The sequence below is a fragment of the Dendrobates tinctorius genome, unplaced genomic scaffold (genome assembly GCF_039654945.1).
Source record: "Dendrobates tinctorius isolate UK_male_01 unplaced genomic scaffold, ASM3965494v1 ptg000380l, whole genome shotgun sequence".
NCBI lineage: Eukaryota > Metazoa > Chordata > Amphibia > Anura > Dendrobatidae > Dendrobates > Dendrobates tinctorius.
The window spans coordinates 513,573-585,661 of NW_027362046.1; the positions used below are offsets into that span (position 1 = coordinate 513,573).

A 72,089-nucleotide genomic window follows, 5' to 3' on the forward strand; every position below is an offset into this window, starting at 1 on the left:
CACGGGACTATGGGATGGAGGATAATTATAATTTGCTATAACTAACCACAGTTAGTTACTATGCCCGGGCAGCGCCGGGCTCTTCAGCTAGCATATATATATATACATGTAACTACAGTATATAGTATGTGTATGTATATTATACTTGTATACTGCATGTGTGCACGATATTGTGTATATATATAAGCTGTATATGTATGTGAGCATACTGTATATTCTGTATATAAACAGAATGTTTCTGTGTGTATATACTTTATATACACAGTATGTGTGTACTGTTATACAGCATATAGTGTATTTTTCTATATTTATAAAGTATATATAATGCGTGTCCATGTATAGTGTGTATCTGTGTATCTGTGCTGCATATATAGTCCTGTAATTGTAGTGTCGCCATAATAGGGATCAGTAGTTTACCGTATTTTATAGATTATAAAACGCTCCGGATTATAAGACGCACCCCAAATTTTGAGAAGAAGAAAAGGAAAATAACTTATTTTAATAAATTACTTACCGGAGGTGGTGACTGCGGTGAAGCGGGGTCCCAGGGTCGCTGCTGGAGGAGGCAAGAGTGGAGCGTTGCCGCAGGCTGGGATGAAGGGGCATTCGGATGTGTGGCGCGCCGCTGTGGGTGTACGGTGCTGCAGGGGCTCTGCCGACATTTTGTGAAAGGCCAGACCCCCCGCAGTTTATATATTTATTTTGACTCATTTATATAGTGCTATTAATTCCACAATACTTTACAGACATTAGTGGCATTGTCCCCAATGAGGCTCACAATCTACATTCCCTATCTTTAGAGACGGACATGCGGCGGCGTCTTTCCAGATCACAACACGTCTATTTATCTTGTGGAGATGCGATAAATCTCACCCTACAATGTATTGTATGCGGATAATCCACACGGTTCAGTGATCACATGTGGAGTCACCTGTGTTCAATAGTAGGCAGCGGACATGTGCTGCGCCCAAAGCGCTGCCAATTCCTGATCGTGTGCACCCGGCCTAAGGGAATAAATCAGTCAATTTCAGCAAAAAAACAAATTCCTTTGACCTCTGCTGGTGTCAGTGCCGTCTGTGGCCCCAATGGGGATTTATGTGATTCCTATTTTAGAGGGATTCAGGCAGAGCCCCCGGACGCACTGCAGAAGCGCAGTGTGAACAGGGCTTAATATCCTATTGTGTGGAATAGTGCCGTCTACTATACTATTCACACTGTCCCAGTGCAGCAGCCAGACATGGACACGGACAGCAGGCAGACACGGACACTGGCCAAACACGGACAGTGGGCAGACATGGACACGGACAGCGGGCAGACATGGACACCGGGCAGACACGGACACCGGGCAGACACGGACACCGGGCAGACACGGACACCGGCCAAACACGGACAGCGGGCAGACACGGACACCGGCCAGACACGGACACCGGCCAGACACGGACACCGGTCAGACACGGACAGCGGGCAGACATGGACACTGGTCAGATACAGACACCGGCCAGACATGGACACCGGCCAGACATGGATACTGGGCAGACAAGGACACCGGTCAGACACGGACGCCAGCCAGTGTTAAATATTAATAATCCATTAATTTCTTATTACACTCAGTTCTATACATTGTTTTAGCTGACACTACGTAGGCTATTTTTAAGTTTAGCTCATGGTAAAAGGACAACTCCATATGTAGAGACCACGTGCTTTGAAAGATGTATATTTAAGGTGGGGGCTTACTCTAGGGGTCGCTCGCTCGCTCTCTCCTTCCCTATCACCATGAAACACATTCGAGGAGTCATCTATGCTGGGCCATGACATTACGGACAGCTGGTATGTAACTTGATGGCTACGTGAGAAGCCGAACAGAGACAGACGCCATTTGCCATGTGGGATCCCAGAGAAAGAAGGATATAAGTTTTGCATTTTTTTACAGCCAGACGCAGACACCAGGCAGATACGGACAGCAGGCAGACACGGACACCGGTCAGATGCAGACAGCAGCCAGATACGGACACCAGCCAGACACAGACACCGGCCAGACATGGACACAGCAACAATGGTGGGTGTGAACATACACTACAGGGGATTTCTGAGAATGTAAAAATAATTAGCATGAACTGATAAATTCCCCGCGGCTCCAGCACCGATGCTCGAGGGGTCTCTGCCAGTTTCAGCACTGGGCTGCAGGGGTCTTGTGGCTCCAGGGGTCTCTGTCAGTCTTAGCACTGGGCTGCAGTGGTCTTGTGGCTCCAGGGGTCTCTGTCAGTTTTAGCACTGGGCTGCTGGGGTCTTGTGGCTTTGGGGGTCTCCGTCAGTCTTAGCACTGGGCTGCAGAGGTCTTGTGGCTCCTGGGGTCTCTGTCAGTTTTAGCACTGGGCTGCAGGGGTCTTGTGGCACCGTGGATCTCCATCAGTCTCATCACTGGGCTGCAGTGGTCTTGTGGCTCCTGGGGTCTGTCAGTCTCAGCACTGGGCAGCAGGGGTCTTGTGGCTCCGGGGCTCTCTGCCAGTCTCAGCACTGGGCTGTAGGGGTCTTGTGGCTCCGGGGGTCTCCGTCAGTCTCAGCACTGGGCTGCAGGGGTCTTGTGGCTCCGGGGGTCTCCATCAGCCTCAGCACTGGTCTGCAGGGGTCTTGTGGCTTCACCTTATATTATAGCAGCAAAGTGAATAATAACCATCAGGGCCCCCGAACCATCGGCCACGGAGCCAGAGGGGATTTAGCAGAGTAGTTTGGGGGACATGTAGGACTTGTTATTAATCACTTTTTATTCTGCTGTTTGTAAGGTCGGATGTAGAAAAAGACGGCAATTCTGCTAATGTTTTCTATTATGTGACTGTACGGCCCCTTCACACGACCTGTCATGTTTTTCACAGATGCCACGTGTCCCCTATTTGACCTACGGTGCTGCTCTCATGTCCATGTTTCCCCAGCAGCACAGATGACAAAGGGCCAATACAAGTCTATGGGTCCGTGTAAACATGCCGTCCGTGTGCTGTACATGAGCCATACATGTGCTGTCCATGTGCCATCCGTGTGTTGTACATGTGCAGTCCGTGTGCTGTACATGTGCTGTCCGTGTGCCGTACATGTGCCGTCCGTGTGCCGTCCGTGTGCTGTACATGTGCCGTCCGTGTGCTGTACTTGTGCCGTCCGTGTGCTGTACATGTGCCGTCCGTGTGCTGTCCATGTGCCGTCCGTGTGTTGTACATGTGCAGTCCGTGTGCTGTACATGTGCTGTCCATGTGCCGTACATGTGCTGTCCGTGTGCCGTACATGTGCCGTCCGTGTGCCGTCCGTGTGCTGTACATGTGCCGTCCGTGTGCTGTACATGTGCCGTCCGTGTGCTGTACATGTGCCGTCCGTGTGCTGTACATGAGCTGTCCGTGTGCTGTACATGTGCCGTCCGTGTGCTGTACATGAGCAGTCCGTGTGCTGTACATGTGCCGTCCGTGTGCTGTACATGAGCCGTCCGTGTGCTGTACATGTGCCATCCGTGTGCTGTACATGTGCCGTCCGTGTGCTGTACATGAGCCGTCCGTGTGCTGTACATGTGCCGTCCGTGTGCTGTACATGTGCCGTCCGTGTGCTGTACATTAGCTGTCCTTGTTTTGTACATGTGCCGTCCGTGTGCTGTACATGAGCCGTCCGTGTGCTGTACATGAGCCGTCCATGTGCTGTCCGTGTGCCATACATGTGCCGTCCTTGTGCCGTACATGTGTCGTCCGTGTGCTGTACATGTGCCGTCCGTGTGCTGTACATGTGCCGTCCGTGTGCTGTACATGTGCTGTCCGTGTGCTGTACATGTGCCATCCGTGTGCTGTACATGAGCCGTCCGTGTGCTGTCCATGTGCCATACATGTGCCGTCCTTGTGCCGTACATGTGCCGTCCTTGTGCTGTACATGTGCCATCCGTGTGCTGTACATGTGCCGTCCGTGTGCTGTACATGTGCCGTCCGTGTGATGTACATGTGCTGTCCGTGTGCTGTACATGTGCCGTCCGTGTACTGTACATGAGCCGTCTGTGTGCTGTAGATGTGCCGTCCGTGTGCTGTACATGTGCCGTCCATGTGCTGTACATGTGCTGTCCTTGTGCTGTACATGTGCTGTCCTTGTGCTGTACATGTGCTGTCCGTGTGCTGTACATGAGCCGTCCGTGTGCTGTCCGTGTGCCATACATGTGCCGTCCTTGTGCTGTACATGTGTCGTCTGTGTGCTGTACATGTGCCGTCCGTGTGCTGTACATGTGCCGTCCATGTGCTGTACATGTGCTGTCCGTGTGCTGTACATGTGCCGTCCGTGTACTGTACATGAGCCGTCCGTGTGCTGTAGATGTGCCGTCCGTGTGCTGTACATGAGCCGTCCGTGTGCTGTACATGTGTCGTCCGTGTGCTGTACATGAGCCGTCCGTGTGCTGTACATGTGCCGTCCGTGTGCTGTAGATGTGCCGTCCGTGTGCTGTACATGTGTCGTCCGTGTGCTGTACATGAACCGTCCGTGTGCTGTACATGAGCCGTCCATGTGCTGTACATGTGCCGTCCGTGTGCTGTACATGTGCCGTCTGTACATGAGCCGTCCGTGTGCTGTACATGTGCTGTCCGTGTGCTGTACATGTGCCGTCCGTGTGCTGTACATGTGCCGTCCGTGTGCTGTACATGTGCCGTCCGTGTGCTGTACATGTGCCGTCCGTGTGCTGTACATGAGCCGTCCGTGTGCTGTACATGAGCCGTCCGTGTGCTGTACATGTGCCGTCCGTGTGCTGTACATGTGCCGTCCGTGTGCTGTACATGTGCCGTCCGTGTGCTGTACATGTGCCGTCCGTGTGCTGTACATGTGCCGTCCGTGTGCTGTACATGAGCCGTCCGTGTGCTGTACATGAGCCGTCCGTGTGCTGTACATGTGCCGTCCATGTGCTGTACATGTGCCGTCCGTGTGCAGTACATGAGCCGTCCATGTGCTGTAGATGTGCCATCCGTGTGCTGTACATGTGCTGTCCGTGTGCTGTACATGTGCCGTCAGTGTGCTGTACATGAGCCGTCCGTGTGCTGTAGATGTGCCGTCCGTGTGCTGTACATGTGCCGTCCATGTGCTGTACATGTGCCGTCCGTGTACTGTACATGAGCCGTCCGTGTGCTGTATATGTGCCGTCCGTGTGCTGTACATGTGCCGTCCGTGTGCTGTACATGTGCCGTCCATGTGCTGTACATGAGCCGTCCGTGTGCTGTACATGAGCCGTCCGTGTGCTGTACATGTGCCGTCCATGTGCTGTACATGTGCCGTCCGTGTGCAGTACATGAGCCGTCCATGTGCTGTAGATGTGCCATCCGTGTGCTGTACATGTGCTGTCCGTGTGCTGTACATGTGCCGTCAGTGTGCTGTACATGAGCCGTCCGTGTGCTGTAGATGTGCCGTCCGTGTGCTGTACATGTGCCGTCCATGTGCTGTACATGTGCCGTCCGTGTACTGTACATGAGCCGTCCGTGTGCTGTACATGTGCCGTCCGTGTGCTGTACATGTGCCGTCCGTGTGCTGTACATGTGCCGTCCATGTGCTGTACATGTGCCGTCCGTGTGCTGTACATGAGCCGTCCGTGTGCTGTACATGTGCCATCCATGTTTAACATGGAAAGTCTATGAGAAGCTTTGTAATTCCTTTTCCATTATCCATATGGATGACCAAGATCAGAGTCTCATTATCCCGAGTAGAGAAGCTCCAGGGACAAAGACCCCGTCTGGTCCTAACACGCTGGGGGCCCGGAGTATCCAGCCACGGGGCCCGGATTCTCTCATTTGTGGCCCCAGCGTTTCTTGTAGAATAAATCCCTTTCTCACACAGTCCTGTAGTAATGACTTTGTTCTCACGTTTTGTAGGAGGGTTCGTCTGACTCCATCTTATGTTATCAGTATAAGTGCAGAAATGTGGTCAGTCAATCCACGCTGTGAATCACTGAGGAATGAGTTCTGTGAGACTCTGAAACGCGTAGAATAAATTCCACTGTATTAATAATCCGAGTTTTTCGTGATTCGCAGCGCGGATTGACTGACCACATTTTTCCTGTCCTGAATCTTCTATGTTGGCCCCTCGTGGATCTGTGGTTCTGCAGCAGCGAATCCTCCATTGCCGGTTACAAATCTCCATTTGGTGAGTGTATCACTTGCAATTGTTATCTGCACTCCGGATAATGCACTATTGCGCTATTTCTCTTTTACAGCAATATTAGTATAAGTGCGAGAGATGAGACACCAGCGACCGCAGTTTTACCGTGTGTGTCCGACAGAGGCGTATCTAGGCTTTCTGGCACCCGGGGCAAGAATTCGGTTCGGCTCCCCCCCCCGCCCAAGTACATATGCGACTTGCACACTTAGTCATGTACCCACGAGCTGCTCTCCCTAATGCCCTCAATGTTCAGTGAGAATCTGAGAGAAGCAGGAAGAGAAGCTCGTTGTCACAGGACCATAAGTATGAGAGTCACATATGAGTGACGTGTCCATGTGATGACTGCTGGAGCCTGCAGAGCTGAGTCCTGACATTGCAGCTTCTGAATTCTCACAATGAATGCACTGCACACATTTAGGATTCTCACTTGCCGATGTACAGTCATGTCAGCACAAGCATGTGATTTATATACTTCTGGACACATTCCGACTAGACGTGCCCTGCCCCGCTCTGTTCATTTTCATTGAGTGAGGCCACACATGTCTAGTCAGCATGTGACCGCATGTATGTAAATTACCGGCACGAGAGAATCCTGACAGCGTTCAGTGAGCACTGTGAGAATTCAGAAGTCTGCAGTCACATAGAATGTCTGCAGACTCAGCACAAACCTGGACAGCCCCTTTAATGCTCCTAACAAATAAAAACACAAGAATAAGTCAGTGTCACAAATAATATTTACATCTAGGTACCTTATAGATGACGCCGTCTCTGGAGTCGTTCTTTTCTTCTTGTCCAGACCCCATGATGAGTTTTCTCATCCACAGCCGTCTCTGCAGACTTCCGTCTTCTCCGCTCTTCTGCAGCAAATCTCCACACGATGCCCTTAAAGATAGAAGTGTCATTATAATGCCCCTAAATACAAATATCTGCAATATACTGTCTCCTCACACTATTCCCCTCTAGCATCCCACCTGTTCACCATACTGTCTCCTCATATATTTACCCCCTCACTCTCTATACTGTCTGCTCACACATACCCCTGACTCCCCATACTGTGTCTGCACACATCCCATCACCCTCACTCCCCATACTGTATCCACATACATTAACCCGTTTGCTCCCCATACTGTCTGCACCCATCCCCCATACTGTTTCCTCATACATACTCTTCATTTTGTGTCCTCAAATCTCCCCATTCACATTAAATCCCCCATCCCCAATCCCCCACACACATTAAGTACCCCCCATCCCGACTCCAAATCCCCCCACCCACATTAAATGCCCCATCCCCACTCCAAATCCCTCACACACATTAAATAACCCCCATCCCCACTCGAAATCCCCCCACAAATTAAATAACCCCCCATCCCCACTCCAAATCCCCCCTCGCATTAACCCCCATCCCCACTCCAAATCCCCACACACATTAAATAACCCCCTATCCCCACTCCAAATCCCCCCACACATTAAATAACCCCTGTCCCTACTCCCAAATCCCCCAACACATTATGTACCCCCACTCCAAATCCCCCCACACATTTACCCCCATCCTCACTCATTAACCCCCCACACATTCACCCCCATCACCACTCATTAACCCCCCACACATTATCCCCCATCCCCACTCATTAACCCCCCACACATTAGCCCCCATCCCCACTAATTAACCCCCCACACATTAACCCCCATCCCCACTCATTAACCCCCCACACATTAACCACCATCCCCACTCATTAACCCCCCACACATTAACCTCCATCCTCACTCATTAACCCCCCCACACATTAACCCCCATCCCCACTCATTAACCCCCCACACATTAACTCCCATCCCAACTCATTAACCCCCCACACATTAACCACCCCACACATTAACCCCCATCCCCACTCATTAACCCCCATCCCCACTTTAACCCCCCACACATTACCTCCCATCCCAACTCATTAACCCCCTTCCCCACATTAACCCCCCCCACTCATTAAACCCCTTCCCCCTCATTAGAAGAATCCAGGATATCTATAAACAGAAAGATAGTGAGGAAACACTTAGCTAGCCTAAATGAATTCAAGTCTCCAGGTCCAGATGAATTACACCCCAGAGTACTGAAGGAGATAGCAGAAGAAATTTTTGAACCCCTCTCTATAATCTTTGAAAATTCTTGGAGAACAGGAGAAGTGCCAGAAGACTGGAGAAGAGCAAATGTTGTTCCTATCTTCAAAAAGGAGAAGAAGGTGGACCCAGGTAACTATAGGCCGGTGAGTCTGACTTCTATACCAGGAAAGATCTTTGAACAAATTATTAAACAACATGTATGTCAATACCTGGATAAGAATGAAGTGATTAAACAGAGTCAGCATGGGTTTGTAACTAATAAGTCATGTCAGACTAACTTAATTTCCTTCTATGACGGTATCACTGATTGGGTGGATCAAGGAAATGCTGTAGATATAGTATATCTTGACTTCAGCAAAGCATTTGACAAAGTCTCTCATACAATCCTTATTGAAAAAATGATTAAGTATGGAATGGACAAGGCAACTGTTAGGTGGATTCATAACTGGCTTAGTGATCGGACCCAAAGAGTGGTCGTAAATGGCTGCACATCCAGTTGGAAGAATGTCTCAAGTGGGGTACCACAGGGCTCTGTCCTGGGCCCTGTATTGTTCAACATCTTTATCAATGATTTAGATGAAGGAATTGAGGGTAAACTGATTAAATTTGCTGATGACACAAAGCTAGGAGGGATAGCTAATACTAGAGAAGAGAGAGAGAGGATTCAAAAAGATTTAAATAAACTGGAGAAGTGGGCAGCAACTAACAGAATGGTTTTTAACAAGGAGAAATGCAAAGTACTACATCTGGGCAATAAAAATGGAAAAAGCATATATAGAATGGGAGGAATAGGGCTAAGTGACAGCACATGTGAAAAAGACTTGGGTATACTAATAGATCACAGACTGAATATGAGTCAACAGTGTGATGCAGCAGCAAAAAAGGCAAATGCAATTCTAGGATGTATTAACAGAAGCATACAGTCTAGATCACGTGAAGTCATTATTTCCCTCTACTCCTCTTTGGTCAGACCTCATCTGGAATATTGTGTCCAGTTTTGGGTACCACATTTTAAAAAAGACATCAACAAACTGGAGCAAGTTCAGAAAAGAGCGACCAGAATGGTGACCGGTCTGCAAACCCTGTCTTATGAGGAAAGGTTGCAGGATTTGGGAATGTTTAGTTTGCAAAAGAGAAGACTGAGAGGAGACTTAATAGCTGTCTACAAATATCTAAAGGGCTGTCACATTGTAGAAGGATCAACTTTATTCTCATTTGCACAAGGAAAGACTAGAAGCAATGGGATGAAACTGAATGGGAGGAGACACAGATTAGATATTAGAAAAAACTTTTTGACAGTTAGAGTGATCAATGAGTGGAACAGGCTGCCACGAGAAGTGGTGAGTTCTCCTTCAATGGAAGTCTTCAAACAGAGGCTGGACAGACATCTGACTGGGATGATTTAGCGAATCCTGCTTTGAGCAGGGGGTTGGACCAGATGGCCCAGGAGGTCCCTTCCAACTCTACGATTCTATGATTCTATTAACCCCCTACCCCACATTAACCCCCATAATGTCCTCAGTTTCCCTCTCCTCCCACCATATGTTCCTCATCTTTCTCCACCACACCACATGAATATGTCTGCATCCTGGCCTTGCGCCGAGTCCTCATACACTGTCCTCAGTAAATTTACTCCCCCTGCTCCCTCCCTATCCATTCCATGGGACTCTGCAGCCATCCCCCAATCTTCCCTTGTCGGTGGTGTCTTCAGCTCCATTACCCGTCTGGAGCACTTACCGCACCAACCGCAATGCTGCCTCACTGCCCGAGTCTTCGCCTCTGTAAAGCTGCGTGTGATGTCAGCAGCGTGATCATGTGACCTGATCACGCTGCTGGCACATGCGGAAGTGCCGGCGGCGGTGAGGCGCCGCTGGCAGTGGCGGCGCAGCGGCGCTTACACCTCTCCATGTGAGTCAGACAGTGTATGTACTAGTACACAGACGTGCAGCACTTTCTCTGCGCCAGCTGTCAGTATGACAGCTGGCCCAGAGAACTGGAGAATCTGAGCGTGGGGGCGGCAGAATGCTGCCAACGGGGAGTCTCCTCTTTGGACCACCGCATCAGGCAGCCCGATGGTGCCCCCTGTCGGCTGCACCCTGGGCAAATGCCCCAGCTGCCCCCCCTGGATACGCCCCTGGTGTCTGACATCAGTTCTACAGTGTGAGAGATGCGGGTTCTGTGACCAAAGCTGTGGGTATACGGGTGTATACAGCATACACAGGGGTCTGCAACTGAAGCTGGGTGTATACAGTGTACACAGGGGTCTGCGACTGAAGCTGGGGAATACGGGCGTATACAGTGTACACAGAAGTCTGCAACTGAAGCTGGGGGTATACGGGTGTATACAGTGTATACAGGGGTCTGCGACCGAAGCTGGGGGAATACGGGTGTATACAGTGTACACAGAGGTCTGCAACTGAAGCTGGGGGTATACGGGTGTATACAGTGTACACAGGGGTCTGCGACTGAAGCTGGGGGAATACGGGTGTATACAGTGTACACAGAGGTCTGCAACTGAAGCTGGGGGTATACGGGTGTATACAGTGTACACAGGGGTCTGCGACCGAAGCTGGGGGTATACGGGTGTATACAGCATACACAGGGGTCTGCAACCGAAGCTGGGGGTATACGGGTGTATACAGTGTACACAGGGGTCTGCGACTGAAGCTGGGGGAATACGGGTGTATACAGTGTACACAGAAGTCTGCAACTGAAGCTGGGGGTATACGGGTGTATACAGTGTACACAGGGGTCTGCGACCGAAGCTGGGGGTATACGGGTGTATACAGCATACGCAGTGGCGTCTGCGAATGAAGCTGGGGGTATACAAAGTACACAGAAGGGTCTGCACAAAGGCGGCTTTGCTCCGTACACCTCGTACACACATGGTTCTGCTCCGTACACCTCGTACACATGTGGCTCCGCTCCGCACACCTTGTACACACACGGCTCCGCTCCATACACCTCGTACACACAGGGCTCTGCTCTGTACACCTCGTACACATAGGGCTCCGCTCCGTACACCTCGCACACACACGGCTCCGCTCCATACACCTCGTACACACACGGCTCCGCTCCGTACACCTTGTACACACGTGGCTCTGCTCCGTACACCTCGTACACACACGGCTCTGCTACGTACACCTCGTACACACACGGCTCTGCTCCGTACACCTCGTACACACGTGGCTCCGCTCCGCACACCTCGTACACACACGGCTCCGCTCCGCACACCTCGTACACACACGGCTCCGCTCCATACACCTCGTACACACGTGGCTTCGCTCCGCACACCTCGTACACACAGGACTCTGCTCCGTACACCTCGTACACACATGGCTCCGCTCCGTACACCTCATACACACGTGGCTCCGCTCCGTACACCTCATACACACGTGGCTCCGCTCCGTACACCTCGTACACACTCGGCTCCGCTCTGTACACCTCTTACACACACGGCTCCGCTCCGTACACCTCATACACACACGGCTGCGCTCCCTACACCTCGTACACACACAGCTCCGCTCCGTACACCTCGTACACACACGGCTCCGCTCCTTACACCTCGTACACACGTGGCTCCGCTCCGTACACCTCGTACACACACGGCTCCGCTCTGTACACCTCTTACACACACGGCTCCGCTCCATACACCTTGCACACATAGGGCTCCGCTCCGTACACCTCGTACACATAGGGCTCCGCTCCGTACACCTTGCACACACAGGGCTCCGCTCCGTACACCTTGTACACACACGGCTCCGCTCCTTACACCTCGTACACACACGGCTCCGCTCCTTACACCTCGTACACACACGGCTCCGCTCCGTACACCTCTTACACACACAGCTCCGCTCCGTACACCTCGTACACACACGGCTGCGCTCCCTACACCTCGTACACACACGGCTCCGCTCCGTACACCTCGTACACACACAGGGCTCCGCTCTGTACACCTCGTACACACACGGCTCCGCTCCTTACACCTCGTACACACGTGGCTCCGCTCCGTACACCTCGCACACACGCGGCTCCGCTCCCTACACCTCGTACACACGTGGCTCCGCTCCGTACACCTCGCACACACACGGCTCCGCTCCCTACACCTCGTACACACACGGCTCCGCTCCTTACACCTCGTACACACGTGGCTCCGCTCCCTACACCTCGCACACACACGGCTCCGCTCCCTACACCTCGCACACACACGGCTCCGCTCCCTACACCTCGTACACACACGGCTCCGCTCCGTACACCTCGTACACACACGGCTGCGCTCCCTACACCTCGTACACACACGGCTCCGCTCCGTACATCTCGTACACACACAGGGCTCCGCTCTGTACACCTCGTACACACACGGCTCCGCTCCTTACACCTCGTACACACACGGCTCCGCTCCGTACACCTTGTACACACACGGCTCCGCTCCGTACACCTCGTACACACACATGGCTCCGCTCCGTACACCTCGTACACACGCGGCTCCTCTCCGAACACCTCGTACACACGCGGCTCCTCTCCGAACACCTCGTACACACACGGCTCTGCTCCGTACACCTCGTACACACACACGGCTCCGCTCCATACACCTCGTACACACACGGCTCCACTCTGTACACACACAGCTCCGCTCCGTACACCCCGTACACACGCGGCTCCGCTCCGTACACCTCGTACACACCCGGCTCTGCTCCGTACACCTCGCACACAAGCGGCTCCGCTCCGTACACCTCGTACACAACACGCGGCTCTGCTACATCCACCCTGTAAACCCCTCCTGACCCCACACATAAACTTCCCATCATCCAGCACCATGACAACCAGCACAGCAGAGTCCTGCACACACTGAGGCCCCTGGTCATGTGACCCCTGACTCCTCCCCCTGTGACCTCATCACAGGTCCTGTGCGCACAGAGCAGCTGTAGAAATCTCCGGCCTCAGGGGTCTCACCAGACTTCGCTCTTTTCTTGCAGGGGCCGCAGTGGATTTCATCCCGGATCCATAGAGCTGAATAGAGGAGCGATGTTCCTTCACTCTGATGGGAATTGATGGTGACGTTTGTCCAACGTCGACGTTACCGAGTAAATCCCCCCAGGACTGCAGCCGGTAAAGACCCCGATATCCACAGGTGTCCCCTCTAATTGGGGGAAAGGGATAGAAAAGCCTCTTATCCCGAGGGGAAACCCTGTACATGGAGACATCGGCCTCAGATCTCTCCTGTCCTGTTCCTCCAGAAAAGCCTCAAACTTCTGTGTGTGACTCAGAGCTGAGATCTAACGGGAGAGAAGATTCCAGTGCGGGGAAGACGGGAAACCTTCATATAGACGGCCGGTGGGGATGGAGGCAGTGACCGACTCTGGCCACATCTGTCTCTAGAGCCGTAGTAGAAGATGAAGATGTCGTCCTCATCATGAAGGAGTTATTTCTCATGTTGCGTGTAATGAATATCTCCTGCAGTATTGCTAATGCCGATTCCAGTGTCGGTAATGAGACGAGAATTAGCGTTATGGAAGATGAGTCTATGAGGAACGTGTTCAGCTGCCGACTCCGAGGAGGAAACTGCTTGTTGTCTGTGGCCTAAATATATAGGTTTTATTAGTAGATGTCAGGGAAGAAAACTAAACCCTGTAAGATAATAAATCTCCTCATATGTTTCCCTTATTATCTCCAGTAATTGTATTATTACACAGGATTCTTATGATGTTTAGAGTTGAGCGATACCATCCGATACTTCAAAGTATCGTATCGGATGGTATCGGCCGATCTTTAAAAAAAGTATCGGTATCGCCGATTCCGATACCGGAAGTCCCATTCAAGTCTATGGGACTTCCGGTATCGGAATAAGAAAAACCCTTTCCTGCCCTTGTACAGCCTCTCTGGGGTCTGTACGGGCCTTTCGGGGGGCTGTGCCGGCCTGCCAGGGGGTCTGTGCAGGCTCCGGTGGTCTGTGCCGGCCTGCCGGTGGTCTGTGCAGGCTCCGGGGGGCTGTGCCGGCCTGCCGGGGGGCTGTGCCGGCCTGCCGGGGGGCTGTGCCGGCCTGCCAGGGGGTCTGTGCAGGCTCCGGTGGTCTGTGCCGGCCTGCCGGTGGTCTGTGCAGGCTCCGGGGGGCTGTGCCGGCCTGCCGGGGGGCTGTGCCGGCCTGCCGGGGGGCTGTGCCGGCCTGCCGGTGGTCTGTGCAGGCTCCGGGGGTCTGTGCAGGCATCGTCCGATGGGACTACAAGTCCCATCGGGCGATGCCTGCTACCATGACAGTGATTGACACATTAGCCAATGATGGGACAGTAGTAGTCCCATCATCCGGCTAATGTGTTAAATGTAAAAAAAAAAAAAAAAAAAAATTACATGCTACATACATACAACATGCATACTACATACATGCTACATGCATGCTACATACATACTACATATATACTACATGCATGCTACATACATACTACATGCTACATGCATGCTACATACATACTACATACATGCTACATATATACTAAATACATACTACATATATACTACATGCATGCTACATATATACTACATACATACTACATATATACTACATGCATGCTACATATATACTACATGCATGCTACATACATACTACATATATACTACATGCATGCTACATACATACTACATGCTACATGCATGCTACATACATACTACATACATGCTACATATATACTACATACATACTACATATATACTACATACATGCTACATATATACTACATACATACTACATATATACTACATACATGCTACATATATACTACATACATACTACATACATACTACATACATACTACATATATACTACATGCATGCTACATATATACTACATGCTACATACATACCACATACATACTACATACATGCTACATATATACTACATGCATGCTACATACATACTACATATATACTACATGCATGCTACATACATACTACATGCTACATGCATGCTACATACATACTACATACATACTACATGCTACATACATACCACATATATACTACATACATACAATACATTCATACAATACATACATAGACATACAGTACATATAACATAGAGTAACATACTTACCAATACTTGTCACATTGTTCCCCGAAGCCATTGTCGTCTACGGAATAAATATTAACATAACAAACCACAAAAATACTCACCCACGATCCGAAGCAGTCCACGAGTGTGTCCCACGACGATCTTGGGTAGAGAACTGCAGCATCAGATGATGCTGCCGTTCTCTACGGGCTGCAGGAATCCAATGACGGAAGGTAGGTATCCTTCCGCACTGTATTCCTCCGCCACTTAAAAAAAAAAAAAGTCCCTAGTCTCACTTTATGCCATTGCTGTGTGGGAATTTCCCACACAGCAATGGCATAAAGTGAGACTAGGGACTTTTTTTTTTTTAAGTGGCGGAGGAATACAGTGCGGAAGGATACCTACCTTCCGTCATTGGATTCCTGCAGCCCGTAGAGAACGGCAGCATCATCTGATGCTGCAGTTCTCTACCCAAGATCGTCGTGGGACACACTCGTGGACTGCTTCGGATCGTGGGTGAGTATTTTTGTGGTTTGTTATGTTAATATTTATTCCGGAAAGACAATGGCTTCGGGGAACAATGTGACAAGTATTGGTAAGTATGTTACTCTATGTTATATGTACTGTATGTCTATGTATGTATTGTATGAATGTATTGTATGTATGTAGTATATATGTGGTATGTATGTAGCATGTAGTATGTATGTAGTATGTATGTAGCATGCATGTAGCATGTAGTATGTATGTAGCATGCATGTAGTATATATGTAGTATGTATGTAGCATGCATGTAGTATATATGTAGCATGTATGTAGTATGTATGTGGTATGTATGTAGCATGTAGTATATATGTAGCATGCATGTAGTATATATGTAGTATGTATGTAGTATGTATGTAGTATGTATGTAGTATGTATGTAGCATGTATGTAGTATATATGTAGTATGTATGTAGTATATATGTAGCATGTATGTAGTATATATGTAGTATGTATGTAGTATATATGTAGCATGTATGTAGTATGTATGTAGCATGCATGTAGCATGTAGTATGTATGTAGCATGCATGTAGTATATATGTAGTATGTATGTAGCATGCATGTAGTATATATGTAGCATGCATGTAGTATATATGTAGTATGTATGTAGTATATATGTAGCATGCATGTAGTATATATGTAGTATGTATGTAGCATGCATGTAGTATATATGTAGTATGTATGTAGCATGCATGTAGTATATATGTAGCATGTATGTAGTATGTATGTGGTATGTATGTAGCATGTAGTATATATGTAGCATGCATGTAGTATATATGTAGTATGTATGTAGTATGTATGTAGCATGTATGTAGTATATATGTAGTATGTATGTAGTATATATGTAGCATGCATGTAGTATATATGTAGCATGCATGTAGTATATATGTAGCATGCATGTAGTATGTATGTAGTATGTATGTAGTATGTATGTAGCATGCAGTATGTATGTAGTATGTATGTAGTATATATGTAGTATGTATGTAGCATGCATGTAGTATGTATGTAGCATGTATGTAGTATGTATGTAGTATATATGTAGTATGTATGTAGCATGTAGTATGTATGTAGTATTTTTTTTTTTTTTTTTTTTTTAACATTTAACACATTAGCCGGATGATGGGACTACTACTGTCCCATCATTGGCTAATGTGTCAATCACTGTCATGGTAGCAGGCATCGCCCGATGGGACTTGTAGTCCCATCGGACGATGCTTGCACAGACCCCCGGACATCAGCACAGCCCCCCGGCAGGCCGGTACAGACCCCCACAGGGTGCACAGCCCCCCGGCAGGCCGGCACAGCCCCCCGGCAGGCCGGCACAGCCCCCCGGCAGGCCGGCAGAGACCCCGGGCAGTCCACACAGCCCCCCGGCAGGCCGGCACAGCCCCCCGGCAGGCCGGCAGAGACCCCCGGAAGGCCCGAAATGACGGCGCATCATGATGCGCACACACCGCGCATCATGATGACGTCAGGCCGTCAATCAACTGAACTTCCGATTCCGATGCCGAATTCCGATATTGAAAAAATATCGGAAGTCGGTATCGGAATTCCGATACAGCAAGTATCGGCCGATACCCGATACTTGCGGTATCGGAATGCTCAACACTAATGATGTTACATCGGATCATCTTCTTCTCATTCAGGTCTCTAAAATATCGGATCCTCTCAGTGAAGATCTTCTACAGAAGATAATTTTCCTGATTTACCCATCAAGGATGGATATGGACAGAGACAAGATGGCGGAGAGGATATTACACCTCACCCTAGAGATCCTCTTCCGTCTCACTGGAGAGGTGAGAGAGTCTGATGACGTCACATTACATCATTCTTATCTATGGGAATAACAGATGGACAGAACTGGAGAGGTGAGGACTCTGGAAATGTCTGTAGTGAGATTTATTAATGTGTCTCTCCATAACCAGGATTACACAGTGGTGAAGAAGACCTCTAGTGATCGCTGTCAGGACCCTGTGTCTGAGGGATGGGGAAGACCCCTGAGCCCAATCACGGGGCCTGCACCTCACCCCCTGATCCATGAGGACATCAATGACCAGAAGATCCTAGAACTCATCTACAAGATGATTGAGCTGCTGACTGGAGAGGTGACACTGCTGGGAATGCTGGGACATTATACAGTAACATTATGAAGGGATCGGGGGATGACGGTATCATTGTATGTGTCAGGTTCCTATAAGGTGTCAGGATGTCACTGTCTATTTCTCCATGGAGGAGTGGGAGTATTTAGAAGGACACAGAGATCTGTACAAGAACGTCATAATGGAGGTTCCCCAGCCCCTCACATCTCCAGGTAATAGACAGGACTAAATACACACGGCCTATAATTATCTGTATGTAGAGAATGAATTCAGTCCCTGTATGTGTTTCCTCCAGATCTATCCAGTAAGAGGACAACACCAGAGAGATGTCCCCGTCCTCTTCTTCCACAGGACTGTAACCAAGAAGATCCCAGTGCTCCTCAGGATCATCAGGTAGATGGAGAGAAGGTGTCAGGAGATCTCCCCTATGATGTGTAGACGGCTGTGAAGGTCTTGTGCTCAGTCTTGTTTTATCCACCAGTATTATATGTTTTATACTTGTGTAATGAGAACGGTGGAGATGGCAGGATTAGAGCTGATCATAGATGGGACTTCTCCATCTGTCGGTGACTTTTACAATATTTGTTTCAGGGTGAAGATCTGACCCATATTAATACTACAGAGACATATGTGAGAGATGATGAGTGGTGTAAAGAGGAGATTCCCACATATGACTACCCAGGTGAGTAGGTACCACTGAATGCAGAGAAGTCACAGATTCCTCTCAGTCACCGGCTGTGGCTGCTTTATCGGTGGTGTAGTCCGGCCGTATTACCATGATCACCATTTTGCCTCTAGACCACAACATTCTCCTCCACCCAAAACTGTTCAAATGACTTTGATACAGGAAAGATATATATCTTTGTACCGTGTTAGCCAGTAGATAGAAGAATATTCAGAATTGAGAGTCCTCAGTGGTTGATACTAGAGTTGAGCGACTTTTGTTTTTTTAGGGTCGAGTTTCGTTTCGTGAAACCCGACTTTTCCAAAAGTCGGGTCGAGCAAGATCGTCCGATTATAGGGAAAAGTCGGGGTCGTCCCGAAACACGAAACCCAATGTAAGTCAATGGGGAATAAAAGTCGGCAGTGAGAGGAGGACAGGAAACACACCTACAGTGCCCATTTGAATGCCAAAAGCATCAATTCTTCTTACTTAAGCTTGTCAACCTTAATTAACTTCATAATACAAGTTACGCACTGAAAAATGGGGGTTATTTGGCTAAAGTTGTGGGGGGGGAGGGCTGGCTCCAGGTTTTCATGTGCCCTGGGCGAAAGAGCGCCCCTTTAACACATACCACAACTCATCATGCTCCGATACGGCAAAGAAATAGCGGTATAGTACAATGAAAAATACTTCACTTTTTACATCTCATGACGAGGCCCATCTATTTCGCCATACAGAATCATTGGTCCCATATAATGTTTGAAACAGTATATATGGGCCCAAATAATGCTCCAAACATAATGGGCCCCATTTTTAATGCTCTAGTGTATAATGGGCCCTGTAAATGCTGCTCCAGTGTCTGATGTCCACCTTTGGAATGTTCCAGTGTATGGTGGGCCCCATCTATCATTCTCCAGAGTATAGTGCTCCCCAAAAATTGCTGTCCCAACATTGAAAACAATCAAATAAGTCTCCTCGCTAGGGAATCCCTGTACTAGTCTGGAGTCTGGACTCCTTGTTGTCCCCATCTTCCATCTCACTGCACAGTATTTCAACCTTGCAAGTGCTGTGATCCTGAGCAAGCAGGGGGGGCCCACTCGTTGGCGATGGCACTGGCACAGGGCCCCTGATAGTACGGTGGTGTGTCTGATGGCGGGTGGGCCGAACCTGCACTTTCATCTGCAGCTTCCTCTTTGTCACCGTGTATGATGGAACTGTATATGGGAAGGGTAACCTGAGTTTCATCAGGGTCAGATTCAGGCCGTGTAGCGTGCGAGGGGAATGTAGTGGTCTGGGTCAATGTACCAGCAGATTCATCAAGCAGTGGCTGGGCATCAGTGCACTTGTGTCGCCCCCAGGAGTACGGTCGCCACAGTGGCATTACCTTCCTCCTAGGGAGTGTGATGTCATGCTTGGGAGCAACGAAGGATCTCTCTAGCAGGTTAACTGATTGGGCGGCGTTATTCCCACGAGTCATGACCCTCCAAACAGCGTTCATGAAGGCAAAGTGTTTGTTTTACGTGGGCAGTATGGTTGCAAAGCTGAACCTTAAAGGAATGTCCAGAAGGGCACCACGAGGAGTGGAGCCTACGGTTAAATTCGACTCCACCTGGGAAACCTCAACCATGCCAGCTACAGAACAGATGCACACTCCGTCATGCCCCGCGGTCCGAGTCCGGCTTACTAGAGGGACACGTGAGGCTCTGGCACATGAGGTTGGCCAATAACTGGTGTGTCATGCCCTTACATGTCCGTGGCTACATGTGCGCTACACTGAAAAAGCCAGCGTTTGTCGCTGATTACAATTATTACCCGCGAACAATGATTTCCCAGTAAGTGCAGGTCAACCGCAGTTCCGGAATTAGGCCTAACCGTCATTCCTGAAAAAATGAAAAACTTACGTGTGCAAACCACAGGTGCTGTAGCTTGCTTAACAGCTCGCCAGCCGTTCTCACGCCCAGTATGGATTACACGTGATTGCACAAAGGTTAGAAAGGGTACCGTTTCCCCGGATAACAGGTATGGATAGCGTACACATTCAAAATATATGTCTCAGGAGGCAGGCTCAGACGGTGTTAGGCCCAGTATGGATTGCACGTGATTGCACAAAGGTTAGAAAGGGTACCGTATCCCCAGATAACATGTATGGATAGCGTACACATTCAAAATATATGTCTCAGGAGGCAGGCTCAGACGGTGTTAGGCCCAGTATGGATTGCACGTGATTGCACAAAGGTTAGAAAGGGTACCGTTTCCCCGGATAACATGTATAGATAGCGTACACATTCAAAATATATGTCTCAGGAGGCAGGCTCAGACGGTGTTAGGCCCAGTATGGATTGCACGTGATTGCACAAAGGTTAGAAAGGGTACCGTTACCCCGGATAACATGTATGGATAGCGTACACATTCAAAATATATGTCTCAGGAGGCAGGCTCAGACGGTGTTAGGCCCAGTATGGATTGCACGTGATTGCACAAAGGTTAGAAAGGGTACCGTATCCCCAGATAACATGTATGGATAGCGTACACATTCAAAATATATGTCTCAGGAGGCAGGCTCAGACGGTGTTAGGCCTAGTATGGATTGCACGTGATTGCATAAAGGTTAGAAAGGGTACCGTTTCCCCGGATAACATGTATGGATAGCGTACACATTCAAAATATATGTCTCAGGAGGCAGGCTCAGACGGTGTTAGGCCCAGTATGGATTGCACGTGATTGCACAAAGGTTAGAAAGGGTACCGTATCCCCAGATAACATGTATGGATAGCGTACACATTCAAAATATATGTCTATACAGCAGGAGGCAGGCTCAGACGGTGTTAGGCCCAGTATGGATTGCACGTGATTGCACAAAGGTTAGAAAGGGTACCGTATCCCCAGATAACATGTATGGATAGCGTACACATTCAAAATATATGTCTCAGGAGGCAGGCTCAGACGGTGTCAGGCACAGTATGGATTTGATGGCCCAGATTACACAGCGGAGGAGCAGGGAGAGGTAAAGATTGCAAATGCTGGGGCCCTGCCCAAGCAAGGGGGGCCCACTCGTGGGCGTCGGTACTGGCACTGGGCCCCTCATAGTACAGCGGTGTGTCTGACGGCGGGTGTGCACCACCACCGTCAGAGACACTTGATTGCACTGTGAGGGACCCTGTGCCAGTGCCCGCGCCCAAGATTTGGCCTACCCACCTGTCCAGGGCAACGGCACTCGCACGGTGTCGTGCGCTAGGTGGTGACCCCGGCCATGGGGGGGGAGGCAGCACAGTTAGGGAGTTTTAGAAAGTGGCATATGTTGATGTTGGACATTCAGCTGATGCAAAAGGCGAAATAGGTGAAGTCCCAGGAAGAGGTGGACCAAAGCAAGCCATTTTTCTGTCACCCTATGTGTCATCAGGGGAAGGTGGGACAAAATCCTTGGAAACCCATGCGTGGTTCATTTTAATGAAGGTTAGATCATCCACATTTTGGGTTGACAGACGGGTCCTTTTTTCTGTCAGGATTGATCCAGCTGCACTGAAGACTCTTTCCGATAGCACACTTGCAGCTGGGCAAGCGAGCTCCTGTAAGGCATATTGGGCCAATTCAGGCCAGGTGTCCAGTTTAGCGGCCCAATAGTCAAAGGGGAATGACCTGTGTGGGAGAACATCGATATGGGAGGAAAAGTAGTTTGTAACCATAGTTGACAACTGCTGTCTCCTGTCACTTTCCATCGATGCAGTATTACCAGTTGTGTGAGCGGTATTTGAAAAATCAGTCCACAACATTGTCATGAAACCCCTGTCTCCAACGCCACTTCTGCTGTGTGCACCACGAACACCTCTGCCAAGCTGCCCCCGGCCCGTACGGCTCGTGTGAGAACCATCACCGCTGCTGTGTGCTGGGAATGCCTCAAGCAACCGATTTACCAGAGTTGCTTGTTTATTAGCCAATATTAGGTCAAGGTTCTCCTGTGGCATGATGTTTTGTAATTTGCCTTTATAGCGTGGATCCAGGATGCTGGCCAACCAGTAGTCGTCATCGTTCATCATTTTGGCAATGCGGGGGTCCCTTTTTAGGATCTGCAAGGCATAATCTGACATGTGGGCCAATGTTCCCGGTGTCAATGATGCACTGCGAGTGCTGGGTGGAGGAGCACTTTCTGGCAAATCCACATCCCTCCAGTCACGCACAAACCCTATACCAGACCTTGCCATGCCAACATTTTCACTTGCCCCACGAGATGCATCCTCCTCCCCTAAGTAATCATCCCCATCATCATCCTCCTCCTCCTCTTCTTCCTCCACCTCGTCCAGGAGAGGTCCCTGAGCAGACAATGGCTGAATGTCATCAAGAATTCCCTCCTCCTCTTCCTCCTCATCAACATTGGCTGCAGACGCCTGCTCCTTAAAGTGCGTCAAAGTTTGCATGAGCAGACGCATAAGTGGGATGCTCATGCTTAGGATGGCGTCGTCTGCGCTTACCAGCCGTGTGCATTCCTCAAAACACTGAAGGACTTTACAGAGGTCTTTCAGCTTCGACCACTGCACACCTGTCAACTCCATGTCTGCTCTCAAAGTGCCTGGCCGTGTATCCTCCCACAAATGCATTATGGCCTGCCTCTGCTCGCACAGCCGCTCCACCATGTGCAGGGTGGAGTTCCACCTTGTTGCAATGTCGATAATGAGGTGGTGGTTGGGAAGGTGGAGCAATCGCTGCAGCTTCTGCATATGAACGGAGTGTACAGGCGACCGGCGGATGTGCGCGCACAGTCTTCGCACCTTCTGGAGCAGGGCTGTTAACAACGGATAATTTTTGAGGAAGCACTGCACCACCAGGTTCAAGGTGTGAGCCAAGCAAGGTATGTGGCTGAGTTTTGAAAGGGCTATGGCTGCCACAAAATTACGGCCGTTATCACTAACTACCTTGCCTGCCTCAAGATGTACACTGCCCAGCCATGACTCAGTTTGTCGCTTCAAGTACTCGGCCAGCACCTCGGCGGTGTGTCTGTTGCCCAAACACATCATCTGCAACACAGCCTGCTGACGCTTTCCACTAGCTGCTCGATAGGGGGACAAATCGTGTGCAACAGTGGGAGCTGCAGATGGAGTGCTCGTACGACTGCGCTCTGTGGACGAGCTTTCGCTTCTGGAGGAGGAGGAGGAGGGTCGAACGCCTACAGCCAACTGTTTCCTATACTGTGGGCTAGGCAGCACTGTCCCACCACCGCTGTCCCCTGTGGACCCTGCATCCACCACATTAACCCAGTGCGCAGTGATGGACACGTAACGGCCCTGGCCATGCCGACTGGACCATGCATCAGTTGTGAGGTGCACCTTTCCGCTCACTGACTGCTTGAGTGCATGGACAATGCGGCCTTTCACATGATGGTGGAGGGCTGGGATGGCTTTGCGAGAGAAGAAGTGGCGACTGGGTAGGTCATAGCGTGGTACTGCATAGGCCATGAGTTCGCGGAAAGCTGTGCTTTCCACCAACCGAAAGGGCATCAACGAGATTAGTTTGGCAATGTGGGCGTTCAAACCCAGTGTACGCAGATGAGAGACTGAGTACTTTCTTGACCTACTCATAGTGTCTGGGAGGGTGAGCTGGACTTGAGAGCTGCATATGGTGGAAGTAGCGGTGGACAGGGCGGACTGAGAGAGGGTTGATGATGGTGATGGAGTTGTTGTTCTTTATGATGGCCTAGAATCAGTCTTTCGTTGATATAACAGTGGGATTCCCTGACTGCTGTGGCCTTGCAACGACACCTCAACATTTGCTGCTGTGCTAACCGGTGGGCTTACAGTGGGGGAAACAATGTAGCGTTGCTGACTACTTTCGTTGTGATCAGTTGCACATGTGGCACTTGAGGTTTGGTGTTGTGTCCACGCTTGCAAGTGCATGCTGGTTAAATGTCTAAGCATGCAACTGGTATTCAAATTTTTCAGATTTTTCCCTCGGCTAAAGGTCTTTGCGAACTTCTTACAGATAACCTTGGCCTGATCATGAGGATTTTGTTCAAAAAAGTGCCACACTGCACTCTTCCTACTTTGGCAGACATTTTGCGGCCTAGCACGCTGTGATCTTTTGACCCTCTGGACAAGCTGTCCTGCAACTATTTTGATGTTTGGAACCTGTCTTTGGAGTGCTCCGGGCCTGCCAGATAACAGCTGTTGCGATGTCGATGTCTGCTGTGGATGCTCCTCATCTGAGCTATTGGAAGCAGCACCCTCTTCCCCCAATGGATGCCAATCTGGGTCAACAACTGGGTCATCCATCACCTCCTCTTCTATGTCATGTGCACCTTCCTCTGTGTCACCGTGTATGGTGGTATAGTGTGCGGGAAGGGGCACCTGAGTCTCATCAGGGTCAGAATCTGGCTCTGTACACTGCGAGGACAATGTAGTGCTCTGAGTGAATGTACCAGCAGAATCATCCATCAGCGGCTGTGCATCAGTGCACTCCATGTCAGATTCATCTTGGCCTGGGTAATTCACCATTTGACTTGATAATCCAGGCATGGTATGTGAAAACAGCTCCACGGAGTAATCAGTAGTATGGCCTGCGTCATCCTTCAATCTTGTTTGGGGTGAAGGACACAAGGAAAGGTGTGGTTCATGAACATGAGCCTCCAATGACGACTTAGTGCTTTTACGTTTTACAACTGAAGAAGAGGAGGCGATAGAGCTGGAGGCTGAGTCAGCAATGTAAGACAAAACTTTTTCCTGATGCTCTGGCTTTAAAAGCGGTTTGCCAACTCCTAGAAAACTAAGCGTTCGAGGCCTTATGTAGCCAGACGATGACGCAGGCTCAACACCTCCTGCATTCGGTCCTATTTTGCTCTTGCCACTACCATCAGATCCACCACCAACACCATCATTACCAGCTGCCAACCCCCGCCCAATTCCATGGCCTCTTCCACCAGCCTTCCTCATTTTTGGTAGAAATGTAGACAAAATCCAACAAACTATATAGTAATGTCAAACAAGGTACAAGGTGTCGATAGGACAGGGGAGATTTTGAATTTCTGCAGACACTTGTGGACACTGGACACTTTTGGATTGTGTGAGGCCCAATGAATATCTGAGCGCTATGTGACAGGCTCGATGGCACAGCTGTAACCAAAGTAACGAGAGGATAAGGGAGATTTTGAATCTGTGCACACACTTTTGGACACTGGACACTTGTGGATTGTGTGAGGCCCAATGAATATCTGAGCGCTATGTGACAGGCTCGATGGCACAGCTGTGACCAAAGTGACGAGAGGATAAGGGAGATTTTGAATCTCTGCACACACTTTTGGACACTGGACACTTGTGGATTGTGTGAGGCCCAATGAATATCTGAGCGCTATGTGACAGGCTCGATGGCACAGCTGTGACCAAAGTGACGAGAGGATAAGGGAGATTTTGAATCTCTGCACACACTTTTGGACACTGGACACTTGTGGATTGTGTGAGGCCCAATGAATATCTGAGCGCTATGTGACAGGCTCGATGGCACAGCTGTGACCAAAGTGACGAGAGGATAAGGGAGATTTTGAATCTCTGCACACACTTTTGGACACTGGACACTTGTGGATTGTGTGAGGCCCAATGAATATCTGAGCGCTATGTGACAGGCTCGATGGCACAGCTGTGACCAAAGTGACGAGAGGATAAGGGAGATTTTGAATCTCTGCACACACTTTTGGACACTGGACACTTGTGGATTGTGTGAGGCCCAATGAATATCTGAGCGCTATGTGACAGGCTCGATGGCACAGCTGTGACCAAAGTGACGAGAGGATAAGGGAGATTTTGAATCTCTGCGCACACTTTTGGACACTGGACACTTGTGGATTGTGTGAGGCCCAATGAATATCTGAGCACTATGTGACAGGCTCGATGGCACAGCTGTGACCAAAGTGACGAGAGGATAAGGGAGATTTTGAATCTCTGCACACACTTTTGGACACTGGACACTTGTGGATTGTATGAGGCCCAATGAATATCTGAGCGCTATGTGACAGGCTCGATGGCACAGCTGTGACCAAAGTGACGAGAGGATAAGGGAGATTTTGAATCTCTGCACACACTTTTGGACACTGGACACTTGTGGATTGTGTGAGGCCCAATGAATATCTGAGCGCTATGTGACAGGCTCGATGGCACAGCTGTGACCAAAGTGACGAGAGGATAAGGGAGATTTTGAATCTCTGCACACACTTTTGGACACTGGACACTTGTGGATTGTGTGAGGCCCAAAGAATATCTGAGCGCTATGTGACAGGCTCGATGGCACAGCTGTGACCAAAGTGACGAGAGGATAAGGGAGATTTTGAATCTCTGCACACACTTTTGGACTCTGGACACTTGTGGATTGTGTGAGGCCCAATGAATATCTGAGCGCTATGTGACAGGCTCGATGGCACAGCTGTGACCAAAGTGACGAGAGGATAAGGGAGATTTTGAATCTCTGCACACACTTTTGGACACTGGACACTTGTGGATTGTGTGAGGCCCAATGAATATCTGAGCGCTATGTGACAGGCTCGATGGCACAGCTGTGACCAAAGTGACGAGAGGATAAGGGAGATTTTGAATCTCTGCGCACACTTTTGGACACTGGACACTTGTGGATTGTGTGAGGCCCAATGAATATCTGAGCGCTATGTGACAGGCTCGATGGCACAGCTGTGACCAAAGTGACGAGAGGATAAGGGAGATTTTGAATCTCTGTGCACACTTTTGGACACTGGACACTTGTGGATTGTGTGAGGCCCAATGAATATCTGAGCGCTATGTGACAGGCTCGATGGCACAGCTGTGACCAAAGTGAGGAGAGGATAAGGGAGATTTTGAATCTCTGCGCACACTTTTGGACACTGGACACTTGTGGATTGTGTGAGGCCCAATGAATATCTGAGCACTATGTGACAGGCTCGATGGCACAGCTGTGACCAAAGTGACGAGAGGATAAGGGAGATTTTGAATCTCTGCGCACACTTTTGGACACTGGACACTTGTGGATTGTGTGAGGCCCAATGAATATCTGAGCGCTATGTGACAGGCTCGATGGCACAGCTGTGACCAAAGTGACGAGAGGATAAGGGAGATTTTGAATATCTGTGCACACTTTTGGACACTGGACACTTGTGGATTGTGTGAGGCCCAATGAATATCTGAGCGCTATGTGACAGGCTCGATGGCACAGCTGTGACCAAAGTGACGAGAGGATAAGGGAGATTTTGAATCTCTGCGCACACTTTTGGACACTGGACACTTGTGGATTGTGTGAGGCCCAATGAATATCTGAGCGCTATGTGACAGGCTCGATGGCACAGCTGTGACCAAAGTGACGAGAGGATAAGGGAGATTTTGAATCTGTGCACACACTTTTGGACACTGGACACTTGTGGATTGTGTGAGGCCCAATGAATATCTGAGCGCTATGTGACAGGCTCGATGGCACAGCTGTGACCAAAGTGACGAGAGGATAAGGGAGATTTTGAATCTCTGCGCACACTTTTGGACACTGGACACTTGTGGATTGTGTGAGGCCCAATGAATATCTGAGCGCTATGTGACAGGCTCGATGGCACAGCTGTGACCAAAGTGACGAGAGGATAAGGGAGATTTTGAATCTGTGCACACACTTTTGGACACTGGACACTTGTGGATTGTGTGAGGCCCAATGAATATCTGAGCGCTATGTGACAGGCTCGATGGCACAGCTGTGACCAAAGTGACGAGAGGATAAGGGAGATTTTGAATCTGTGCACACACTTTTGGACACTGGACACTTGTGGATTGTGTGAGGCCCAATGAATATCTGAGCGCTATGTGACAGGCTCGATGGCACAGCTGTGACCAAAGTGACTACAGGATAAGGGAGATTGGATTGCTTTTAAAAAAGCAGTTTGCGGAGCAGTGGGTAAACAGCAATGCCAGCCTGTCAGGAAGCCTTAAAAGGCAGCCCAACAACCAACACCACTGATACACCACAATATAGCCTCCCCTTGCACTGCACACACAGTGACTTGTGTGTTGTGCAGGCCAAATTGCTAGCAGCAGAAGCAGTTTTTTTTTCTTCTCAGCAGGACAAAAAAAAAAAATTGGGATTGCTTTTAAAAAAGCAGTTTGCGGAGCAGTGGGTAAACAGCAATGCCAGCCTGTCAGGAAGCCTTAAAAGGCAGCCCAACAACCAATACCACCGATACACCACAATATAGCCTCCCCTTGCACTGCACACACAGTGACTTGTGTGTTGTGCAGGCCAAATCACTAGCAGCAGAAGCAGTTTTTTTGTCTTCTTCCCTGCCTAACGCTCTCCCTACAGAATCAGCAGCAACCTCTCCCTATACTGAGATCGGCAGAAGTAAGATGGCGGTCGGCGTCCACGCCCTTTTATACCCCCTGTGACACCCACCAAAGCAAGCCAATCACTTGCATGCCCTTCTGAAAGATGGTGGTGACCCCTGCCTATGTCATCACGTTGCCCACAGTGTCCGTGGATCCTGATTGGCTGAAAAAGAGCGCAAAACAAACTTTTGAAACGCGACTTTGGCGCGTAAGTCGCCGACCTCGTGGCCGACCTCATCCTAGGGTCGGGTTTCGTTTCATGAAACCCGACTTTGACAAAAGTCGGCGACTTTTGAAATTTTTCAACCCGTTTCGCTCAACTCTAGTTGATACCTTTTAATGGCTAACTGAAAAGGTGGTAGCACATTGCAAGCTTTTGAGACTACTCAGGTCTCTTCATCAGGCTAGACTAATACAACATCTGAAAAATCACATATTTATACACAAAACAGCACAGAAATAATGCAGATAGATAAGACAAGTAACATTTAGCAGACTTGTCATTATGGGAGAGGGATAAACATAAATATTGGAACAGTTTATAGATTAGGAGTGTGAAGGTTTTATTGCCCTCTGATTGGGGTCTAGTTCTGTGTTGTGTGATGACCCCAGAAGTTCTGAAGAGCAAATTCCTTAATTGATGTAAAAAGACATAAATCCATGTGACACATTCATTCCTGCACTGAGTGTGTCAAAAGTTGTCATAAATTTATACTCCCAGACCCTCCTGTCTCTCTGAGAGTTGAAGTTACCATTTAATACAAGTAATTTAATGTCCATCATGCTATGACCGGGGATACAAAAATGTTTTGCCACAGGTAGATCCTTTCTTTTTTCTCTTATTGTGTGGCGATGAGAATTCATCCTTGTTCTCAGTGTTTGCCCGGTCTCTCCCACATACAGACCCCCAGCTGGACATTTAGTACAGATAATTAAGTACACCCCATTAGATGTGATGCAGCTGAGAGTACCTGGGATCTTGTAGTCCTGATGTGAGTTGGGGATCTTTATCTTGTCCGTGGTCATTATAAATGGACAGGCTTTACATTTTTTTCTGGTTGCAAGGAAAGGTTCCTGCAGCTGTTGGAGAGGACAGGGAGCTTCTGACAATGACGCTTCTTAGATTTGGGGGCTGCCTAAAACACAGTAGTGGGGGGTCTGGAAACATGGATTGTAATCGGGCATCTTTTTGTAGTAAAGGTTGTAATTTCCGTGCAGCTCCCCTTAGCTCCTCCAGATTTGGGTTGTAGGTGACCACTAGAGGCTCCCGGTTATTCTCTTCTTTAGCTTTGTAATGTGGCAGGTGATTCCTTGACATTCTGGTGGCTATTGTAATTTGGTTTTCAATTGTTTTTGGATGGTAGCCCTGACTCAAAAAGGTCTTTCTGAAGCAACCAAGGTGTTTGTCTCTATCCATGGGGTTGGAACATACGTTATATATGTTATATATTGTTAACATATGATATTCCGATCACGCTCAGTAATGCAATACAATCAGTGCGTGGAAAACACCGGACTGCACTCCGATGACACAACGGAGAAATGTTTGTTCTCCATCTTTTCCTCAGTGTTCTCTGATTCTCTCATCCTAGACAATCGGACCACACTGTTCTGACACTCGGGTCAGATCCTGATCCAAGTGTCAGCTTTACAGTATAATTGGCCGATTCTCTCAGATCAGAGGATATATATGGCCGTCTGCATTGGCCCTTAGAAATACATGTAGCCGCACGCTCCGGTCCGAGTGCCGGGGGCAGTGCCAGGTGTTGTTTCTCGCATCACACACCCTAGTGTGACCCCGGCCTTAGAATGATTCTTGTACTCAGCGTTTGCCGGGTGCTGTAGCCTAGTGTTTGTAACTAGGGTATGCTAATTATACAAATTGTCTCTTCAGAGAGGAAGAGGACTATAACTCTAGTGCCACCTAGTGGAGGTAGCAATCCTAGAAGTCAATGTTGACTCTTTAACGAGCCTTGTTACATGACTTAGGATAAAATCCAAGCAAGAATCTCAATTTGCAGACACTGTGTTTCGGGGTACTGCCCCTCATTAGTGCAAAGTGTGAGATCTGGTTTGTGTGTGTGAGAGGCGTCTGACCGATATCCTAGAAGTATCATTTCTCCTTGTGGAGAACTAGGGTATGTGCACAGTTTTATTTCCGGGGGCAGAGCTGCTTCAGGAAAGTGTCTCCGGTCTTTTACCTGAAGGCGCCATGTCTTTTGTGCCACCGGCGTCTTTTCTCGATAGTTTCTATTATAGTTGCAGGTGACAGAATGTGCTACTTGTATTAATGGCCTCAGTTTCCAAGCACTGAAGCAGATAAAAGACGTAACAGACGGAGCGGGTACAGCAATGTGGTTTTCCATCGCCGTGCACTAAGTTCATGTTTAGCGGCAGGTTTGTGGCGCTTCTTCAATCCGCCTGACAAAGATGTGTGCACATCCCCTTACCTTGGTTCTGCAGCCACAAAATACAGGCATCCCAGCATGAAAAGCCATCTGTCCAGTCTCTGCCGCTTCTATAAGGAAGGCAAGGCAGCGATAAACTGGTTAATGAGTCACTACACATGGGCCGGTGATGGGTGCGGCCCCCAGACGGGAACTTTAGTGATTTTCACGTATGAAAAAATAAATTAAAATCTTCTCCTATACATTACAGTGTTAATCCGCGCAGAGTGTGCACTGGGGCGATCTATGTGGGGTCTGTGATCGGCGCAGGTTCAGAGACTTGTGGAGGGGATTGTGTCTGTGACAACGATAAAAAACGAAAATGTCTCTGATTTTTATTGGGGAGACACAGTCTGCAAGAACATGAGCCTGTGAGCAGCACCATAGACTATAATGGACGAGAACTAATGAAAACCACAGAGAGAACATGGACGTGAGAAACGGCCGTCTGACTGAGACATCCGGTCATTACTGTGCTCCAGCATGTCCACGACCACCGACCAGCCATATACACGTCAGTCAGTGTCCTCTACGGCCTGTTCACACAGGAGGACGCACTTCTCTGTGCACACAGCGACTGGTAATATGTTCTGTGCACGTAGACTGTCCTGTTCTCAGGAGAGCATGTCCTGTTTACCCCGAGCAATGTGCCACCAAGAACCTTGAGTTTTAAGCCGTGACTAATAATCATTTTTCCTTCCTGAAATGAGCCGATAATCAGGAAGCCGCGTTCTTACAATCCCACATTTCATGATTATTGGCTCATCTAAAGTGGCCATAATTCAGTGGCTGTCAGCTCTGCAGGTCACAACACTAAACGTTGTGATTGTAGGCCGCGGACCTGTATTAGACGATCTAGACAGCAAGATTACAGAGGGTACAAGACGTGGGCCTGTGGTCTTACAAATGCCAGGGCTGAATTTCACTCCCAGTCCGGCCCTGGTTACATGGAAAATAAAGACACAGCCAGAATAAAGCCTTTTATTAGAAATAAAACAAAACAGTTTTCCTTTTTTATTTAAAAATAACAAACACCGTTATACTCACCTAACGGCTATTTCCACCGAAGACCTCGTTCTCCTGTAATAAAAATAAAATAAAACAACACTATACCATACCTGTCTGTCGCTCTGTCCCACGCCATAATCCATGTCTGGGGGATAATTAGTTTTCAACCTGGACGGTGCCAAGATGCAACCATGCAGGCTGAGAACCACTGGTGAATGAGCTGCTGCAAGCGCAGCATCATTAACCAGAAGTGACATCATCGAGGTTTCCAGCCAGGCTGAACCACAGTGACCTCAGGACCATGGGAAAAAGTCAGTGATGAGGTCACCACAGTTCAAGCTGTCACAGAAGATCACCGTGAGAATTCTCTGTGTTATTGTTAAATAAAAAATGAAAACTGTGCTTTTGTTTTATTTCTAATAAAAGACTTTATTCTGGCTGTGTCTTTATTTACCATATAACAATAGTATTAATAATGGATAGGTGTCTTATAGACACCTCTCCATTACTAAGCCGTGGGCTTGATGTCACCTGTCAATACAAGGGTGACATCAACCCCACAAATATGAACTCCACTTGCCATCACTATAGGGCAAGTGGGAAGAGCCGGGCAAAGCACCAGAATTGGCGCATCTAATAGATGTGCCTTTTCTGGGCAGCTGTGGGCTGTTATTTTTAGGCTGGCCCCTTACAAGCCTGAGAATACCAGCCCCTAGTTGTCAGCTTTAGCAAGGTTTGTTGTCAAAAATGGGGGGACCCCATGCAGTTTTTTAAACTATTTATTTAAATAATTTAAAAAACAGTGTTGGGACCCCTCTATTCTTGATATCCATCCTTGCTGAAGCTGACAGATGAGGGTTGCAGCCCCCAGTTGTGAGTTTTCCAGACTGGTTATAGGAAATACAGGGGAATCCTCGCCAGTTTTTTCATTCATTTACTTAGTTATAGCACAGGTGTCAGGTCAGGAATACTCCCATCATCCGCTCCTGCTGTCACTGTTCTTAGCAGCAGGTGTAGGTTGATGGGAGTAATAGTCCCAAAAGCCGCCACCTGCTGTCAACATTCTGACTTTAATATAACTCATCATTCTCCCCACCGGCAGAGCAGAGGAGAATGATGAGAGCGTCTTCAGCACCTACCACTGGGGAACAGCGATTAATGTAGCGCTTCATCCCTGCCAGCTGTCCATGTATTACTGATGCTGCACACAGGCGGCACACGGTTGTCACGTGTGCCACGAGTTTTACACACATGGACATCTCCGGTACCGGAAATATCAGGACGTGTGAAACCGGCCTTATACACAGTTCTCTTTAAATGCCTAATATTTCTTCTTAAAACTCATCTTACAGAAAATATTGGAGCTTAGGATAGTATAGATTGTGAAGTCTCTGAGACCCATACTCTAATTACACCAGAGAGGTTTCACCACTAGTTACTCATTTATTACTGATGGAGACTGTGGAGTTTGATCATTTCAGTAGTTCCTAATCAGGCCCCATTATTAATATCTGACGTGTGTCACTTTATGTGGTGGTAAGTTTGGAATTCTGCACAAAGGATAATAGAAAACAAATGGATCTTACAAATTATTTTCCAGCTTCGCACTATACCCTACATTCGATTGTACTCTACTGTCTGGGCACATGGCAGTGTTCAGAAGGGAAGGAGCGCCATTTAGCTATTTGAATGCAGATCTAGCTGGAATAGTTTGCAGACACAATGTATTGGGAGCACTGTTCATGGTCACCTGGCAGCTCAAAAGATGTCCACCATGAACATGCTTGTCTATCTTCTCTACTCTCCATATCCCAAGGATTGCCTTGCTCATCGCCCTTTAACACCCTCACATGGAATCTGGACTTACACTGGGACCCCTAGGCTTGGACCATGGTGTTACCTGCTATTCTGTGGTGTTAGATGCCAAGAAGAATAGTCAGGTAGCTGGTTCAGAACCAGAAGGACAGAATACAGAATCAGAAGACACAAGAGTAGTCAGTAAACGGGCCACGGTCACAACAGGAAACAAATACACAAGCCGCAAGCTGAGCACAGAGGACTGAACCAGAGGAGAACAGCGCTGTATCTGGTGGATTCCGGCCATGTGCTTTGTGCTTTAGTAGGGTGTGGTACTTTCCAATTGGCTGAAGTAGTGAGCAAATTACTCCAGCTGGACAGCAGGAACAGATCCCAGATGAGATTGGGCACACCATATGCAGAAGCCCTAATATAACTAAATGACAGAAAACCAGAATAGTCGAAATCCCCATAAAGTGATTCCATTTTATAAATTAATTCACTGAGGGTTATAATCCTTAGGAGGAGTGAAGATTTTGACTCCACAGCCACTTTCTGGAAATTAACACGCAGTGGATGTTGGAGAGTGAAAATTACACATTTGCCATTTTCTTACCCAGCACATAGTGCCCAGATTGTGCTCCAGGAGACACACACCGCAAATTAAGTGGATTCTTCTCACTATAATATTGCTAAATACAGGGATCCTAAATGTTGTTTGCGCACACTGCAAGACTCCGAAGTGAGAGCGGATTTTGCTGGATTGGTTTATAGAAACCTTGTTGCTTTTCAACAGCCTTTGAGCCACTAATAGTGTGGGAACCTCTGTTTTTCCATTGACAGATGATGGACCTGAGTGGGGACTTGTTTTGGTGAGATGGGAATTGGTATTTTTTTTGCCTATAGAACATTGATTAGTTTCTTTTTATTCGATATATGGGAGGCAGAATGAACAAACAGTTGAACACCACACACTACTGGTTCATCCAACAAGGTTTTCTATTAGACTGTGAACTGTCATTGTCTTGGTAAATAATTTAAGTTTTTAACATACCGTGTTTCCCCGAAAGTAGGACCCCCCCGAAAGTAAGACAGGGTGGGGGTTACGGGGGGGTCCTTCAATGTAAGGCCTCCCCCGAATGTAAGGCAGGGTTGGGGTCCGCTGTGAAATGTAAGGCCCTTACCTTTGGGCCGCCGCTGTCCCCCATTGGGTCCCCAGGCTCCAGAGGTGTCCTCAGGTGCAGCTGGGCGGGTCCAGCGCTCATGGGGTTAACTCGCCGTGTTAACTCCGCAATCCGCCCAGCTCAACAGCTCATTGGCCGCCCCTGTTCCCCACGTCACCGCCGGCCCCCGGCTCGAGCACTGATTGGTCCAGCAGCTCGGGCTGTAATTGGCCGCCCCAGCCCCACGTCACCGCTGTTTCCCTGCTGATTGGCACAGCGTTCCCTGCAGCACAGGCCTTCCGCACCCACAGCCGCACCGCAGAGGAAAACGTCCAGCATTTAAAAACCTAGTAGGGAAACATGTACTGTATAGGGTATGGGGCTGTGTGCAGTGGGATACGGCACTGTTATGGGGTGTGGGGCTGTGTGCAGTGGGATACGGCACTGTTATGGGGTGTGGGGCTGTGTGCAGTGGGATACGGCACTGTTATGGGGTGTGGGGCTGTGTGCAGTGGGATACGGCACTGTTATGGGGTGTGGGGCTGTGTGCAGTGGGATACGGCACTGTTATGGGGTATAACAGCATGTTAATAAATGTTAATTTATTGGTTAAAAAGAAATTGTCATTTTTTTTCGGCTAATGTAAGACCTCCCCCCGAAAGTAAGACAGGGTGGGACTTTTTGGGGTAAAATTAATGTAAGACAGGGTCTTACTTTCGGGGAAACACGGTAGCTTGCCATTTTTATGGACAGTTTAAGTAGAAATGTTCAAAAATATAAAACTTAAGGATATTTTATTAAAATTTTCTTTTATCTTAGCAGATGAGTGTACCAGGAGATCAGAGGGACAGCTGATGTCTTCAGTTTTTACATCTGATGATCTTGAGATGCTACAAAATACAACTGAAGTGATTGCTATTACTCCAGATATACCATCATCCATTCACAGCAAAGATCTGTCATCTGATCCTATGAAACAGGTCCCATCTTCTGATTCATTACCGATTACTAAGGAAAATCAAAGTCACAAAAGAGGCATTAAAAAACAACTTGCTTCTAAAGCAAAGAAGTCATTTTCATGTTCAGAATGTGGGAAATATTTTGCACGGAAATCACATTTTGTTTCCCACCAGAGAACGCACACAGGGGAGAAGCCTTTTTCATGTTCAGAATGTGGGAAATATTTTAGCAATAAATCAGACTGTCTTAAGCACCAGAGAACTCACACAGGGGAGAAGCCATTTCCCTGTTCAGAATGTGGGAAATGTTTTGCACAGATATCACAATTTGTTACCCACAAAAGAACTCACACAGGGGAGAAGCCTTATCCCTGTTCAGAATGTGGGAAATGCTTTAACCAGAAATGTCATCTTGTTAATCACCAGAGAACTCACACAGGGGAGAAGCCTTTTACCTGTTCAGAATGTGGGAAATGTTTTAACCAGAAATCAGATTTGGTTAATCACCATAGAACTCACACAGGGGAGAAGCCATTTTCTTGTTCAGAATGTGGGAAATGTTTTAACTGGAAATCAGATTTGGTTCATCACCATAGAACTCACACAGGGGAGAAGCCATTTTCCTGCTCAGAATGTGGGAAATGTTTTAATTGTAAATCATATTTGTTTAAGCACCAAAGAACTCACACAGGGGAGAAGCTTTTTAACTGTTCAGAATGTGGGAAATATTTTGTGAAGAAATCATCTCTTATTAGTCACCAAAAAACTCACACGGGAGAATCCTGTATCATATTCTTAATGTGGGAAATGTTTTCTACCAAAATCAACTCTTAATAAACATCAGGGAAGTCATACGGGGAGAAGCTTTTTTCATGTTCAAAATGTTGGAAATATTTTAACTCAAAATTGTATGTTCTTAAAGGTGTTGACCACTACTAGGACAAGCCCTCGTCATTCCTCATGTTTGGCCATGTTAAAATAAAAGCACTCATTGTACGAGAATGATCAGTACTAAATATATTGAACAGCCATGTCAGACTGAGCTGCCATCATGGAAAATCTTTCGCTAACTAACTTTGCAGCTAATGAGATGACTTTATGGGAGCTCTAGCCAGAATGGAGACATAAAATGACATCAGAGCCATTAGCAGGTATGGTTGGCATACACAAGGGTTAATAGGAGGAGCTGCAGGGCATTGTGAGAGTAAATAATGGTGTTATATGGTAGTAAGTAGTGTCTGTGGTAAGGACAATACAGTAGTCAATATGTGAAGAGTTATGTGAGTAATGACATTAGATAAAAGGGACATGGGGATTTATGGACTGTAATGGGGTTTGGTGAAATACTCCTAAATATTGTCATTTTGTATTATCACTTTCTTTAGTATTCTAGAATACATGTCTTCCCTGCAGTATGAGGTTATCATGTATACACCTTTTGCCGCTCTTCGTAGTTCGTTTGTCTAACCATATATATAAAAAGCCCCAATGAGGTCCTCCATATATTCAGAAGTAGAAATCAACAACATGGCCTACAAACGTTACTCCCATAAACAACATGTCAGTATGAAATACACTCACTGGCCACTTTATTAGGTACACCTGTCCAACTGTGTGTTAAGACTTAATTTCTAATCAGCCAATCACATGGCGGCAACTCAGTGCATTTAGGCATGTAGACATGGTCAAGACAATCTCCTGCAGTTCAAACCGAGCATCAGTATGGGGAAGAAAGGTGATTTGAGTGCCTTTGAACGTGGCATGATTGTTGGTGCCAGAAGGGCTGGTCTGAGAATTTCAGAAACTGCTGATCTACTGGGATTTTCACGCACAACCATCTCTAGGGTTTACAGAGAATGGTCCGAAAAAGAAAAAAAATCCAGTGAGCGGCAGTTCTGTGGCCGGAAATGCCATGTTGATGCCAGAGGTCAGAGGAGAATGGGCAGACTGGTTCGAGCTGATAGAAAGGCAACAGTGACTCAAATTGCCACCCGTTACAACCAAGGTAGGCAGAAGAGCATCTCTGAACGCACAGTGCGTCGAACTTTGAGGCAGATGGGCTACAGCAGCAGAAGACCACACTGGGTACCACTCCTCTCAGCTAAGAACAGGAAACTGAGGCTACAATTTGCACAAGCTCATCGAAATTGGACAGTAGAAGATTGGAAAAACGTTGCCTGGTCTGATGAGTCTCGATTTCTGCTGCGACATTCGGATGGTAGGGTCAGAATTTGGCGTAAACAACATGAAAGCATGGATCCATCCTGCCTTGTATCAACGGTTCAGGCTGGTGGTGGTGGTGTCATGGTGTGGGGAATTTTTTCTGGGCACTCTTTGGGCCCCTTGGTACCAATTGAGCATCGTTGCAACGCCACAGCCTACCTGAGTATTGTTGCTGACCATGTCCATCCCTTTATGACCACAATGTACCCAACATCTGATGGCTACTTTCAGCAGGATAATGCGCCATGTCATAAAGCTCGAATCATCTCAGATTGGTTTCTTGAACATGACAATGAGTTTACTGTACTCAAATGGCCTCCTCAGTCACCAGATCTCAATCCAATAGAGCATCTTTGGGATGTGGTGGAACAGGAGATTCGCATCAGGGATGTGCAGCCGACAAATCTGCGCCAACTGTGTGATGCCATCATGTCAATATGGTCCAAAATCTCTGAGGAATGCTTCCAGCACCTTGTTGAATCTCTGCCACGAAGAATTGAGGCAGTTCTGAAGGCAAAAGGGGGTCCAACCCCATACTAGCATGGTGTACCTAATAAAGTGGCCAGTGAGTGTATATCTGTATTTCAACAAAACACATGAAAAATGTAAAAAGAAGAGATTATGCACAGAGAAATCATCAGGTATTTATATAAAACGTATCTAAATCTGCCCCAAAGTATAGTTTAGAAAAATCCTTTACATATATATATAATTGTAAGTGGAAAGCCCATATGGAGGAAGTATAAATGAATTCAAGTCTCCAGGTCCAGATGAATTACACCCCAGAGTACTGAAGGAGATAGCAGAAGAAATTTTTGAACCCCTCTCCATAATCTTTGAAAATTCTTGGAGAACAGGAGAAGTGCCAGAAGACTGGAGAAGAGCAAATGTTGTTCCTATCTTCAAAAAGGGGAAGAAGGTGGACCCAGGCAACTATAGGCCGGTGAGTCTGACTTCTATACCAGGAAAGATCTTTGAACAAATTATTAAACAACATGTATGTCAATACCTGGATAAGAATGAAGTGATTAAACAGAGTCAGCATGGGTTTGTAACTAATAAGTCATGTCAGACTAACTTAATTTCCTTCTATGACGGTATCACTGATTGGGTGGATCAAGGAAATGCTGTAGATATAGTATATCTTGACTTCAGCAAAGCATTTGACAAAGTCTCTCATACAATCCTTATTGAAAAAATGACTAAGTATGGAATGGACAAGACAACTGTTAGGTGGATTCATAACTGGCTTAGTGATCGGACCCAAAGAGTGGTCGTAAATGGCTGCACATCCAGTTGGAAGAATGTCTCAAGTGGGGTACCACAGGGCTCTGTCCTGGGCCCTGTATTGTTCAACATCTTTATCAACGATTTAGATGAAGGAATTGAGGGTAAACTGATTAAATTTGCTGATGACACAAAGCTAGGAGGGATAGCTAATACTAGAGAAGAGAGAGAGAGGATTCAAAAAGATTTAAATAAACTGGAGAAGTGGGCAGCAACTAACAGAATGGTTTTTAACAGGGAGAAATGCAAAGTACTACATCTGGGCAATAAAAATGAAAAAAAAGTATATATAGAATGGGAGGAATAGGGCTAAGTGACAGCACATGTGAAAAAGACTTGGGTATACTAATAGATCACAGACTGAATATGAGTCAACAGTGTGATGCAGCAGCAAAAAAGGCAAATGCAATTCTAGGATGTATTAACAGAAGCATACAGTCTAGATCACGTGAAGTCATTATTTCCCTCTACTCCTCTTTGGTCAGACCTCATCTGGAATATTGTGTCCAGTTTTGGGCACCACATTTTAAAAAAGACATCAACAAACTGGAGCAAGTTCAGAAAAGAGCGACCAGAATGGTGACCGGTCTGCAAACCCTGTCTTATGAGGAAAGGTTGCAGGATTTGGGAATGTTTAGTTTGCAAAAGAGAAGACTGAGAGGAGACTTAATAGCTGTCTACAAATATCTAAAGGGCTGTCACATTGTAGAAGGATCAACTTTATTCTCATTTGCACAAGGAAAGACTAGAAGCAATGGGATGAAACTGAATGGGAAGAGACACAGATTAGATATTAGAAAAAACTTTTTGACAGTTAGAGTGATCAATGAGTGGAACAGGCTGCCACGAGAAGTGGTGAGTTCTCCTTCAATGGAAGTCTTCAAACAGAGGCTGGACAGACATCTGACTGGGATGATTTAGCGAATCCTGCTTTGAGCAGGGGGTTGGACCAGATGGCCCAGGAGGTCCCTTCCAACTCTACGATTCTATGATTCTATAACAATTATATCGCTTATCACCCTATATCATTACATATCTCAGGTGTAAGGTCTCCGCCGAATGGTCAATAGCAATTCACAATAAACCCAGATACAAAGAATATATAGAACGGGTTTACAATCCACACAGGAATAAGTATTACATTGTAGACTCATAACGTGACAGTGCTCATGGAAACATTAAAAAAATAGTACAAACAATGAATGATATAAAGCCGATTCCATAGGGCATGTGTGGCATTATGGGCATGACACGGTCACGGCTTCACATAGAGTCTTCATTGCTAGTGCATAAATCCAGAAGCAGCAGAACGGGGCAAACTGCATATTACACGCGTTTCGCTTGTAGAAACCCCTTTCTGAGGAAGCATTACAAGCGAAACGTGCTTAAAAGAGCGCCTCTGGGTAATGGAATCCTCCCTATAGATCGGTCCTGTCTGTGTATGCCTCTTTGGTATGTGGACATTGTGGGGTTTGCCACGTTCTCCTGCTTCTTGATTTGTGCACTAGCAATGAAGACTCTATGTGAAGCAGTGACCGGGTCACAATACTATTTTGTCCTCACACTCCCTGTGATTGTGGATGTGTCTGGCCTAAGAGAGACAATCAGCAAGTGGGTTATAAATTAGGTATAAATATAATATATATGACCAAATATATTGTAGTTCCCCTTCTTTCTCTCCCATAAGAAGATTCTTGCCGGTAGAATCAGCGCGGATGAGCACCTACTGTGCTCTCTCCCTGGCCACAATTCCCCATCTTACTTCCATCCTCACCCTTTCCCCCTAGTCATCTTTTCCCATCTAGATATATATCTACCATCCAACTATAGTGATAAACTCTCTGCAGATTAATGATATACTATATCGGTCTGTGTTCCTGGAGGATAGCTTCTGCTCCACTAGATACCATTGATAAGATACATGGTGCTTCACGTCCAGCATTTATGGTGAATAACATATATTATTATGGGCAGTTGTTCTTTGAGATCGGTAGATTTAACATATGTCAAAATAAAAGCGGGACTGTGGAGACAATAGGGCGCCTTGCTAGTGGCAGCCCATTGCAGCAGCTATTATTTTATTTTATTTTGTTTGTTACAGTCTTTTATACCTTTCCTGATGTCTTTTTGGACCTCTAATTTCAACCTTGGATCTATGCAACGTTTTCATCTCGTGGATTGCGACGTTCCTGCACGCTGGTCTGCTGTGGGATGGAAAATGCAGCACACCCCCACACTTTCTACTGCCGCCGGGCACACTGCATATGGTTTTTACCCGGATCCTCCACTACCACCCACAAGTCCCCTGCTGGCATGGCCACTTTGGGGTACGCAATATGGTCCATCTCAGCTAATACTACCGACGGATGTATGCTGCTGCCCACAGCCTGTGTCAGTGATACAGCCATATGTGCTCAGCGGAGAGCACCGTATACAGTATGCCACGGAGAGGTCTCCCGGGATGGATGGAATCACTGATCGGATGGTTGTCCCTAGGTCTGTCGCTAATCGAGTAGTGTATTCAAGGAGTCGTCTTCTGGAAATGCGCAGGACAAAGTCTTCTCCAGCAGTTGCAATACCACATGTTCCACGGGAAATGAGGAGACCTTTCAGAGGTTGCAGAGCAGGCAAGAAGACCAAGTCCTGGAGGAGAAGGTTTAAACCTGCAGTCCCATCCATCATCATGGGTAATGTACGATCGCTTGGTAACAAGTCGGATGAACTGCTGGCTCTGAGTAAGACCCAGAAGGAGTTCAGGGAATGCAGTCTCATGTGCTTTACAGAAACCTGGTTGCATGAGGACGTCCCGGATTCAAGTATATCGGTACCGGGGTTTCAAATGGTTCGGGCTGACAGGGACAGAGTGAAGTGCGGTAAGAAGAAGGGTGGAGGAGTGATACTGTACATTAACAACAGATGGTGTAATCAGGGGCATGTAACAGTAAAGGAGAGACATTGTTGCCCAAACATTGAACTATTAGCAGTGGGCCTCAGGCCTTACTATCTGCCTAGAGAATTCTCTCTTGTTATTGCAGTGGTGTCGTATATACCACCATCTGCAAATCCAGAGGCAGCTGGGGATGTACTGTCTGGGGTGATTGCCCGGCTTCAGACGAAACACCCTAACTCTCTAACTGTCATTTCTGGGGATTTTAATAGAGCCAAGATCTCATTACCAAAATTCTATCAATATGTCAAATGTTCTACAAGGGACAATTATATATTGGATCTCCTCTATGCCAGTGTTAAGGATGCTTACTCATCATCTGCATTGCCCCCCCTGGGGAAATCTGACCACAATCTCATACTATTGTCTCCAGCTTATCAACCAGTTGTCTGCAAACAACCAGCGACAATTAAACGGATAAGGAAATGGTCTCCGGCAGCTGAAAAGACTTTACAAGACTGCTTTGAATGCACAGACTGGGAGGTGTTATGTGCCAGGGAACCTAATGATGATGTTAATGAGGTTACCAGGAGAGTTACTGATTACATCAACTTTTGTACTGACAATATTGTACCTATTCATGAGGTTCGGTGTTTTGCAAACAATAAGCCTTGGATTACAAAAGAATTGAAACATCTACTAAACAGGAAAAAAAAAGCTTTTGAAAGGAAGGACAAGGAGGAAATGAAAATTGTTCAGAGAGACTTAAAGGGGAAAATTAGGATTGCCCGTGAAGCATTCAGAATTAAATTGGAAAATAAATTGTCACATAACAACTCCAGAGAAGTGTGGGCTGGAATGAAGCTTTTGACTGGGTTTAAGGCAAGGTCAGATCAGGGGGGTGGGGGGCTGATCATGGCTAATGAAATGAATGTTTTTTTCAACAGATTCAACAATAAATGTGCCATGTCAACAGAGGAGAGGGCCGGGGAGAGACGAGCAATATCAACTGGGGGGAGGAAGTCGGAGTCTTTCTTGATCTCCGAAAATGATGTGAGGGAACAGTTTAGTAAGCTGGTCATGGGTAAAGCAGCAGGGCCTGATGGTATCTGTCCACGTGTCCTCAGAGTGTGTGCGAATCAGTTGTGCACTGTCTTCCAGCACCTGTTTAACTGGAGCTTACAATCACAGAGAGTACCAGTTCTATGGAAGACTTCTTGCCTGGTGCCGGTTCCCAAGACTACCTTCCCGAGCTCCCATAATGACTATAGACCGGTGGCCTTAACATCGCATGTGATGAAGTCCTTGGAGAGAATTGTACTTGCCTACTTGTGTCCGAGGGTGTCTGCTTTTACGGACCCCCTTCAGTTTGCGTATCGGCAGAGTCTGGGGGTGGACGATGCTGTAGCGTATCTACTACAAACAGTACATTCCTTTTTGGACAATGATAGAACCACTGTGCGTGCCATGTTCTTCGATTTCTCCAGTGCATTCAACACCTTACAGCCACTATTATTACGTAAAAAGCTGGTTGAAATGGCGGTTGATGAGGGACTAGTGAATTGGATCATTGATTATCTGTCGGACAGGCCACAGTTTGTGAGGTTGGGGGCGGCCGTATCGGATAGTGTGCGGAGTAGTGTTGGAGCCCCTCAGGGAACGGTGCTGTCGCCATTCCTTTTTACGTTATACACAGCTGATTTTCAGTATAAATCAGACCTTTGTCACCTTCAGAAGTACTCTGATGACTCAGTGATAGTCGGAGGTATTGAGAGAGACCGGGGGGAGGAGGAATACAGAAGGGTGGTTTTGGACTTTGTTGACTGGTGCCAGGCTAACCATTTAGAACTCAACGTAAAGAAAACCAGGGAGCTGGTGTTGAGTTATGGAAGGTGCATGAAGGATTGCTTACCTATCACTATTGATGGTCAGGATGTGGAGATGGTGGAGAATTTCAAATATTTGGGGGTTCACCTGGACAGCAAGCTTGATTGGAGGTGCCATATGGAGAAGGTTTGCAAGAAAGGGATGAGTAGACTTTACTTCCTAAGGAAGTTAAGGTCGTTTAATGTGTGTAGCAAAATGCTTGAAATGTTCTACCAATCCATTGTGGCGAGTGCAATCTTTGATGCAATTATATGCTGGGGTAGTAGTGTGCGCACAGCTGACGCGAATAAGCTGAATAAACTTATCAAGAAGGCTAGTGCGGCGGTGGGTCTACAACTCAGGACTTTCGAGGAGGTATTAGAGGATAGAATTACTAAGAAATGCAAGGCTATAATGAGCAACAATACACACCCGCTCTATGAACTGTTTGCGAAGCAAAAGAGCACATTCAGCAAGCGTCTACTCCAACTAATGTGTAAAAAGGAAAGATATAGAAAATCGTTTGTTCCGACAGCTGTGGGGATGTTTAACAAATGTATAAGTGTAAAGCATCCCAAGACTAAATGAAGTTCAAAGTGTATGGGGGGGAATTGGTGAGTTACAAGTACCAGTCTATCCGCATCTGCTGTCCATATAGACTTATTTTGTAAAGTGTGTATTGTTCTTGTAATGTTCTTGATCTTTGTTCTGCTGCTGTAATACTGTAATTTCCTCCGGGATCAATAAAGTTTATCTAATCTAATCTAATCTAATCTAATCTAATATCCCGAAATTTCAAAGGTTCTGGTTACAATCGATAACTTCCTTGTCAATTCCTGAACCTGGTGGGAAAATTATATTTCCACCTTATTAAAACCAAGCCAGGTATATATTGAGCCTAATATGAAAAACTTACCCATCAGCATTTTCTCTTTTCTTCTTTTTTCCATAAATTCCTTCTTTTTAGTTTTTTTAACAGGACATCGGGGGCCCATATGTCCTGGAACCCATGTTTCTCTCTGTGCCCTAGTACACTGTGCTACTGGTCTGCGGTCCATACTGCTATTAGTGAGCAGAACGGATTCACAAAATATTGAACTCCGTTCACCTCACTTTCTGAAGTGATGCAGCATTCAGTTTGTGAAGATTGAGCTTAGAATTATTTTAATTTTAACAATTAGAATAAAATCTACATAAAATTAACATTGTTATAAATATTTATACATTTAAATAGCCACAAAAATACACATCAGTAGATAAGAAATTATTCAAACATTTATTCTGGACCTCATAATTTTGACCCTGGCATCTTACCTCTCTGGTTTCCTGTCCATGACCCTGGTATATTACCTTTCTGGTTTCCTGTCCATGACCCTGGTATATTACCTCTCTGGTTTCCTGTCCATGATCCAGTTATCTTACCTTTCTGGTTTCCTGTCCATGACCCTGGTATATTACCTCTCTGGTTTCCTGTCCATGATCCTGGTATCTTACCTCTCTGGTTTCCTGTCCATGACCCTGGTATCTTACCTTTCAGGTTTCCTGTCCATGACCCTGGTATATTACCTTTCTGGTTTCCTGTCCATGACCCTGGTATATTACCTCTCTGGTTTCCTGTCCATGATCCTGTTATCTTACCTTTCTGGTTTCCTGTCCATGACCCTGGTATATTACCTCTCTGGTTTCCTGTCCATGATCCTGGTATCTTACCTCTCTGGTTTTCTGTCCATGACCCTGTTATATTTCCTCTCTGGTTTTCTGTCCATGACCCTGGTATATTACCTCTCTGGTTTCTTGTCCATGACCCTGGTATATTATCTCTCTGGTATCCTGTCCATAACCCTGGCATATTACCTTTCTGGTTTCCTGTCCATGACTCTGGTATATTACCTCCCTGGTTTCCTGTCCATGATCCTTGTATCTTACCTCTCTGATTTCTTGTCCATGACCATGGTATCTTACCTCTCTGGTTTCCAGTCTATGATCCTGGTATCTTACCTCGCTTGTTTCTTGTCCATGACCCTGTTATCTTACCTCTCTAGTTTCCTGACCATTACCCTGGTATATTATCTCTCTGGTTTCCTGTCCATAACCCTGGCATATTACCTTTCTGGTTTCCTGTCCATGATCCTGGAATCTTATCTCTCTGGTTTCCTGTCCATGGCCCTGGTATATTTCCCTTCTGGTTTCCTGTCCATGACCCTGGTATCTTACCTCTCTGGTTTCCTGTCCATGACCCTGATATATAACCTTTTTAGTTTCCTGTCCATGACCCTGGTACCTTTCTGGTTTCCTGTCCATGACCTTGGTACATTACCTTTCTAGTTTCCTGTCCATGACCCTGGTACCTTTCTGGTTTCCTGTCCATGACCCTGGTACATTACGTTTCTAGTTTCCTGTCCATGACCCTGGTACCTCTCTGGTTTCCTGTCCATGACCCTGGTACCTTTCTGGTTTCCTGTCCATGACCCTAGTAGTTTGGGGGACATGAAGGACTTGTTTTTATTATCTTTGTATTCTGCTGTTTGTGAGGTAGGATGTAGAAAAAGACGGCAATTCTGCTGTTTTCTATTATGTGACTGTACGGCCCCTTAACACGACCTGTCATGTTTTTCAACGATGCCATGTGTCCCCTATTTGACTTATGGTGCTGCTCTCATGTCCATGTTTTCCCAGCAACAGAGGTGACAAAGAGCCAGTACAAGTCTATGGGTCCATGTAAACATGTCGTCCGTGTGCCGTACATATGCCGCCCGTGTGCTGTACATGTGCCATCCATATGCTGTACGCGTGATGTCCGTTTGCCGTCAATGTGCTGTACATGAGCCGTCATGTGCGGTCCGTGTGCTGTACATGTGCCGTCTGTGTGCTGTACATGTGCCGTCTGTGTGCTGTACATGTGCCGTCCGTGTGCCATACATGAGCCGTCTGTGTTTAACATGGAAAGTAAATGAGAAGCTTTGTAATTCCATTTCCATTATCCATACGGATGACCAAGATCAGAGTCTCATTATCCCGAGTAGAGAAGCTCCAGGGACAAAGACCCCATCTGGTCCTAACACGCTGGGGGCCCGGAGTATCTAGCCACGAGGCCCGGATTCTCTCATTTGTGGCCCCTAAGTTTCTTGTAGAATAAATCCCTTTCTCACACAGTCCTGTAGTAATGACTTTGTTCTCACGTTTTGTAGGAGGGTTCGTCTGACTCCATCTTATGTTATCAGTATAAGTGCGAGAGACGAGAGACCAACGACTGCAGTTTTACCGTGTGTGTCCGGCGTCAGTTCTACAGTGTGAGATATGTGGGGTCTGTGACCGAAGCTGGGGGTATACGGGTGTATACAGCGTACACAGATGGGTCCGTGACCGAAGCTGGGGGTATACGGGTGTATACAGTGTACACAGGGGTCTGTTACCGAAGCTGGAGATATACGGGTGTATACATCTTACACAGAGGGGTCTATGACCGAAGCTGGGGGTATACAGGTGTATACAGCGTACACAGGGGTCTGCGACCGAACCTGGGTGTATACAGTGTACACAGGGTTCTGCGACCAAAGCTGGGGGTACACGGGTGTATACAGCATACACAGAGTGGTCTGCGACCGAAGTTGGGGGTACACGGGTGTATACAGAGTACACAGAGGGGTCTGCGACCGAAGCTGGGGGTATACAGCATACACAGAGGGGTCTGTGACCTAAGCGTGGGGTATATTGGTGTATAAAGCATACACACAGGGGTCTGAGACCAAAGCTGGGGGTATATGGGTGTATACAGAGTGAGAGATGCGGGGTCTGTGACCGAAGCTGGGGGTATATGTGTGTATACAGTGTATACAGGGGTCTGCCACCGAAGCTGGGTGTATATGGATGTATACAGAGTACATAGAGGGCTCTGTGATCGAAGCTGTGGGTATACGGGTGTATACAGCTTACACAGAGGGATCTGTGATCAAAGCTGGTGGTATACGGGTGCATACAGCATACACACAGGGGTCTGAGACTGAAGCTGGGGGTATACGGGTGTATACAGTGTGAGAGACGCGGGGTCTGGGATAGAAGCTGGGGGTATACGGGTGTATACAGTATACACAGGGGTCTGCGACTGAAGCTGAGGGTATATGGGTGTATACAGTGTACACAGGGGTCTGCGACCGAAGCTGGGTGTATACAGCGTACACAGAGGAATTTGTGACCGAAGCTGGGGGAATACGGGTGTATAAAGAGAACACTGAGGGGTCTGCGACCCAAGCTGGGGGAATACAGGTGTATACAGCATACACAGGGGTCTGTGCCCGAAGATGGGGGTATACAGGTGTATACAGCGTACACTGAGGGGTCTGCGACCGAAGCTGGGGGTATACGGGTGCATACAGAGGGGTCTGCGACCGAAGCTGGGGGTATACGGGTGTATACAGCATACACACAGGGGTCTGAGACTGAAGCTGTGGGCATACGGGTCTATACAGCGAACACAGAGTGATCTGCGACCGAAGCTGGGGGTATACGGGTGTATACAGAGTACACAGAGGGGTCTGCAACCGAGGTTGGGGGTATACGGGTGTATACAGTGTACACAGAGGGGTCTGTGACCGAAGCTGTGTGTATACGGGTGTATACAGCATACACACAGGGGTCTGAGACTGAAGCTGGGGATATACAGTGGTATACAGTGTGAGAGATGCAGGGTCTGTGACTGAAGCTGGGGGTATACGGGTGTATACAGTATACACCACAGGGGTCTGCGACTGAAGCTGGGGGTGTATGGGTGTATACAGTGTACATAGGGGTCTGCGACCGAAGCTGGGGGTACACGGAGCACACTGAGGGGTCTGCGACCGAAGCTGGGGGAATACAGGTGTATACAGCGTACACAGGGGTCTGCACCCGAAGATTGGGGTATACGGGTGTATACAGCGTACACTTGTAGGAGGAAGAGTCCCCGCTGTGTGTCCGGGCCAGAACCAAGAGGGCCGTCACCAAGGTTCCTAGGGAGACTTTCAGGGGGACACAATTAGGAGACGGACCCCAGAGACTTCTAGAAAGGCTGGGGGAGGAGTTACTATAAAAGGGGCTGAGGACGCCAGCAGGAGTCAGTTGACGCAGCAGGGGAAGAGACGCGAGGAAGCTAGAGGGTGCCAGAGAGCCAGAGCAATAGTCTATACCAGAGACCAGAGGGAAGAGCAGCGACAGGCGAGACAGAAGTGGGACTTACTGTGCACAGAAAGGAGGTGGCACCGAGCCGTCCAGCCGAGGAACACTGACCGCCAGCCCGCAGCTGCGGCCTGTCCGCTGCAGCCTGCGGCCGTCGCCACTTCACTCCAGCCAGCAGCTGCGGCCTACCCGCTGCTGTCCGCGGCCTGTCCGCTGCCGCCCGCGGCCGACGCCGCTTCTCTCCAACAAGTGGCGCCGGCCTGCCCACTACCGCCCGCAGCTGTCGCCGCTTCACTCCAGCCCGTGGCTGCGGCCTGTCCGCTGCCGCCCGTGGCAGCCGCCGCCTCACTCCGGCCTGCAGCTGCGACCGGCCTGCAGTCACTTGAGGCAGCCACTGCACGTTCCCATCTCGAGGCTGTGGCCTCCGCTTTCCGGCCCCCAGACAACGCCATACTGCCTCCGCCGGGGGGCATAACGCCGGAGAACCCTCCCGGGGCCTGTTGTGCCCCCCCCCCGTGCCGGGGCGTAGGAATGCCCAAAGTCTATGCCAGATCTTCGTCGGCTGGGCCCAGCGGCTGAAACGCCGAAGCATCATCGACCATCGCTCTGCCGGACGACAGAGAGGATAAGTGGCACCTTATAGTCAAGGACCTGTAGTCGGCAATACGGCCGCCCTATAGTCACCGGTCTTTGCCAGATAAGTCATGTTCGCATTATCAGTGTATTCTTGTGTTGATCCCTGCGAGGATAATTACTGTTAGCTAGTTTGGTTGCTCTAGATAGCCCCTATAGGCATCTTCACATATAAAAGTTACATCTTAAAGTCCAAGCCGTCTCACGCCTCGTCACTGCATCCCGCGTGCCTGCGAGTTCTACACACTGAGGGGTCTGCGACTGAAGCTGGGGGTATACAGCTTACACAGAGGGGTCTGTGACTGAAGATGGGGGTATACAGAGTACACAGAGGGGTCCAAACAAACGCGGCTCCGCTCCGTACACACACGGCTCTGCTCTGTACACCTCGTACACACACGGCTCCGCACCATACACCTCGTAAACACGCGGCTCTGCTCCGTGGACATGCGGCTCTGCTCCGTACACCTCGCACACATGTGGCTCCGCTCCATACACCTCGTACACACGCGGCTCCGCTACGTACACCTCGTACACATGGCTCCTCTCCGTACACCTCGTACACACGTGGCTCCGCTCCGTACACCTCGTACACACATGTGGCTCCGCTCCGTACACCTCGTACACACGCGGCTCCGCTCCGTACACCTCGTACACACGCTGCTCCGCTCCGTACACCTCGTACACACGCGGCTCCGCTCCGTACACCTCGTACACACATGGCTCCTCTCCGTATACCTCGTACACACACGGCTCTGCTCTGAACACCTCGTACACACGCGGCTCTACTCCGTACACCTCGTACACACACGGCTCCGCTCCATACACCTCGTACACACACGGCTCCGCTCCGTACACCTCGTACACACACGGCTACGCTCCGTACACCTCGTACACACGCGGCTCCGCTCCGTACACCTCGTACACACGCTGCTCCGCTCCGTACACCTCGTACACACGCGGCTCCGCTCCGTACACCTCGTACACACAGGGCTCCGCTCCGTACACCTCGTACACACACGGCTCCGCTCCGTACACCTCGTACACACACGGCTCCACTCCGTACACCTCGCACACACGCGGCCCCGTCCGTACACCTCGTACACACACGGCTCCGCTCCGTACACCTCGTACACACGCAGCTCCGCTCCGTACACCTTGTACAAGCAGCTCCGCTCTGTAAACCTCGTACACACGCGGCTCCGCTCCGTACACCTCGTACACACGCGGCTCCGCTCCGCACACCTCGTACACACATGGCTCCGCTCCGTACACCTCGTACACACGCGGCTCCGCTCCGTACACCTCGTACACACGCGGCTCCACTCCGTACACCTCGTACACACGCGGCTCCGCTCCGTACAACTCGTACACACACGGCTCCGCTCCGAACACCTCGTACACACATAGTTCTGCTCCGTACACCTTGTACACACACGGCTCCGCTCCGTACACCTCGTACACACACAGCTCCGCTCCGTACACCTCGTACACACATGGCTCCGCTCCGTACACCTCGTACACACACGGCTCTGCTACATCCACCCTGTAAACCCCTCCTGACCCCACCCATAAACTTCCCCTCATCCAGCACCATGACAACCAGCACAGCAGAGTCCTGCACACACTGAGGCCCCTGGTCATGTGACCCCTGACTCCTCCCCCCTGTGACCTCATCACAGGTCCTGTGCGCACAGAGCAGCTGTAGAAATCTCCGGCCTCGGGGGTCTCACCAGACTTCGCTCTTTTCTTGCAGGGGCCACAGTGGATTTCATCCTGGATCCATAGAGCTGAATAGAGGAGCGATGTTCCTTCACTCTGATGGGAATTGATGGTGACGTTTGTCCAACGTCCACGTTACCGAGTAAATCCCCCTAGGACTGCAGCCGGTAAAGACCCCGATATCCACAGGTGTCCCCTCTAATTGGGGGAAAGGGATTGAAAAACCTCTTATCCCGAGGGGAAACCCTGTACATGGAGACATCGGCCTCAGATCTCTCCTGTCCTGTTCTTCCAGAAAAGCCTCAAACTTCTGTGTGTGACTCAGAGCTGAGATCTAACGGGAGAGAAGATTCCAGTGCGGGGAAGACGGGAAACCTTCATATAGACGGCCGGTGGGGATGGAGGCAGTGACCGACTCTGGCCACATCTGTCTCTAGAGCCGCAGTAGAAGATGAAGATGTCGTCCTCACCATGAAGGAGTTATTTCTCATGTCGCGTGTAATGAATATCTCCTGCAGTATTGCTAATGCCGATTCCAGTGTCGGTAATGAGACGAGAATTAGCGTTATGGAAGATGAGTCTATGAGGAACGTGTTCAGCTGCCGACTCCGAGGAGGAAACTGCTTGTTGTCTGTGGCCTAAATATATAGGTTTTATTAGTAGATGTCAGGGAAGAAAACTAAACCCTGTAAGATAATAAATCTCCTCATATGTTTCCCTTATTATCTCCAGTAATTGTATTATTACACAGGATTCTTATGATGTTACATCGGATCATCTTCTTCTCGTTCAGGTCTCTACAATATCGGATCCTCTCAGTGAAGATCTTCTACAGAAGAGAATTTTCCTGATTTCCCCATCAAGGATGGATATGGACAGAGACAAGATGGCGGAGAGGATGTTACACCTCACCCTAGAGATCCTCTTCCGTCTCACTGGAGAGGTGAGAGATTCTGATGACGTCACATTACATCATTCTTATCTATGGGAATAACAGATGGACAGAACTGGAGAGGTGAGGACTCTGGAAATGTCTGGAGTGAGATTTATTAATGTGTCTCTCCATAACCAGGATTACACAGTGGTGAAGAAGACCTCTAGTGATCGCTGTCAGGACCCTGTGTCTGAGGGATGTGGAAGACCCCTGAGCCCAATCACGGGGCCTCCACCTCACCCCCTGATCCATGAGGACATCAATGACCAGAAGATCCTAGAACTCACCTACAAGATGATTGAGCTGCTGACTGGAGAGGTGACACTGCTGGGAATGCTGGGACATTATGCAGTAACACTATGAAGGGATCGGGGGATGACGGTATCATTGTATGTGTCAGGTTCCTATAAGGTGTCAGGATGTTGCTGTCTATTTCTCCATGGAGGAGTGGGAGTATTTAGAAGGACACAGAGATCTGTACAAGAACGTCATAATGGAGGTTCCCCAGCCCCTCACATCTCCAGGTAATAGACAGGACTAAATACACACGGCCTATAATTATCTGTATGTAGAGAATGAATTCAGTCCCTGTATGTGTTTCCTCCAGATCTATCCAGTAAGAGGACAACACCAGAGAGATGTCCCCGTCCTCTTCTTCCACAGGACTGTAACCAAGAAGATCCCAGTGCTCCTCAGGATCATCAGGTAGATGGAGAGAAGGTGTCAGGAGATCTCCCCTATGATGTGTAGACGGCTGTGAAGGTCTTGTTCTCAGTCTTGTTTTATCCACCAGTATTATATGTTTTATACTTGTATAATGAGAGCGGTGGAGATGGCAGGATTAGAGCTGATCATAGATGGGACTTCTCCATCTGTCGGTGACTTTTACAATATTTGTTTCAGGGTGAAGATCTGACCCATATTAATACTACAGAGACAGATGTGAGAGATGATGAGCGGTGTAAAGAGGAGATTCCCACATATGACTACCCAGGTGAGTAGTGACCACTGAATGCAGAGAAGTCACAGATTCCTCTCAGTCACCGGCTGTGGCTGCTTTATCGGTGGTGTAGTCCGGCCGTATTACCATGATCACCATTTTGCCTCTAGACCACAACATTCTCCTCCACCCAAAACTGTGCAAATGACTTTGGGCATTGAAAGCCCTTTTCTATAGAACTTACAACCTGGATGATCCACCTACCCCCTGGGATTAGTGTGAGGGTGATCCCTTAAAGCGAGATCTATATAATTACTTGTACCTGACCAAATATAGGCCTAGTGCGCACTTAAAGGGTCACACTGGACGCAAAGTTAGGCCGGGATCACACTACTGTGTGTGATGCAAGAAAGTTGCACGAGTCTCTCGCATCAACACCCGTCGCTTCCGCCGCTATTCGGGATTGGAGCTGCGGCTGCATAGAAATCCTAAAGTTTATTCTCAAGACAAAGAGACAGGACTTAGACAGGTAATGACCAGAGTCTTCTAAACTATAAAGCCAAATGACAGCGTACGTAGAATGTGCTGACAAGTTAGAAAATCACTTGAAGAAAAATCTTATGCTGGGCCTGTAAGAGAAAGTGGAGGGTAATGATGCTGTTGGCTTCCTAGATCCCTGAGATCTTATCGGATGAATCTTCTCTCCCTTCTGTGCTGCTGAATGTCTCATAGTCACTAGGGATGAGCGAGTATACTCGTTAGGATTTGGTACTCACGGTACTCGAATCCTGGCGAGTATTTCACAACTCACCTCTCTAAGCTGTGCGTGGCTGAGGGCTGTAATATACATTTATTCCCGCCTGCAGGAGATGTGTTGGCTCCAGTCCTGGTGTCATGGATTCACTCCACATCATAAATTAGATTGTTTTTGATCCTAAGGAATTCAGATTACTGCACAATCTCTCCTGAAATGGGGAGCAATATTATTTTCTCTAATCTTCTGCTCAGGATCCATAGTAGCTCCAATGATCCACCATAAATGAGGGCAACTCTGGTTTACTGTTGATTAATCTGTATTTGTAGTTTTCAGTTAATGACATTCCCGTGCTCTGAGGCGGGGCTGTGGGTGGGGCTCTGGGGCAGGCTGTGGGCGGGGCTTTATGTGGTGCGCTGATTACATATTCATCTGTATTGGCTTATGACAGGTCGCTGATCCCTCACTGACCTGCCCCCCATTATTACATAATGCATATAATAGCATTGATATTATTGTTGATACTGCCTATAATATTGTGGCTATGGTGAGGCTCAGAAAAAAATTACATCCAGCAAAATGACACCAGCGGTGCCTGTCCAGTAGCCTCTATCTCTTACTTATAGGTGCTACTGCGCAGGCGCCGCCATCACCGGTGACATTTTGCTGGTTGACTCTATCTTCTCTGCTTTCCATATCCCAAGGATTGCCTTGCTCATCGCCCTTTAACACCCTTACATGGATCTGGACTTACACTGGGACCCCTAGGCTTGGACCATGGTGTTACCTGCTATTCTGTAGTATTAGATGGCAAGAAGAATAGTCAGGTAGCTGGGTCAGAACCAGAAGGACAGAATACAGAATCAGAAGACACAAGAGTAGTCAGTAAACGGGCCACGGTCACAGCAGGAAGCAAATACACAAGCCACAAGCTGAGCACAGAGGACTGAACCAGAGGAGAACAGCGCTGTATCTGGCAGATTCCGGCCATGTGCTTTGAGCTTTAGTAGGGTGTGGTACTTTCCAATTGGCTGAAGTAGGGAGCAGATTACTCCAGCTGGACAGCAGGAACAGATCCCAGATGAGATTGGACACACCATATGCAGAAGCCCTAATATAACTAAATGACAGAAAACCAGAATAGTAGAAATCCCCATAAAGTGATTCCATGTTATAAATTAATTCACCGAAGGTTATAATCTATACACACGGGGTCAAAATTGTTGGTACCCCTCGATTAATGAGAGAAAAACCCACAATGGTCACAGAAATAACTTGAATCTGACAAAAGTAATAATCTATCAAAAATCTATGAAAATGAACAAATGAAAGTCAGACATTGCTTTTCCACCATGCTTCCACAGAATTAAAAAAAAATAAAACTCATGAAATAGGCCTGGACAGAAATGATGGTACCCCTGAAAATAATGTGACAAAAGGAACATGATAAATCGCGGAGTGTCCACTAATTAGCATCACAGGTGTCTACAATCCTGGAATCAGTGAGTGGCCTGTATAGAGGCTGCAGATACTCACTGTGCTGTGTGGTGACATGGTGTGTATCACACTCAACATGGACCAGAGGAAGCGAAGGAAAGAGTTGTCTCAGGAGATTAGAAAGAAAGTTATAGACAAACATGTTACAGGTAAAAGTTATAAGACCATCTCCAAGCAGCTTGATGTTCCTGTAACTACAGCTGCACATATTATTCAGAAATTTAAGCTCCATTGGACTGTAGCCAACCTCCCTGGACGTGGCCGCAGGAGGAAAATTCATGGCAAATCAAAGAGATGGATAATACGAATGGTAACAAAAGAGTCCAGAAAAACTTCTAAACAAAAGGTGCACTTCAAGCTCAAGGAACATCAGTGTCAGATCCCACCATCACAACAATTTTCCTTTAAACCTCATTTTTTTTTTACTTTCGCAAGGGTAATAGGAGAAAATGGACTATAAATTTTGTGTTGCAATTTCTCCTGAGCATGCCGATACCCCATATGTGGGGGAAATCTACTGTTTGGGCACACAGCAGGGCTCGGAAGGGAAGGAGCGCCATTTGATTTTTTGAATGTAAAATATGCTGTAATAATTAGCGGTTGCCATGTCGCGTTTGGAGAGCCCCTGATCTGCCTAAACAGTGGAAACCCCCAATAAGAGACAACATTTTGGAGACTAGACCCCTTTAGGGAACTTATCCAGATGTGTATTGAGCACCTTGATCCCACAGGTGCTTCACAGAAGTTTATAACGTAGAGTTGTCGAAATAAAAAAAATAACATTTTTCACAAATAATTCAATTTTAGCTCCATATTTTGCATTTTCATAAGGGTAACAGGAGAAATTGCTCCATACAATTTGTTGTGCAATTTCTCCTGAGCTCGCCGATACCCCACATGTGGGAGAATACTACTGTTTGGGTGCATGGTAGAGCTTGGAAGGGGAAGAAGCGCCATATTGGAGAGCAGATTTTGCTGGAATTGTTTGTAGGTGACATGTCAAATTGTCAGAGCCCCTGACATGTCTAAACAGTGAAAACCCCCAACACGTGACCCCATTTTTGAAACTAGACTCCAAGGCGCTTATCTAGATGTGTGGTGGGCTCTTTGAACCCCCAAGTGCGTCACAGAAGTTAATTACGTAGAAACGTAAAAATAAAAAATCTTTTTTTTTAAAAAAAAAAAAAAAAGTTCTTTTCGCCCTCCAATTTTTATCCAAAGGGTAACAGGAGAAATTGGACCGCAAAAGTTGTTGTGCAATTTGTCCTGAGTATTCTGACACCCCTTATGTGGGGGTAAACCACTGTTTGGGCGCATGGCAGAGCTTGGAAGGGAAGGAGCGTCATATTGGAAAGGAGATTTTGCTGGAATTGTTTGTGGGTGACATGTTACATTATCAGAGCCCCTGAGGTGCCAGAACAGCATAAGGCCCCAAAAGTGACTGCATTTTACCAAAAACTTCCCTAAATGAATTCTTCTTGTGGTGCAGTGAGCATACTGACACCACAGCTGTTCCATAGAAAATTATACCATTGGCCAGTGAAGAAAAAATAATTACATTTTTACCACTAAAATGTTGTTTTAACCCCAGATTTTACATTGGAAAATATATAGATAGGTAAATGGTCACTACACCCATAGATGAATTCACAGGGTGGTGTCATTTCCAATTCCCAGAGGGGTGTCATTTCTAAAATGTGGTCACTTCAGGGGGGGTTCTGCTGTTATGACACTTTGGAGAGCCTCTAAGTGCCAGAACAACAGAATCCCCCCTGAAGCGACCCCATTTTGGAAATGATACCCCTCTGATAATTCATCTATGGATATAGTGACCATTTTCACTACATGGATGATTTCCAGAAACACGTAGTGGAAGTTTCAGAGCAAAAATTGCAAAAATGTCATTGTGGTGCCCAATATATTGTGCCCAGCTTGTGTCTCTGGAGACCTCCCCCCACCTACCCCCGGAAATTGTTAAGTCAGCTCTACTGAAATGTGTCTGTCACTAAATAAACCAAATGCTTGAATGTCAAAACAGTTCAAAAACGTGGTTCTGTGTGGAAGATTGTAAAGCCGTCATGGAGGCATAAGGCTGGCAGTGATGGGCATTGTGGGTAATAATAGCGGGGATCATGCCTCATTCCTCTCTAGGAACATACACGACATCTTCTCTGGGGGTTCTTTCTTGTTTCAGTTACTGGGATGAGTGTAATAAAATGTCGCTCAGTGAGTCTTCTGACATCTTCAGATTCTAAAGGATTGGCGGGGACAAAATTTTCAAAAACAAGATTTTCAGTGACCTTTTCCTGATAAGGAAAGTATCTGCATTTCCGGCTTTTTTGTATAACACAAAAGAATTATATGTGGCCACCTGAAACAAATACATGACTAACTTTTTATACCAGATCTATGATTTTCTTGATACCTGGTATGGCTGTAGAACCTGATCTGCAAGGTCCACACCCCCATATATTTGTTGTAGTCAGTGACAGACCCAGGTTTTGGAGTAGTGGATCCCTGTTGGTCTGCAGTGGCCCTTGTGGCATCTGTGTGGATCGAGCTCAGGATAAAAATATCTAATTCATCCTTATACTTAAGGGCAAGCAGCTTTCCATTGTGTAAAGACCCTGACTGCCACTTTCGGAACTTTTTGCTGACCAATGATTGTGTACTGTAAACCGCTGACTGTTTTTGTGAATGGTCCCACAAGCCCCTATGTTATGTTCAACCAGACTTATAAATAGGGGTATGCTGGTGTAGTAGTTGTCAACATATTGATTGCAGCCTTTTTGTAAAAATGGAGTTATCAGCTCCCAAACGACTTTTCCAGATGTCCCCAGATAAGTAGGGCCTCCTGGTGGGTTTAGTTTGTTGTCTTTCCCCTCATAAATGTGAAAAGCTGATGTGTATCCGGTTGAACTCTCGCACATTTTATAGAGCTTTATTCCGAATCTTGCCCTCTCAGAAGGAATAAATTGCTTGAGGTGCAGTCTTCCTCTGAATTTTACAAGGGACTCATCAATGGAAATGTTTTCTGTTGGGGTGTAAAGCTTTATGAACTTTTCTGTCAAGTCTTCGATGATGTGTCTGATTTTGAATAGTCTGTCATGTTCTGGGGCATCTCTGGGCAGGCATTGACTATTGTCGTTAAAATGCCAAAATCTCATGAACATTTCATAACGGGTCCTAGGAAGAACGGCAGAAAACATAGGGGTGGCTTGAACAGGGCAGTTGGACCAATGGCACCGAATGCTCGTTTCTTTATCAAGCCCCATAGCGAATGTAAGTCCTAAAAATGTTTTCGTTTCTAGGACATTAGTTTGTCCATAAATTTGACCTAGCATAATAGGATGGTGGATTCTGGCTGATGAATTGGGACACATATAAATTTGTAGGACAATATGCTCTAGCAAGCTATCTGTCAGAAACAAATTTAAAAAAATAATTGGTCCAAAATTTTCCACCTCCACATTTATACCAGGAATGGCATTAAAATTAGGGATGAATGGAGTAGCCGAATCCGAAGCCTCCCATCTGGGAAATGCTACATCAAGAGGCAAAGCCCCTTGGACATTGGTGTGCGCCAATTCCCGAGCAATAGGGACAGCGCTAGTACTGGGCATTGTTCCCTGAGTTGGAGACATTTCTCCAGAAGCGCTATTTGTCCTTCTTCTTGTACTGGTCCTTGTGTGTGAGGATGGACCAGAATCACTGCTCATTTCTGAGCTATCACTGTCGCTGCTACTAAAGCCCTCGATATCCACATCACCATCTGACACTGCACTTTCTTCACTGTCAGAACATAAAAGTGTATAAGCCTCCTCTGTACTATAAAACTGACGAGCCATTTTATTCGTTTTTTATTTCTTTTTCCGGAAATAGAAAACTCTGACATGACTGACGGGACCAAATTATTGGGGAGACAATTGAGAAAAGCCTTATTCTTTACCCTACCCCTAACTTTAGAATAAACCCTATCTTTAGCCTAATAATAATAATAATAATAATAATAAATTTTATTTTTATAGCGCCGACATATTCCGCAGCACTTTACATTTCAGAGGGGATTTGTACAGACAATAGACATTACAGCATAACAATAATCACATACAGTAGATTATAACAAATAACAAGAGGAGTGAGGGCCCTGCTCGCAAGCTTACAGTCTATGAGGAAAGAGGGAGACACGAAAGGTGGGTGGTAACAGTTGCCCTGATTGTATGGACCAGCCATAATGTTAAGTGTGTAACAGTACAGACACAGAGGGCTAATGGATGCATAAAGCATGTGGGAACATGATGCTGGGAACCTGGTTATGGTAAAACTTTTGGCTCTGCCACACAGGGATAGGTTAGGTTAATGTGTTGAGGCGATAGGCCAGTCTGAATAAATGCGTTTTCAGGACACGCTTAAAATTGTGGGGATTGGGGACTAATCGTATTGACCTGGGAAGTGCATTCCAAAGAATTGGCGCGGCACGTGTAAAGTCTTGGAGACGGGAGTGGGAGGTTCTGACTATTGAGGATACTAACCTCAGGTCATCAGCAGAACGGAGGGCGCGGGTAGGGTGGTATACTGAAACAAGGGAGGAGATGTAGGGTGGTGCTGAGCCATGGAGGGCTTTGTGGGTGAGGGTAATAAGTTTATACTGAATTCTGGAGTGGATGGGTAGCCAGTGTAATGACTGGCACAAGGTAGAGGCATCGGTGTAACGATTGGTGAGGAATATGATCCTGGCTGCAGCATTCAGGACAGATTGGAGAGGGGAGAGTTTGGTAAGAGGGAGACCGATTAGAAGAGAGTTACAATAGTCGAGACGAGAATGAATAAGAGAAACAGTAAGAGTTTTTGCAGAGTCAAAAGTAAGAAAAGGTCGAATTCTAGAAATGTTTTTGAGGTGCAGATGACAAGAGCGAGCCAGTGATCGAATGTGGGGGGCAAAGGAAAGCTCGGAATCAAGTATGACCCCAAGACAGCGGGCATGTTGCTGGGGAGTAATAGTGGAACCACACACAGAAATAGCAATGTCGGGTATAGGTACATTAGTAGCGGGAGGAAACACCAGGAGTTCAGTCTTTGACAGGTTCAGTTTCAGATATAGTGAGGACATGATATTAGACACAGCGTTTAGACAATCGCCAGTGTTTTCTAGAAAGGCTGGCGTGATGTCAGGAGAAGAAGCGTATAATTGGGTGTCATCAGCATAGAGATGGTACTGGAAACCAAATCTACTGATTGTTTGACCAATAGGGGCAGTGTACAAGGAGAAGAGGAGGGGGCCTAGAACCGATCCTTGAGGAACCCCAACAGTAAGGGGAAGGTGAGAGGAGGAGGAACCGGCAAAAGAAACAGTAAAGGAGCGGTCAGAGAGATAGGAGGAGAACCAGGAGAGAACGGTGTCCTTGAGGCCAATGGAATGGAGCATAGTGAGGAGGAGCTGATGATCCACAGTGTCGAATGCTGCAGAGAGATCCAAGAGAATTAGCATGGAGTAATGACCATTTGATTTAGCTGTTAGCAGATCATTAGAGACTTTAGTGAGGGCAGTTTCGGTGGAGTGTAAAGAGCGGAAACCGGATTGGAGAGGGTCGAGAACAGAGTTTTCTGAGAGATAGCGGATAAGACGGGAGTGGACCAGGCGTTCCAGGAGTTTAGAGATGAAGGGAAGATTAGAGACAGGTCTATAGTTAGCGGCACAGTTTTGGTCGAGGGATGGTTTTTTAAGTAGTGGATGTATGATGGCATGCTTAAATGAGGAGGGAAAAATACCAGAAGAGAGAGAGAGGTTAAATATTTTAGTTAGGTGAGGGGTGACAGCAGGGGAAAGGGACTGGAGGAGATGTGACGGAAATGGGTCACTGGTGCAAGTAGTTGGGCGAGAAGATGCAAGGAGCCTGCTTACTTCTTCTTCTGTGACTGGTTCAAAATCAGAGAGTGAGTTAGATGCAGTGGGGGAGGGAGGACAGTGCATGGTATGAGGGGATTTGGAGATAATTTCCTGTCGGATCTGGTCAATTTTTTCTTTGAAGTAATTGGCCAGATCGTCAGCTCGGAGCTCCGTGGTTGGGGCCTGTACTCTTGGATTGAGTAGAGAATGAAAAGTGTCAAAGAGACGTTTCGGGTTGTTGGACAGTGAGGTGATGAGGGTGTTGAAATAGGTTTGTTTGGAGAGGTGAAGGGCAGTGTTGTATGTTCTAAGCATAAACTTAAAATGGATGAAATCTTCGTGTAGATTGGATTTTCTCCACAGACGTTCGGCGCACCTGGAGCACCGCTGCAGGAAACGTGTTTGCACCGTGTGCCAGGGTTGTCGCCGTCTGTGTTGTGGTGTTCTATTTATAGGGGGTGCAAATTCATCCAGGGCACTTTGAAGTGTTTCATTGTAATGCTTCAATGCAGAATCAAGACATGAGAGGGAGGAGATAGGGGCCAATGAAGACTGCAAGTTCTTCAGAAGTTTCTGGGTGTTAATGGCCTGTATGTTTCTATAAGTCTGGACAGTGGGGGTGACCTGAGCAGCCTGGCAGTTCTTTATAGAGAATGAAAGAAGATTGTGGTCAGAGAGCCTAACACTAACCCTAACTATAGCACTAACTGTAACCTGCCTTATCTGTTTTTCCATTGACAGATGATGGACCTGAGTGGGGACTTGTTTTTTGTGAGATGAGAATTGGTATAATTTTTGCTTACATAAGGCTGGTTTCACACTAGCTTATTTTCCACGCAGCGCTCGGTGCCGCTAAGCCCCGCCCCCTGCCGACTCCCTGCCCGTCCCATCCGGTCATCGCCGCCTACTATCACACATGGCCGCATGCGATCTGCGCACCCTATCTTTAGCATAGGGTGCGCAGGCCGTGCTCTAGTAGGATTTTAACGTGCGCTGCGCACTTTTGAAGGTGCGCCAAGCGCACCAAAATGCAACATGGTGCGTTCGGCGCACACCAGCACATTTTTAAAAGTGCGGAGCGCACGCTAAAATCCTACTAGCACACGGTCTGCGCACCCTATGCTAAAGATAGGGTGCGCAGATCGCATGCAGCCGTTTGTGATAGTAGGCGGCGATGACCGGATGGGGCGGGCAGGGAGTCGGCAGGGGGTGGGGCTTAGCGGCTCCGAGCGCTGCGTGGAAAATAAGCTAGTGTGAAACTATCCTAACATTGATTGGTTTCTTTTTATTGGATATTTGGGAGGCAGAATGAACAAACAGTTGAACACCGCACACTACTGGTTCATCCTACAAGGTTTTCTATTAGACTGTGAACTGTCATTGTCTTGGTAAATAATTAAAGTTTTTTTACATAGCTTGCCATTTTTATTGACAGTTTAAGTAGAAATGTTGAAAAATCTAGAACTCAAGAATATTTTATTAACCCCTTAACGACCACCGATACGCCTTTTAACGGCTTTAATTAAGGGTACTCATACCTCCCAACTTTTGAAGAAGGCAAAGAGGAATAAAGGTGGTGGCGCTAAATTTTAGGCCACGCCCCTAGCCACACCCATTTTAAGCCACACCCATTTACACACACCTTTTCCTCACTCCTCTGTCCACCCCAGACTCTTGTGTCCCCTCTGTACTCCTCTGTCCACCCCAAACTCCTCTGTTCTCCTCTGTCCACCCGACTCCTGTGTCCCCTCTGTACTCCTGTGTCTACCCCAGACTCCTCTGTTTTCCTCTGTCCACCCCAGACTTCTGTGTCCCCTCTGTACTCCTCTGTCCACCCCAGACTCCTGTGTCCCCTCTGTACTCCTCTGTCCACCCCAAACTCCTCTGTTCTCCTCTGTCCACCCCAGACTCCTGTGTCTACCCCAGACTCCTCTGTACTCCTCTGTCCACCCCAGACTACTGTGTCCCCTCTGTACTCCTCTTTCCACCCCAGACGCCTCTCCCTTCTGTCCACCCCAGACTCCTCTGTCCCCTCTAGTTTCCTTTCTCTCCCTCAGACTCCTCAGTCCCCTCTGGACTCATCTGACCCCTCTAGTCCTCTGTCCCTTCTGTTCCCTCTGGACTTCTCTCTTTCCCCCAGACTCCACTTTCCCCTCCGGACTCCTATCTCCCTCAGACTCCACACTGTCCCCTCCGGACTCCTCTCTGTCCCCTCCGGACTCCTCTCTGTCCCCTCCGGACTCCTCTTTGTCCCCTCCAGACCTCTCTGTCCCCGAGACTCCACTGTCCCCCCCAGACTCAGCGTGTTCCGTGTACCTGAGCGCCTGACCGCGTCCTCACAGCACCACAAGCTCTCTGGGCACTTGCTGCAGGATGGGGCGCCTCTCCTTGGTGATATATGGTAGCTGTAGTTCCGGGTTCTTGCTTCCTGGGGCTGGGCTGGAGGTGAGCTCTGTGCACCCTGTGGATGTGACGCGGCGATCCCCACACTGTGTGCGGCCTCTGCTGTATTTTGCGGTCATACACCGCGATCGCGGGATAGAAAGCTTCCCGGCCGAGACGGCAGGATAAGGACCAGAAATCGGGTCTGTCCCGCGGGAATCGGGAGGGTTGGGACCTATGGGTACTGAAACCACAGCGCCGTGAATTCACTGCGCTGTGGAGTAAGTAAATAGCACCCCCAGTGTCGTATTTTCTCTGAGGTCTTGGCTGCAGGGGGTAGCCGAGACCCCAGAGAACATGAATCGGGTTTGTTTTTGCCGACCCCGCTTTTGCAATCGCCGTTATTAACCCTATAACGGCGACTGCAAAAAAAAGCCGCGATTTTGCATTTAATTTCTCTTTCCTCTGATGTGATCGTATATCTGAGGCAAGAGAAATAGGGTCCCCTATCCCCCCCCGGTAACTCTCCGTGGTCCAGGGTCCCCTTCCGGTGGTCTTGCGTCCCGCCGGCGTCCTCCAGTGGGCGCCGCCATCTTGGATCCGGAGAAAATGGGCGCAGGCACAGTGCGCCCGCCGTAAATCTGCAGGCTCCGGCTGGCAGATTCCATTCATTCATTTTGATCACTATGATAAACTATCATAGTGATCAAAATAAAAAAAATAGTAAATAACCCCCTTAGTTAGGCAAACATAATGAAATAAAGAATATTGTTTTTTTTTTCATTTTTCCGCTAGGGCTAGGGTTAGAACTAGGGTTAGGGCGAATTATAATTAGGGTTGGGGTTAGGGTTGGAGCAAGAATTGAGGGGTTTCCACTATTTACTATTTTGGGGGTCTAAAAATTGGGGGTTAAAAAAATCACTTTTGTGGAAATAAAAAAAACTTTTTATTTTCACGGCTCTGCGTTATAAACTTCTGTGAAGCACTTGGGGGTTCAAAGTGCTCAACACACACCTAGATAAGCTCCTTGTGGGGTCTAGTTTCCAAGATGGGGTCACTTGTGGTGGTTTTCCACTGTTTAGGTACATCAGGGGCTCTGCAAATGCAACATGACGCCCGCAGACCATTCCATCAAAGTCTGCATTCCAAAATGGCACTCCTTCCCTTCCAAGCTCTCCCACATATGGGGTATCCGCGTACTCAGGACAAATTGCACAAAAACTTTTCTGTTCCAATTTCTCCTGTTACCCTTAGGAAAATAAAACATAGAAGGCTAAAAAATCATTTTAGAGGAAAAATGATTTTTAATTTTCTCGGCTCTACGTTATAAACTTCTGTGAAGCACTTGAAGGTTCAAAGTCTAGATAAGTTCCTTAAGGGGTCTAGTTTCCAAAATGGGGTCACTTGTGGGGGTTTCCACTGTTTAGGCACATCAGGGGCTCTCCAAACGCAACATGGCATCCGATCTCAATTCCAGCCAATTCTGCGTTGAAAAAGTCAAGCAGTGCTCCTTCCCTTGCGAGCTCTGCCGTGCGCTGAAAAAGTGGTTTACCCCCACATATGGGGTATCGGCGTATTCAGGAGAAATTGCACAACAAGTTTTGTGGTTCATTTTCTCTTTTAACACTTTTAAAAATAAAAATAATTGGTTCTGAATTAAATTTTTTGCAAAAAAGTTAAATGTTAATTTTTTCCTTCCATATTGCTTTAGTTCCTGTGAAACACGTAAAGGGTTAATAAAGTTCTTGATTGTGGTTTTGAGCAGCGCCTTGAGGGGTCTAGTTTTTAGAACGGTGTCACTTTTGGGTATTTTCTGTCATGTACACCCCTCAAAATGACTTTAAATATGATGTGGTCCCTAAAAAAATGGTTTTGTAAATTTTGTTGTAAAAATGAGAAATCGCTGGTCAACTTTTAACCCTTATAACTTCCTAACAAAAAAAAAAAAAATTTGGTTCCAAAATTGTGCTGATGTAAAGTAGACATGTGGGAAATGTTATTTATTAAGATATTTGTCTGACACATATCTCTGATTTAAGGGCATAAAAATTTAAAGTTTTAAAATTGCAAAATTTTTTGCCATATTTCTGTTATTTTCATAAATAAACACAAGACATATTGAAGAAATGTTACCACTAACATGAAGTACAATATGTCATGAAAAAACATTCTCAGGATCAGTGGGATCCATTAAAGCGTTCCAGAGTTATAACCTCATAAAATGACAGTGGTCAGAATTGTAAAAATTGGCCTGGTCATTAAGCTGCAAACTAGCTCTGTCACTAAGGGGTTAAAAAAATTGTTTTTTATCTTAGCAGATGACTGTACCAGGAGATCAGAGGGACAGCTGACATCTTCAATGTTTAAATCTGATGATCTTGAGATCCTACAAGATACAACTGAAGTGATTGCTATTACTCCAGATATACCATCATCCATTCACAGCAAAGATCTGTCATCTGATCCTATGAAACAGGTCCCATCTTCTGATTCATTACTGACTACTAAGGAAAATCAAAGTCACAAAAGAGGCAATAAAAAACAAACTGCTCCTAAAGCAAAGAAGTCATTTTCATGTTCAGAATGTGGGAAATGTTCTAAAAAGAAATCTCATTTTGTTACCCACCAGAGAACTCACACAGGGGAGAAGCCTTTTTCATGTTCAGAATGTGGGAAATGTTTTACACGTAAATCACTGCTTGTTACTCACCATAGAACTCACACAGGGTTCGAGAAGCCTTTTTCATGTTCAGAATGTGGGAAATGTTTTAACCTGAAAGGAAATCTTGTTAGACACCAAAGAACTCACAGAAGAGAGAAGCCATATTCATGTTCAGAATGTGAGAAATATTTTACCAAGAAACAGAATCTTGATGAACACCAAAGAACTCACTCAGGAGAGAAGCCTTTTTGATGTTCAGAATGTGGGAAATGTTTTACTCAGAATTCAAATCTTGTTACATATGAGAGAATTCACACAGCAGAGAAGCCATATTCATGTTCAGAATGTGGGAAATGTTTTAAATGGGAAAATAAACCTTGATTGCCATCAAAGAACCCACACAGGGGAGAAGCCTTTTTCCTGTTCATAATGTGGGAAATATTTTAACCGGAAAGCGCTTCTTGTTAGACATCAGAGCAGTCACAAAGAGGAGAAGATTTTTTCATTTTCTTAATGTGGGAAATATTTTACTTGGAAATCAGCTGTTAATAAACATCAGAGACGTCACATAGGGGAGAAGCCTTTTTTATGTTCATAGTGTTGGAATAGTTTTAACCAAAATTGAATCTTCTTAAATGGGTTGTCTCTTGTCATTCCTCATGTTTGCGGACAAAAGGATAAAACTAAACCTTATTCATTCCAAATGTAAAACTATACCCATAATTCACCCCCTGAAGGTTAGTCAGTAGGTGACTAATAGAAAAACATGTACCCCACATCTCAGTATATAGAGTGAGGTGACGTATACACACTCACTCTCCAAGCCTCTCATTTCTCCGGGCTTCATCATCCTCACCAAAGGCGACTCATCAGGAGACTCTTTAATATTGAACTATATTCAAGCGAGGCTAGACAAAAAAAAAACTAAAATCATATTATCCGAAACAGTCAGAAAACTAGCCCCATATTGGCAGATCCCAGACCTCAGACTATATACTGTGTAAGTTTATAAGCCCCTCCATTGTCAGGAATAGATAGTATGTGACAATACAGTATAATTCTTGTGTTTTTCTCCTATAGGGACTGCCCTAGTTTGGTAATGTAACAGCTGTTAATTAGTAGTGCAGACAAATTGTCCTAGACTAAACTCAGTCTTCAGACGGCCCAATATGTACCACTCAGGGAAAACTTACCTGCTCCAAAGATCATTAGCAGCTTCTAACTAATGGCCATGCTGCGGTCTGTCAGGGAATGAGTGCAATATTGTTATAAAGACTAGGGATATGTGCAGTCATAATGTCTGGGAGATCTGTGCCATTATTTAGTATGAATATGGAAATTATCTCTGAAAGGTAAGTGTTCCCTGAGTGGTATATACGGGATTATCACATACTATCTATTCCTGACACTGGAGGGGCTTATAAACTTACACAGTATATAGTTTAGATATATATATTGGGGGTGCTAGTACTACAAGAGGAATATCCGCTGCACGACAAACAACACACCTCCAAGTTGTTGATTAAAGTGCAAATAAAATTAAAAATGTCTGTGCTGAATAATCCTCACAAATCCAGAAAATACCCTAATTTTAGGGCTATAGAATGACAAAATATAACAATAGCTTGCAAATAAGTGAGAAAATAATCAATAAATGAGATAAGAAGCAAAAAAAAAAAAAAAAACCCCTCTGAAAAAAAATTTTTTGAAAAATTTTTTTTTTAAAGAGGGTTTTTTTTTTTGTGTTTCTTATCTCATTTATTATTTTCTCACTTATTTGCAAGCTATTGTTATATTTTGTCACTTTATAGCCCTAAAATAAGGCCAGGGTCACACTACCCGACGCTAAATACGGTCCGTAGTTTACAGGCGTAATACGGATGAATGACACCTAAATAGTGCTCCGTAGGTCATCCGTAAGCAAGGTGTGGTCGCGTATTTTGCGCATGTCAGCATCCGTATGGAATCCGTATGCTGAGATTTTCTCGCAGCCTTGCAAAATGGACATTTAACGGTTTTGAGGCCTGCTAATTATTTAAATCATTAGCCTGCACTCTATTTATTGGCTCAGGAACAGGTGGAAGCCTTCATTCTGTCCATTTGTCACCTTGCCTTCACTAGGTGTGTTGGTGGTGTATGTGCAACATGGCAAACAGTCTGACTTTCAACACAACTGAGCAGGTTCTCTTCAACTGGCCTTTGTCACGCCGCTTTGGCCAACCATACCCAGTGATAGTGGATCCGCGGAGGAGACGCATGTGGATACATCCACTTTTGAGGCAACGACTCACAAGAGTTAATTTTCACCGCCTCTATTCTCTGCGGGAGCATCCTGTCAAATTCTACCAATACTGTCGCATGAGCCTTGCAACATTTGATCGACTCTTGGAGACAGTGCGCCCTGGGAAAACCTTTCAGGACACAAGGATGCGCAAAGCTATATCTGCAGAGGAGCGACTTCTACTCACAATACGGTATGTACTACAGAACCACATTCTCTAGGTTCATAATGTGTTGGGCAAAGTTTGAATTTTTGCATTCTTGTAGTAAGTTTTAGGCCCTCATCTTAGTCCACATATGTTTCAACTTACAGACCAGAATGTTATGTGGAATATGTACTGAATATCACTTACTCATTGTGCAAAGCAAGATGTGTGTTATTTGCTCTGAAATCTTACCAAGTTTGGTATGTATGGACCTGTTTGTTTTGTAAATATGTGCATTCGACAATCATCCTTTTCTGTTGTTCTTCAGCTTCCTGGCCACTGGCCTATCTTATGCTGTCCTCCACCATGAGTTTATGATTGGAAGATCAACCATATCTGGCATAGTCAGGTCAACATGTAGTGAAATATGGACAAGACTATATCAAGTCGTCATGCCCGAGCCCAGGATGGAAGACTGGTTGAGGATATCAAGGTACTTTGAGGAGGAATGCCAGTTTCCAAATTGTATTGGGGCCCTTGATGGCAAACATATCCGGGTGCGTAAGCCGCCGAACTCTGGCTCCCAATTCTTCAATTCTAAACAATACTTTTCTGTTGTATTGTTGGCTGTGACAAATCCTCAATACAAGTTTATAATTGTTGACATTGGGGCCTATGGAAGGACGGGAGACTCTAGAGTCTTCAATACTTCCATTATGGCTCGGCGGCTACGCAACAACCAGTTGGATCTGACAGCTACCAGGCTCCACTCAAGAATGTGTCCCTTATGTCCTTGTGGCAGATGAGGCCTTTCAGTTAACACGCAATGTCATGAGGCCATATCCCTGGCGCAACCTTCACCACAGGCGCAGGATATTTAACTTGCGCCTATCACGTGCTCGGCAACTGGTGGAGTGTTCTTTTGGCATTCTTTGTGCCAAATGGCGGGTACTCCAGTCTGCCATTCAGCTGAGAGAACAAAATGTTAATGAAGTAGTGAAAGCCTGTGTGGTTCTTCATAACTTCACCAGGATACATGATTGTTCCTCCTCTGCTGGTGTGCGTAGGCCGGACAATGTGCGTAGGGTGAGACCACCTATGAACCATCAACGTAGACCGATCTCTGGCCTCAAAGTGCATGATATTTTCACTAATTACTTTATGGCACCTCAGGGGGAACCTTCTTGGCAAGAGCATGCTGTATCTATGTTGGCAATGTTGGTTTGATGTGTGTCAAAATAAATATATTTCTACCCCTTCTGAATCTATGACTGTTGATTTGATTTGGTAAGCGTATTTTGATAGGGGGTTTGGACAATTAAGACAGAGACGTAAAGTGTAGTTGCCAAATTTTTACTTTTGCTTTTTTTTTTTTTTTAGTTTGTAAGGCAAACATATTCTTGCCCTATGAAAAACTTGGGCAATGGCCCAAATTGGGCTTTTGGCATATTTCAACATTGTTGTTAAAACAAAATTACAAACATATCCAACAACATACAAAGTGCAATAACAACATTGCAACTGTACACATTTTTTAATCCAAAGTAAAAAAGAGGAGTTTATCCATCATCAAAATGAGCTACAAAAGATAATACTAACATTTATTATGAAGGTTTTAAAATCATTTTAATAAGCCACCATGATAGGCAAGGCTACCTTACGCGTATCTGACACATATTACATGTCTGTAATAAACACAATATTTCACCGCACTATACTGGGAAAGTCAAAGGATCAAATTAGAAGACTGACTTGATAATACATAGAGAGAGCGTGATGGTCTTGAGGCTGTTTGCCTTGATTTTGGAATATAGTTAGCTGGCCTAAATTTTGCTAAGTGAATATGGACAGCACGCCTTTTCTAGGCATTATCAAGTGAGTAGTCTATTTTGATCCTTTGACTTTGCCAGTATAGCGCTGTGAAATATTGTCTTTTTTACAGACATGTAATATGTCTCAGAAACGCATAAGGTAGCTTTGCCTGTCATGGTGTCTTAATCATATGATTTGAAAACCGTCATAAGAAATGTTAGTATTACCTATTTTAGCTCATTTTGCTGCTGGAGAAAACCTCTTTTTTACTTTGCCTTGGGATTTTAACCACCAGTTCAAACACACTGGACATCTCCTGCCATCAGACCGCTTAAGAACACTCATGTACAGTATGGGTTTACAATTTCCATGTTTTTAGCCACTTATAAATTGTGGAATGTTGGGGAAGGAGAAGGCAGAGGAGCAGCCTGTGGTTGCTGCTGACTACTTTGAGCAACATCGCCCTGTGTGGGTGCATACTGTTGCCCATGGTGTTGGTACTGACTTTCCTCCTGTGCTTGTTGGGGGTAGTGGCCATAGTAATACTGCTGAGGGGCATCTTGTTGGGGCGGGTAGGCCCGTGTCTCATACCCACCAATATAGCCATGTCGTTCCCAACCAGGTTGGGACCAGCCTCCAACACTGGGTGGGAAAAAGTGGCCATATTGGTGGGGTTGGCTAGAGCCAGAAATCTGTTGCTGCTGTTGGGAAGGTTGGGTAGG

At 46.9% G+C, this 72,089-nt stretch overlaps 1 protein-coding gene and 1 long non-coding RNA gene across 2 annotated transcripts; both read left to right on the plus strand.

The window, feature by feature from the left end:
- Nucleotides 1-2,038: 2,038 nt before the first annotated feature.
- Nucleotides 2,039-37,701, plus strand: LOC141075913 (uncharacterized). The gene is made up of 6 exons (XM_073563120.1): nucleotides 2,039-2,056; nucleotides 17,768-17,947; nucleotides 18,030-18,153; nucleotides 18,237-18,334; nucleotides 18,533-18,623; nucleotides 36,168-37,701. The coding sequence occupies exons 1-6, from the start codon at nucleotides 2,039-2,041 to the stop codon at nucleotides 37,136-37,138; spliced, it is 1,482 nt and encodes a 493-aa protein (XP_073419221.1). The 3' UTR covers nucleotides 37,139-37,701.
- Nucleotides 37,702-68,973: 31,272 nt separating this feature from the next.
- On the plus strand, nucleotides 68,974-70,819 carry LOC141075935 (uncharacterized). Its single transcript, XR_012227365.1, has 2 exons — nucleotides 68,974-69,603; nucleotides 69,884-70,819. It is a non-coding gene; the product is annotated as an uncharacterized lncRNA (long non-coding RNA).
- Nucleotides 70,820-72,089: the final 1,270 nt, after the last annotated feature.

What these genes read in the sequence shown, in the direction of transcription:
- LOC141075913 (XM_073563120.1), top strand. An exon ending in TTGAGCTGCTGACTGGAGAG is followed by an intron (nt 17,948 to 18,029) that starts GTGACACTGCTG and finishes TGTATGTGTCAG; the next exon opens with GTTCCTATAAGGTGTCAGGA. An exon ending in TCCCACATATGACTACCCAG is followed by an intron (nt 18,624 to 36,167) that starts GTGAGTAGGTAC and finishes TTATCTTAGCAG; the next exon opens with ATGAGTGTACCAGGAGATCA.